This window comes from Apodemus sylvaticus, chromosome 11, assembly GCF_947179515.1.
Source record: "Apodemus sylvaticus chromosome 11, mApoSyl1.1, whole genome shotgun sequence".
Classification (NCBI taxonomy): Eukaryota; Metazoa; Chordata; class Mammalia; order Rodentia; family Muridae; genus Apodemus; species Apodemus sylvaticus.
The window spans coordinates 22,050,215-22,122,303 of NC_067482.1; the positions used below are offsets into that span (position 1 = coordinate 22,050,215).

Below are 72,089 nucleotides of genomic sequence, written 5' to 3' on the forward strand. Positions count from 1 at the left end.
TAAAACAGACATAAATTTTCTGGTAATATAAAATGTACATAGCATAGAAGTCATGATTTCAAATGTTACAGTTGAATGTAAATCCATAGAATTGTAAAATATCATTTTATTTGGTCAAACCAAGCTTTATCATTTTACAATATATTTTAATGTTTGTACAACAAAATAATTGTGGCATATTACAGTGCATGGAAAGTACTGGTGGCTAGAAAGTCCAGACAGCTTGAGGCTAGTACCTAGTGGCAGTATTTGTCTACATGTTAAAATGGTAGAGAATTCACACATGAAACGTGTATATGTAGAGGTGTAGAGGGTATGGATTACTTCATATCAATTTACTATTTCAGAAAGCACTGTAGTCCTAATGATCTAAGATACTCCTTGAAGACAGTCATTATTAAAAATATTTTTTGAAATATTTTTAATTTTATTTTTAGGTTACTTTATTTACATTCCAGTTGTTGTTCCTCCTCAATCCCCCTTCCACAGTTCATCATTTTATTCCTCTTTCTCCTTGCTGCCCAGACAGTACTCCCCCAACCAGGCCTTCCTGTTCCCTGGGGACTCAAGTCTCTCCAGGTTTAAGATCTTCATCTCCCACTGAGTACAGACCACATAAACTTCACTATAACTGTTCCAGAGCCTCAGACCAGCCCACGTATGCTCCTGGTTTGTGGCTCAGTGTCTGGAAGCTCCTTGTAGGTCTCAGTTAGTTGAATCTGTCAGTCTGCATATGGAGTCACTCTTCTTTTTAGCTTTCTTAATTCTTCCCCTACTTCAACCATAGGAGTCCACAACATCAGGTCAATGGTTGGGTAAAAGTATCTGTCTCTTTCTCACTCAGTGTCTGGTAGGGCCTTTCTGAGGACAGCCATACCACGTTCCCATATCTTAGCACATCATAGCATCAGTAATAGTGCCAGACTTTGGTGACCCCAGGAAGAGCAGGATCCATGTTGGGTTGGTCATTGGACTCCCTTTCCTTTAGTCTTTCCTCCATTTTTGTCCCTGCAATTCATTCATGTCCCTTTGAGGTGGGTCTAAGTAACCTCATGAGGATGATATTTTCTAGATCCATCCATTTGCCTGCAAACGTCATGATGTTCTTGTTTAACAGCGGAATAGTATTTCACTGTGTAAATGAACCCCATTTTCTGTATCCATTCTTTGGTTGAGTAACATCTGGGTTATTTTCCCCTTCTATTGCAAAATAAATCTGCTATGAAGACTCTAGAACATGTATCTTTATGGTATAGTGGGCATCTTTTGAGTAGATTCCCAAGACTGCTACAGAGATACGCCAAGATATTTTATACTATTTGTAGCTATTATGAAGGGTTTTTGTTTCCCTAATTTCTTTCTCAGTCTGTTTAACACTTGTATACAGAACGGCTATTGATTTGTTTTAGTTAATTTTATGTTCAGTCACTTTGCTGGAAGTTGTTCTCTGGCAGAATTTTTTGGGGTCACTTATATGTACCCCAAATAGTGACATTTGCCTTGTTCCTTTCCAACTTGTATTCCCTTGATCTCCTTTTGTTGTCTAATTGTACTAGGTAGAATTTGTAGTGCTGCATTATATAGATAAGGAGCAAGTGGGCAACATTGTCTTGTCCCTGATTTTAGAGGGATGGCTTTAGTTTGTCTAACTTAATTTGATATTGGCTGTTTGTTTGCTATATATTGTTTTTATTTTGTATAGATATATTTCATGAATTCCTTATCTCTCCAGGACCTTTTTTATTGGATGTTTTCTTAATTTACATTTTAAATGTTATTCTGTTTCCCAGTTTCCCCCTGTCCACGAAACCCCCATCCCATCTTCCCTCTGCCTGCATCTATGTGGGTACTACTCCATCTATTCCATTCCCACCTACTCTCCCTCAATTCCCCTACACTGGGACTTCTATCAAGCCTTCATAGAACCAAGGACATCTCCTCCCACTGATGTCTGAAAAGGTCATCACCTGCTACATATGCATATAGAGCCATGTGTGCACCTTGGTTCATGGCTTAGTTCCTGGGAGCTCTGGGCAGTCTTGTTGATTGATATTGTTGTTCTTCCTATGAGACTGAAAACCCCTTCACCTCCTTCAGTTATTTCTCCAACTCCTCCTTTGGTGGCCCCACTCTCAGTCCAATGGTTGGATTCCAGCATCCACCTCTGTATTTCTAAGGCTCTGTAAGAACCTCTCAGGAGACAGCTATATCAGACTCTTTTCAGCAAGCATTTCTTGGCATCCAAAATAATGTTGGGGTTTGGTGAGTGTATATGGGGTGAGTCCCCAGGTGGCCCAGTCTCTGAATAGCCTTTTCTTCAGTCTCTGATCTAGACTTTGTCTCCATATTTATTTGTATTTACGGGCAGGAGTTTGGGGATGTTGAACTGGGACTAAAGATGGCTAAGCAACTGAAATTGAGTGTAGCATTTGGGTGTTGACCTGGGAATACTAAGAATGGTACACTAGCTGAGGTATATCTGAAGCACCCAGCAATTGAGCCAGTAAGAAAAGTTGAAATTGCACAGCTGTGTGTCTGTGTTTTTCATCCATGGATCCAATATTCTCTGGGTGGGGGCTGGTACTACAGTCCATACCTGGAGCGTTGACAGAGTAGCAAAAGCTAAACACAACAAGGATTCCTAAGGATCTTAATAGGAATAGAAATTAATTACCTTAAAGCTGTTGCCTGTATGTGGAATACATTCCCCTAACTGGCTGGCCTCACTGGATGATCATGGTGGATCATGGTAAATGATGGATTCTTGAAAACTGCATGACATTTTTCCTATAGTAAACACAGCCATAGTGAAAACCCGGTAATTTCTTGGTGCATATAGCCCATGATAGTTTCACAGAAAGCATCATGAAACTCCATAAATCCAGTAGTAGAGAACTAGGTGCAGTATGGACTTGACTGTGACATGTTAGAAAGTTGCTTATAGTTTGGCATTTTCTAAGAAACTCTTTCCAACAGTGAAATGGGAAACTATTTGGGGGAGCAAAACTTCCCTAGAGAGCAATTATTTGTAAGCCTTTCAAGCACTGCTAGTGAGGTGGTTCAATGTCATTTCAATATGTTTTCATTGATGTGCTTGAGAAGAAAAGGTGTCAAGCTTCTTAGAAATCTCATAAAACAAGACAAAACAAAATAAAACAAAACACAAGCTTTCACTATTAATGTTTAGAAATTGGAAGATGAAGAATGTAGACACATTTTCAAACAATGACATGTGGTAGGGATTCAGCTCTTTGACAATTTGCCTAAAATTCTCAAGGACTTGAAATCAACCAATATTGCTAACAAAGACACAGGCAGTTTTTACAAGGAAGCAGAGGAAAGGGTATCCATTAGTTCCTACCTTTTTCTTTTTTATCTATTCAAATTATGTCTGTGTGTGTGCCTCTAGGGCAGTAATATAACCCCTGTAGCATGTGTGGAAGTCAGAGGAAAATTCATGGGCATCAATTCTCTGATTTCAGAATGCACAACCAGATGGAAGTCAGGATGTCAGGCTGATTGATGGCATCAAGGATTGGAATTATTATGAACATAAGCAAATGCTGTAGTCCAACTTAGTATAGCAATGAAAAAAAAAGAGCATGGATTTGGTGAACATATTGGAAACAGAATTTCCACAGCATTTAGGTTCTCTACAACTAGTAATCCTCTCAAAGAAAGTAGAGACAACATCTAAAAAAGATACCTTCTTGTCCATAATTTTTCTTGCTATAGTTATGATAGGTAGAGGAATTGACTGAGGTGCCCATTGTAGGATGATGGATATAGAAAATGTGGTTTGAAATCACAGTTGAATATCTATTCAACCTTTATAAAGAATGAAGTCTTAGAGCAATGGTGTGCTCTATTAACCTTTTATTACTCTTAACAAGAAGCCTATAAAAATTCTATGGAAAATGAATCCCCTTTGTGGATTAAACAATGACATTTAACAAAGCACATATTGGATGCAGCACAACCTTTGGTTGAGGACCAATTTCAAAAAGGGCAAATGGAGTCACCTATATGTCCATGGAATTCCCCTATTTTGTGATTAGGAAGAAGTCTGAAAAATAGAGGTTGGTAACAGACTTAAGGGGGTGTCAATTTTAATACACAGACCATGAGAATCTTGCAACCCACCATTCCTCAGCCATCTATGCTTCCTTCCTTCTGACCTGTAGTTGTAATAGATGTGCAAGGTTTTTATTAGATATATGTTTTATTTACATTTCAAATGTCCCATTTCCTGGTTTCCCTGCCCCCCAAAAAAATCCTGTAACCCATTTCCCCTCCCCCTGTTCACGAATCCACCCACTCGCACTTCCCTGTCTTAGTATTCTTCTACACTGTGGCAAGGATCCTTGTCAGGACCAAGGGCCTCTCCTCCCTTTGATGTCCAACAATGCCATCTTCTGTTGCATAAGCATCTGGAGCTTTGGGTCCCTCCTGTGTACTCTTTAGTCCCTGGAAGCTCTGGGGGTACTAGGTGTCTCATATTGTTGTTCCTCCTATGGTGCTGCAACCCCCTTCAGCTTTTTGGGTCCTTTTTCCATCTCCCATCTCCCTCATTGGGGACCCTGTGCTCATTTCAATGGCTGGCTGTGAGTGCCCCCTCTGTATTTGTTATACACTGGCAGAGACTCTCATGTGACAGTTATATCAGGCTCCAGACAGCAAGCAATTGTTGTTATCCACAATAGCGTCTGGGTTTGTAATTGTATATGGGAAGGAACCCTAGATGGGGCAGTCTCTGAATGGTCTTTTCTTCAGACTCTACTCCACACTTCCTGTTCATCACTAGGATTGAAAGTGGTTTTTTTTTTTTTCAGGGTGAGAGCTGATCTCCTATGAGTGCTGACACACCTGAGAACACAGGTGAAACCACCACCTCTGCTCTAATTCCTGGCCCAGAACCCTCAGAACACAGGAACCAAGTTGCAGCTTGTGACAGGATCCTTCTAGTTTCCATCTCCACCCTGCAATTGATCTTGTGCCAAGTTCTCCATATCCAAATCCCACTGGTACAGAGCTGTTTTTCCAGGAGTGCTGACACATCAAAGCATAGATAAAACCACCACTTATGCTCTGAGGGACCCTCCCTCAGGTCATAGGAACCAAGGAGCAGCAGGATCCTTCCAGTTTCTATTTATGTTTAGAACTGACCCAGTTTCACAGCTCTCCATCAAATTCTGCCCAGAAAGAAAGAAAGTTGGTCTCCCAGTATTGCTGACACATAGGCATATAGGAGGAACAAATCACAGTCAGAGACAGCAAGACCAGCTAACACCACAGATAACCAGATGGCAAGAGACAGTGCATGAACATAATCAACAGAAACCGAGGCTACTTACCATCTTTAGAACACAGCTCTCCTGCCACAGCAAGCTCTGGATACCCCAACACAAGAGAAAAGTAAGATTCTGATTTAAAATCACATCATATGATGATGCTAGAGGACTTTAAGAAGAACATAAATAACTGCTTAATGAAATGCAGGAGAACACATGGAAGCAATTGAAAGTCCTTAAAGTGGAAACACAAAAATCCCTTAAAGAATCATAGGAAAACATAATGAAACAGGCGAAGCAATTGGAAAATACCATCCAGGAGCTAAAATTGGAAATAGAAGCAATAAAGAAATCACAAAGGGAGACAAACCTGGAGGCAGAAAAACAAGGAAAAAATTAAGAGTCATAAATACAAGCATCACAAACAGAATACAAGAGATAGAAGAGAGAATCTCAGGTGCAGAAGATACCATAAAAAACATTGACACAACAGTCAAAGAAAACACAAAATGCAAAAGTCTCCTAACCCAAAACATCCATGAAATCCAGGACACAATGGGAAAACCAAACCTAAGTATATATAGGTATAGAAGAGAGTGAAAACTCACAACTTAAAGGGCCAGTAAATATCTTTCACAAAATTATAGAAGAAAGCTTCCCTAACCTTAAAATATATGCACGTAAACATACAAGAAGCCTACAGAACTCCAAATAGTTTGGACAAGAAAAGAAATTCATTCTATAACTTAATAGTCAAAACACTAAATGCACAAAACAAAGAAAGAACATTAAAAGCAGTAAGGGAAAAGTTCAAGTAACATATAAAAGCAGATCTATCAGAAGTACAACAGACTTCTCAATAAAGAGTATGAAAGGTAGGAGGCACTTGTCACTAAGAGAACACAAATGTCAGTCCAGGCTACTATGTCCAGCTATACTCTCAATTACCACAGAAGGAAAAACCAAGTTATTTTATGCCTAAGCCAAATGTACACAATATCTCTCCACAAATGCAGTCCTACAAAGGATAATAAATGGAGAACTCCAACATAAAGACAGAAACTGCACACCCAGAAAAGGACAAATTCTTCATTATATTCATAGCTGCCATATTTATAATAGTCAGAAGCTGGAAACAACCCAGATGTCCCTCAACAAAGGAATGGATACAGAAAATATGGTACATTTTCACAATGGAATACTACACAGCTATTAAAAACAATGAATTCATGAAATTCATAGGCAAATGGATGGAACTAGAAAATATCATCCTGAGTGAGATAACCCATTCACAAAAGAACACACAGGGTACACACTCACTGATAAGTGGATATTAGCCCACAAGCTTGTAATAGCCAAGATACAATTCAGAGACCATATGAAACTCAAGAAGAAGGAAGACCAAAGTATGGAAACTTTGGTCCTTTTTAGAAGAGGCAACAAAATACCCATGGGAGGAAATACAAAGACAAAGTGTGGAGCAGAAACTGAAGGCAAGACCACACAGAGACTACTCCACCTGGGGTTCCATCTAATATACAGTCAGCAAACCAGGACACTATAGTGGATACCAACAACTGCTTGCTAACCAGAGCCTGATATAGTTGTCACCCCGGAGGCTCTGCTAGTACCTGACAAATACAGATGTGGATGCTAGCAGCCAACCATCAGAGTGAGCAAAGGGACCCCAAATGAGGAGTTAGGGGAAGGAGTAAAGGAACCGAAGGGGCCTTATCTGGCATCAATGGAAGGGGAGGCACCTGGTCCTGCGAAGGCTTGATGCCCCGGTGTAGAGGAATGCTAGGGCAGTGAGGCATGAGTGGGTGCGTTGTTGGGTAGGTGGGTGGTTGAGTGGGTGGTTGGTTGGGGGGATCGGGAAGCCATCCTCATAGAAGCAGGGTAATGGGGGATGGGATCAGAGGTCTGCAGAGTAGAATCTGCAAGAGGGCATAACATTTGAAATGAAATCAAATATAATATCTAATGAAGAAACAAGAGAAAACATTTTTACTTTTTGAATATCTTCTATAAATAATAGGGGGCCTCACCAAAGATATCAATGGAAAGGACTCCAAGGAGGAGTGATGAATTTCCTTACTATATTTCAGAATTATGTAGATAAGGCTTTGCACTCTACTAGACAGCATTATGCTCATTTATATATTTCTCATTATATGGATGATAGTCTTTTTTCCCAGACCTAGCATGGCAGAGTATGTCTTGAAAATTTTATCAGAAATATTTATACCATTTGGATTAATAAAAGCTCTTCAAAAGATTTAAAAGAACAGTTTGTTTTACTATTTAGGAGATACTGTAGCTAGGCAGTACATGTGTCCACAGAAAATGCTGTGAAGAATAGACAGTCTAAAAAATTTAAATGAGTTTGAAATATTAATTGGTTACATCTGTCTTAATGTACTCCTACTCATCAGTTCCTAATTTATTTTTGACATTTCAAGAAGCTACTTCTTTAGAAAGTAAAAGGGAAGTATTCTTAGTGTCAAAGGAAGAATTATGAATAGTTGAAAACTGGGTTAAAGATTATTTCTGAGCTGTTACCTTATTTATGTTCTTAATGATTTGCTTTGGTTGAATACTTTTCAATACCCAAGGGTAGTATTACCTCAAAAAGATCATTCTTAGGAATGTATTTAAACCAGGTATACTTTTTTCTAAAACTTTGACTACTTTTGAGGGTAAGCTATTCTTATTGATACAAATGGTCCATGAAAAATTTATACAAGTAAGTGGGCACGATTGCACCACCATTATATTTCCATTAACTAAAGACAGAGTAGAATATGTGTGTTCTATGAGTGAATCAATGCAGATAACTTTAATAAAGATTATAGGTCAATTTAAGTGTCATTTATCAAATAATGTCTGTTCTGCCAAGTAAGATGCATGCTTGAGGAAGTGACCTTCATGATCCTTTTCTCATGTGAAAATTCTTTTTTTTTTTAATTAAACTACGTATCACTTACAAGAGTTGGACCTATGGCAGTTTTCTCAGTCTGCTAGGAGCTTTTTCACCTTAAAACAAGACAAACTATTGCTTGATAAACAGAAGCTGTTGGGAATTAGAAATCTTTTATTCTGTATGAATAAAATTTCTCTATGTGAGAAATCTTTATTCTGTATGTCTATTAAAGATTTTAGAGAATTCAATAAAGAATGTTCATGTTAGTCTGCATCCCCAAGGTCCTAATTCCTGTGACCATACCCACTGATTCCAACACACTTGTTGCTGATACAAAACCATTTCTAGTAAATCAAAGAAACTGCCCTAATGGCAAGCACTGCACTTTCTCATTGCTGTGTGGAAACTAGCAGAGTTTACTGTACAGAAGTATGGGAGGACCACATGATACAGGGGTCTAGAAGGAGAGAGTGTGTGGGAAGAGAGGTCAGGTAATATATGGATCCATGAGGTAGGATCATTATGTATAGAAAGTCAGTGACTGAATTACAAGTTATACATGTTATTGTAATTAGAGGACATTGGAAAAGGTGATTTTCAGTATTGATTAAAGATGACATTATAAATGTTTAAAGAGGTGGAAATTGTAAGTATTCATATTTGATAATTACAGATATCAGAGCAATGCTACTATTACCTTAAGATAACCTATGTTGAATATTAACATTTTGACAAAATCACAATACTCACAAAAGGTTAATAGTGATTGGTTTGGAAGTAGAATGATTTTGTGCAATGGACCAAAAAGGCAGAGCTCCTCCTGAGTGGAGCAAACTGCATGTTTTGGGTGGTCATGCTGGGAAATCAGACTGAGCATATTTTGTTACACGGGGTACCATCTATTCATGTGGACTTTTGGAGTAAGCATAATAAATGAAAAATCAGTTGTGGAAGAATAACAACATCTTTGGCATTTAAAATTACTCTAGAATAGAGGAAAGGTTAGATGTAAAGTTATAGAAATAGGAGAATCATGAAGTGACATAAATATATCTGAAAAGTAATTACAGCAAAAATCAAAATGTTTTCTACCTTGCAAATTAACAGAATAGTCATTCAATTCTTTACCCATTTTTGACAATACTATCACAATTGTATTAAATGCATCAGTACTGACTTATACCTTCCTGACTGGTAACTCTTCATGTTGCAACTGTGTCCTGTTGCTACCTAGAAGGGCATTCTTGTACAGACAAGTGTTAGTCATATGTTTCTGGCATTTTTCCTTCATATCTGCAAAGGTCCTGTTAAGGTGAAGCTAGCTTCTTATTTTGTTGGGCAAATGTCAAGTTACTCATGGTAGAATTCAGAGGAGATTAAGAAAAAAATGGAGATGAAAGCCCATTGTGTAGGAAGCAGGCCTGAGGATGATTGATGGGAACCATGATGAAATACTACAGCAAGGGTGCATATATGCTTCACACTACTGCGTTTCTTCTTGTTTTCATCCAAGTTTCAGCATGCCACCTTAATGGTTAATCAACTGCAACTTAGTCAATGTTAGGTCCAGGGATATCAAATAGAAAGAAATAAGAAATTCATGATTATACTATCAGTTCAACATTCAACCCAAGTTACAAATATATACATTGAGTTTGTTTTTCCAATATATATTTATAACAGTTTTTATTTTCCAAATTTAATATAGCAATTTGTTACTGCTATTTGAATTAGTTCACATGTAATGACTCTTATTACTTAGATTAGTCCCTTGTCTATTGTGACACTGTTTAAGCCGATGGTCTTCTAAAGAAGAAGTCCCCAATATCTGACATAATCAGAACTGACAGACTAAGTCTCACAGGTAGAATTGGAGTTGACGAATCTCTATCTATCTATTATAGAGGAATTTTAAGGCAGCAAACATTACTTATCAGGTAAGAGCTCATCTTGCAAGACTTAAAAGTCTGTCGAATCTGACTGGTATAGAGACACAGCCTTATTAGACACCTTTTAGGTAAAATTAGATTGTGGAAGGAAGCAGCCAAGTTTGACGGGGGCAGATAAACTGACAAAAGATTTTAAAGAATGAGTCAGAGATGTGATACATTCCAACATCAGGAGAGCAGCATAGGGAATAACTATGCTGTATAAAGAAAGGAGCTATTTCATTAAAGATGGAGAGGACAGGAGCAGAATGGAGAGAGGGATTGGGGGAGGAGTAACCATAGTCAGAATATATTGCATTAAAAATCTCTTGTCAAAGAAGCAAAATAGAAAAGAGAGAAAATTTGTAAATTTGGTGTGACTCTAAGCAAGCAAGTAAAAGATCTGTATGACAAGAATTTCAAAGCCCTAAAGAAAGAAACCAAAGATCTCAGAAGATGCAAATGTCTTCCATGCTCATACATTGGCAGCATTAATATAGTATAAATTGCCATCTTGCTGAAAGCAATCTACATATTCAATGTTAATTGAATCCAAATTCCAACTCAATTCTTCTAAGAGTTATAGAAATTCTCAAATTCATTTGGAACAACAAACATCCCAGGATAGTGAAAACTATTCTCAAAACTAAAAGAATTTCTAGGGGAATCACTATCCCTAATGATTAATAGTGATAAAACTGCATGGTACTGGTACAAATACAGGCAAGTAAATTAATGGAACAGAACTGAAGACCCAGAAATGAACCCACACACCTATGGTCATCTGATCTTTGACAAAAGAGCTAAAACCATTCAGGGGAAAAAAGACAGCATTTTCAACAAATCGTGCGGTTCAACTGGTGGGCTACATGTAGAAGAATCCAAATTGATCCATCCTTATCTCCTTGTATAAAGCTCAAGTCTAAGTGGGTCATGGACCTTCACATAAAACAAGATACACTGAAACTAATAGAAGAGAAAGTGGGGAAGATCCTTGAATACATTGGCACAGGGAAAAAACTTCCTGAACATCAATGGGTTATGCTCTAAGATCAATAATCAACAAATGGGACCTCATAAAATTGCAAAATTTCTGTAAGGCAAAGGACACTGTCAATAGGACAAACCAGCAATCCACAGATTGGGAAAAGATGATTACTACCCCTTACTTCTAATAGAGTGCTAATATCCAAAATATGCAAAGAACTCGAGAAATTATTCTCCAGAGAACCAAACAAACCTATTAAAAATGGGGTACAGAGCTAAACATAATTCTCAACTAAGCAATCTTGAATGGCTGAGAAGCACTTAGGGAAATGTTCAATATCCTTTATACTCAAGGAAATTCAAATCAAAACAACACTGAGATTCTACCTCACACCCGTCAGAATGGCTAAGATCAAAAACTCAAGTGACAGCAGAGGCTGGTGAGGATTTGGAGAAAGCGGAGCACTCCTCCATTGCTGGTGGGATTGCAAGCTGGACTGGATTCCAACTCTGGAAATCAGTCTGGTGGTTCCTCAGAGAACTGGAAATAGTTCTACCAGAGGACCGAGCTATACCACTCCTGGGCATATCCCCAAAAGTTGCTTCAATATATAACAAGGACACATTCTTCATTATGCTCATAGCAGCCTTATTTACAATAGCCTGAAGCTGGAATCAACCCAGACATGCCTCAATAGAAGAATGGATAAAGAAAATGAGCTATCTATGTGTAATGTAATTATTTCAAATTTGTCAAGAAGTTTACTGGAAGTAAAACACAAAATATTTGTCATATACTTATATTGCTGAATTATATTGGATTACATGACTATATTGATCAACACAGATACAAAAACTTTTCATCCATTATGTAGAAGAAATAATGATCAACTATGTAAATACGCTCTCCATTCTGAACAGGGAAGAATTCAGAGACCCGTCACATTATGATGTCATTAGTTTTTTGTGAGACGTTTTAGAATATTCTAATATCTATGTACCACTAATAATTGAACATGAAGTCATTATTTCTTCGCTTATTGTATACACTCCATCACAAAAGAGACATTAAACACTTTCATGAAATCAGAGAATAATTAAAACCATTCTTTGCTTTTTTTTCCCCCCATCATCATAGTAATGGACATTTACTTATCAGCTTTGAGCAATGCAAGTTATATTTTAACCTCTGGGATGAAGCTTCTTGGATAAAAGGGCAAGCAATGTCAGAAGGGAACACACTGTGTACAGAAGGACTTTGATGTTCAGGATGCCTGGGAAGTGGATTTCTGCTCTGCTCCTGCTGCAGATAAATTACTGCTTTAGATCTGCAGACTGTGGGAAGGTGTTGGTGTGGCCAATGGAATTCAGTCATTGGATGAACATAAAAATAATACTGGATGAACTTGTACAGAGGGGCCATGAAGTCACTGTTCTGAGACCTTCGGCTTACTATGTTCTTGATCCCAACACATCACCTGGGATTAAGTTTGAAACTTTTCCTACATCTGTCAGTAAAGATGATCTGGAAAATTATTTCATAAAGTTTGTGGATGTGTGGACTTATGAGATTCCAAGAGATACATGTTTGTCATATTATCCTTTACTGCAAAATTTGATGGATGAATTTTCTGATTATTTTCAAAGTCTTTGTAAAGATGTTGTTTCAAACAAACAGCTCATGACAAAACTCCAGGAATCCAAGTTTGATGTCCTTTTGTCAGATCCTGTTGCTGCCTGTGGGGAGCTGATAGCCGAACTGCTCCAGATTCCTTTTCTCTATAGTCTTCGCTTCTCTCCTGGCTACACAATTGAAAAGTACAGTGGAAGATTTCTACTCCCCCCCTCTTATGTACCTGTAATTCTGTCAGGATTAGGTGGCCAAATGACATTCATAGAGAGGGTAAAAAATATGATATGCATGCTCTATTTTGACTATTTTTTCCAGCTGTTTACCAGCAAGAAATGGGATTCATTTTACAGTGAATATTTGGGTAAGTTACATTTTTTCTAAGTACCTTAAAAAACCTAAGTTTCACATGTATGTAAAGCTTTATGTCCATGAAGTACAAAGTGAAGTAGTCTTTTAAAGGTGATCAAATGTGTAATGATATTATCTCTCAAACTCACAAAATCTTGTAAAAGCTCATACAATTGATCAAATAGAAGAAGGTAGCAGTCCGATACAAGACATTTTGGTCCCTAAATAATTCTTTACTCATTTACTGAAGTGTTTTCCTCTACTTTAACAAGTCCTTCAGCAGTTACCAATTATTCTTGATTAATAGAGATTGAAGAATGACACATTTTATAATATCAATATGTACATAACATTGAAAAAATTACTTTCTCTTGCCTAGGCCAGTGTCTTTATTTAAAAGGAAAATGTAAGGTCAGAAAACATGGCCAAAGGGATAAGACAGTTTGTTACAGTTTTAGTACCAGAGCTCTCTTCTTGGCACCACTCAGGTCCAGTTGGCCAAAAAACAGCCTCTAACTTCAGCTTTAAGGGAACTGGTGCCCTTTTATGGTATCCAAAGGCACTGGTATAAACCTGACAAATACTCATGCAGATATACATACACATAAATGAAAAGATAAAACATAAAATATTGTCTTTGTATTTCATAAAAAATCCCCCTAATCTTAAAAACTATTGTTATTTCCCAAGCTTAAAAATAGAACTGATATTTCAATCAGCCCCAGATTTCTTTATTGGATTCTTTCCTAAATTCAATTGCAGATGCCCACAGAAGCATGAATGCACACTATATATGTATTTTATCTTTATTTTTTTATTTTTATGCATTTTGTTAGCTATATTTTTTATTTACATTTCAAATGATTTCTCCTTTCCTGGTTCCCCCTCCCCAAAAGTCCCATAATCCCTCTCCCCTCCTCCTGTTCCCCATCAGCTCCCTCCTGCTTCCCTGTCTTGGTATTCCCCTACACTGCTGCACTCCTGCTATATTTTTTTTAAAGTCAAGTTTTTTTCTCTTAAAAATGTACCACAGGTAAGACAAGCCATAAATTCTTATTCTCATAATTCTGAATGTATTGTGATTGTTTTTTAGTGTAAGTAATATTAAATATCACAATATGAAAGAAGACTAGAAGCATTAACCACAAATTCAGCCATTTATAAACTTTACAGTTCCCTGTAAGGAGTAAAAACCAGCTATAAACTATTGTGATCCTGGGATGGGAGTTTTTGTCATGGAATATGTGTTTATATTTACATAGGATTTTTTTTTAAGATTTGGAGAGAAAAAAATGTTTGCTTTTTTATATATTTGTTTATTGAGCTATTTCTGTAATTATTGATGGATTTTAATTATTGATGATACATGAAATAAGTCTTACATCTTGCTTTACAAGTAAACACAAATTAACAGGTATTTATGACTCACAAATTAATTATCGATGTTATATTACATATAAAAATATTACATTTTAAATGCACAAGATACATAGAGTACGAATCCTTTCAACATTTTTAAGGAAAAATTTTTCATGCTCAGCAGACAGTCCTGTCAACTTTTCTCGGTCGCATTTGCTCATTTTCTCCATCTAGGAAGGCCCACCACCTTAGCTGAGACAATGGGCAAAGCAGAAATGTGGCTCATTAGATCCTACTGGGATTTGGATTTTCCTCACCCAACCTTACCAAATGTTGACTTTATTGGAGGACTCCAATGCAAACCTGCTAAACCCTTGCCTAAGGTAAATACAGTCTCTTTATATCTTTTTCATTTCATTTCGTTTCATTTCATTTCATTTCTGGTGACAGTGATTCTACTTCCATCATCACACTTTTCTCCCAATAACAGAAATATATGGGAATTGGTTAAGAGTTCTGCTAAGTAGGAGCTCAATAAACTCAGCAAAGAATATGACAGGCATGAAAAAATATTCATATCAGTGAGTTAAGTCATGTAGGGTCTGTACTGGTGTGATTAGCCATTGGGTAAATTCTTTACCAAACAACCATTAGAATGTGAGTTTGAATCCCAGTGTCTACATAAAAAGTTGTGAGTTCTGGCATTGTATGCATGACTTTACTACTGAGATGAAGAAACAGGTAAATACTGAGGGTACTAACCTGTTAAAATGGTGATATTCATGTTCAGTGAAAATCTGTTGAAATTAATGGAGTAGAACATTTGATTTTATCATGGCCTTCCTAAGCTAAAACAAAAGCAGGGAATTTTGGAGAAATTAAGAAAATACTTATATACAATACCAGAAAAGTATTATATAGTATATTTACCACACAGTTATGATTATTTTATAAAGAACCAAAACATTTTGTTTATCATAGGAGGAAGAAAGCATTACCTATCATATAATATACACCACAGCATAGATATTAATTCATTAAACACTAGCTAATAATATTAAATGAGTAAGGCAAAATTTATACATTCTGTAGGATGAAAAATATAATGCAGCTACAATTTTACATATATTTCTCATACTATACTTGTATTTCTTAGCTTTCATTTTCCCAGAAGAAACTATTGAGAATGTTTTTTGAACACATGTGAGGTACTTCATACCACTGTCTGTGTTTAACTCTGCCAGCTCTGTCTTCTGTATGTTTTAATACCACTATTCTAAAAATTCCTAAGAATACTTAAATTTTTATTCTCCTATGGGTTTTTTGTAAAAGTTTTATGAGTGAATTTTCTACAATTGTTATTGTGTGATAGAATAAGTTCTATTCACAGGATATGGAAGAATTTGTCCAGAGCTCTGGAGAGCATGGTGTGGTGGTGTTTTCTCTCGGGTCAATGGTCAGTAGCATGACAGAAGAAAAAGCCAACACAATTGCATGGGCCCTTGCCCAGATTCCACAAAAGGTGAGGCAAAGTGCTGAAAGGAGGCAACTCTATACTGAATCTATAAAGTTACTTAGAAGGTCTGATTCTAGAAATGACTAAATAAAGGTTTAGGTAAGCTCTAATTTACCCTAGCCAAATTACAAACAGAAACACACAAGAGATGTTACAATATTGCAGAAGGTACTTTTTAACTGCAAGTACCTTGGATATCAATGTTTTGATCTCTGTGGGTACAAACTGAAGTTCTGGCATTATGATGACATCACTATCAAGGGTATGTAGACATAGAAAATTCTTCTTGATTTCACATGAATAGGTAACAGTTGCATGGTTTTTAAATTCATGTGAATCAAAAACAACATGCACAAAATCTGTGCAAAAACCAGACCAAATCTAATTCAAGCATTCTCCAGTAGAAAAACACACATGAAAGAATATTTGGAGAGGACAAATGGCTCCTTAAGGTTTTTTTTTTAATATTTGTTTGTGATGATAAAAACATACAGTTAATACTGTGCAGATCAAATTAACAGATGGTGCTTTCATAATACCATGGCAATGTATAGAAATATTTAACACAAACCCTTGTGGAGCTGCTTTACAGAGCCTGTGACTTAACACACTCTCATACTGTAGCACAGGCTAGTGGCTTCAGCAACCAGAAATTCTCCTGCCTCAGATATCTGAGGTAGGAAGATGGATTATTTTTAAGGATGGAAGAAGCGTGGATAGGGAAGGGGGTGATATATAGAAGACTGTGGTAGGGAAGGATGAATAAGAAAGAAATGAACATTATATGAAACTTTTTAAAAAATGAGAAAACATGTCAACTTAACTGTGTGGTCATTTGGAGATGTTCAGTGTGCAGTGTGCAGATGATACCGACATGTTCTAAACCATTGGTCCATAGCAATTGTTCTACAAAGGGAGTGTGTCTACTTGGGTGAAGTTGGTACAGCAGGTGTAATATCTGTGTTTAAATCCTACACTGTCATCACGCCAAAGGAGGTGGGAAATTAAAGTCATAAGCAATAGTCAACTTTATTCAGATAATCAAAAACTTACACTCTGAGGGTTAAGAAAGGTCATATGTGTACATAATACATGGGTTCCAACTGCGTACAGTCATAAAGATGAGCTATGTATGGCAAAAGCATGCTTTTCTAACAAGAAATACAAAGGAGAGTTTAAACATTACCTGGATAACAATAGCAAGTAGAAGTGGTTAACCTGAAGTAAACCCGCTCCCCTCTGCTAGAGCTGAAAAGGGGGCCAAATCACAGTTCAAAACTAATCTCTGTGAAGAAACTAAGGTCAAAGACCCTTGTCCAGTTTTCTTGGAGTGTTTTCACACTCACTCAAAAATATCCTCTATGCTTGGATCCTTTTCTCACATCTCCTCCTTTATAATTTTCTTAAACACAGAATATCCAGAGTCATTTTGATTTAATATATATTCAAATTTACTTGTCTTGGGAAGCTTGAGTATCCACAGGTTCACAGGAGAAAACAGATGTGAATAAAGGAGATTCTCAGGTGACCTATGGCACCAGGTAACTTCTTCCTTGGTGCATAAGGCCTTTGATTGGCCCAAAGTAGATAGACTTGGCTTCTGATGGTACAGTCAACAAATACTTTTATGTTTTAGCTGGAATGTTTCTATCTTCATGATGACTGCCACAATCTTCTCACCCTCCACCTTTATTCCTCATGACTCAGGGTAGAGGAGCCTGAGAAAAATCCAATGTATTATTGGAAAAGTCTGCAATGCCAGATGCATATTCTTTGCCAAGTTTCTTGATCTCCTTGATTGTGAGCATTGAACTGTTATAAGGGTAATTTACTTTCTTAAAGTGGCCTCTTAAGCAACATCATTTTTGTAGAGCAAATATTCCTAAAACAGGTAGTTTTGCTCTAGGTTTGTAAGTCCCTACATTTCTACATAATTTTAGTGGTCCATAACATTTTTATCTCTCTTTGAGGCTTGATTAATTCTTGTCAATCTTCATTGTCAAAAGCAACTCTTTTGTAAGAACTCTTGAATTTGTTCCCCCTTTACATGTTTTTCAATAGCATATCTGAGTCTCCCACTGAATTCAGCATAAGGCTCAGAGGGTTATATATTTTGTATATTCCTAGACCCTAAGTCTGATTCCATATCAGTTTTCATGCAGGCAGCCCTAGCAGCATTTCTAATGTGGGGGGAATGAAGAAGTGCCACAGACCACCCCAGCCAGGTATGGGGGTCCCAGGGATGATGGTCCTTGAAGTCCAGGTGGGTAAGGCTCCAGCAATGACAGAAACAAACACAGAGGCAGTTTGAATCTGAATGTATTTTGTAGCTCTCAAGCAGGGGATTTTGTAAAATAAAAACCTAACATAACTCTTAGAAACCATATCCAGTGAAACAGTCACTAATACCAACAAAAATCTTTTGGTGTAGTAAAACACAAAAATCATCTGAGCATTACAACTCTGAAACTATATGTTCAGTGAATCACAAACAGAACAAGTAACATCATTATTAATAATATGAATCATCAAAATATAACAATTCTAAAAGAATTTATTCAGAAGGACGGTCGTCCAAGGCTAGTGGCATATTCCAAAGAACAGGCTAATAAATCTTTATGGTCCTTGCTCTTAACCACTGAGCTAACATTCCATCCTCATAGGGTTAATTATTATTTAACACCTAATGCCTGATATTTTATAAATCTTCAACACATAAATTTAAACTATTTTAATTCTTTCTAATTAAGGCTTTCTTTTCCATATACCAAAACCCACCTCCAATGACATGTGTGTAGCCATATGAAATTGTATTGTTGGAAAAGTTTTTTTTTTCCAATCATAATAATTCTGTAAATGATTTAAAAGTTAAGTGTTGGTTTCCCTGGAGATAAGGTCATATTAGTGACCCCATCTCGAGGGGTGGTTTCATTTCCATTATTCTTGCTTAAGATCATGATCTAGGCTACCAAGAATCTGTAACTAAGAAAATGAATGAAAGGAAACAAAACAGAAAACTTGCCATGAGACCTATGGCTCAATACATTTGCTCTGGCTAAGAGTTCCACAACCAGTTCCAGAAGACCTCCTTCTTTTGAAGTCTAATGCCTCAGTCTGTGGAGCTTGTCACACAGATTCTATTGGGTTGGTTTGGCAGTTACCATGCAAATGGTAATCTGTCCATACAAATCCCTGTCAGAATTTCTTTATGCCATTTCTAGGATTACTCCTCAGTCCTAGCTGCCCAACATTTTATTGGCTTTACTTTCAAGCCATGTTTGCCAATGAGGAAATTGGAAAGGCCTCAGAACAATTTTAGCAATAATATAAAAACCATATGGCAAACATTGTGCCTTATTGATCCAACTGAAAATATATTCATAACTATCTAAAGCAATACATTCATAAGAAGCACAGACCTTCTTAAAATCTTACAGGATATCTATGTTGAATTCTGAATAAACATTTTGATTTTATCGAATCTTTATAGGAAACACTGAGCACAACTAATCAGGCCAGGAAGCAATTGATGAATGAATTTCTTTTCCTTGCATTGCCCTAGCTTGCCTTGATTGTAATACTAGTTTTTCTGTATGCTCTCCTAAATCCTCATCAAACAAGGAAAGAACTCAAGATTAGATCACCTGCATAATTTTCAGTGGTGCTGATTTTCCTTTCCATTTTGCCTACACTGGGCAATCTTCTTTTTATCTTTTTCTTTAAAACAATTTTAATGCATCATTATCCTGTTTGTATTCATGCAAGGACTTGGGCATTGCTATATTGTGAATATTAACCTCCTTATCTTTGTGAATATTTTCTTTTGATAACAGTCTAAATCAGTGCCCACATAACCAAATATTGAAAGGGGATCTTTTTCCCTTGTTATATGCTTTTTCCATATTCATTCAGATGCTGTACCCTACATCTTTATCTAAAGTGCCATCTTCTGTTAACTAGGGATTATAATCACAAGCAATTAGTAAGCAGCCTAATAGTTGTGGCTTTGATACGTATGTTCCTCCTTTTTTTAACAAATGATGTCCATTGCTTTTACTATGTTTAGGTATGGGACTTGATGTTGGATTTTGTCAAATGCTTTTTCAGCATCCAATGAAATGACCATGTGGTCTTTTTCTTTGAGTTTGTTTATGTAGTGGTTTGCATTGATGGATTTCTGTATATTGAACCATCCCCACGTCCCTGGGATGAAGCCTACTTGATCATGGTGAATGATTGTTTGATGTGTTCTTGTATTCGGTTGGCAAGAATTTTATTGAATATTTTTGCATCGATGTTCATAAGGGAAATTGGTCTGAAGTTCTCTTTCTTTGTTTGATCTTTTTGTGGTTTTGGTATCAGCATAATTGTGGCTTCGTAGAATGAGATGGGTAGTGTTCCTTCTGTTTCTATTTTGTGGAATAGTTTGAAGAGTATTGGTATTATGTCTTCATTGAAGGTCTGATAGAATTCTGCACTGAAACCATCTGGTCCTGTGCATTTTTTTTGGTTGGAAGACTTTCTATGACCCCTTCTATTTTTTTAGGAAACTATTGGACAACACATTGGCCTTTATTTCTAAGTACTTCTGGGCATGGATAATTCTGGGTGGGAAACCATTAAGAATACACCATCAAAATGACTTAACAGGGAAGCAGGAGTGGGTGGGTTAGTGATCAGGGGGAGGGGGGCATGGGATGCGAGGCTTTGTGGAGGGGAAATGGAGAAAGAAGATACCATTTGAAATGTGAATAAAGAAAGTGTCTAATATAAAGGAGAAAAAAATTGAAATTCACTGAAAATAACACAGCACAAGTGAATAAACATTATTAGCAATTTGCCAATATACTTTTCAATTGAATTATGTCATAGTGGCAATGTAATAATATTTTCATGTGTCACTCACTGTCTCATTTGTCTACATATCTCTTCCGGGAAAGTGATGATTATGGTCAACCTATCTGAGTATAAAAATAAACACAAAATCTGCTGGTGTACTCTTCACTCAGTCTTTTAAGAGTTCTCACTGCTCACCTCTTCTGAGTTCCTCATCTATCCTATGGGAGGTGTTCAGATCTGTTTTCTCTATACTAAGATAATTTAAAAAACAATAAAAATAAAAATGATAACATTTCAAAATGATTTTCTTTTGGAAATTATAATTACATAATTTCTCCCTTTTCAGTCCTCAGTCCAAACACTCACATAAACATGCCTCCTTGGTCTCTGTCAAACTCATGACCTTTTCTTTTAATTAATTGTTGTTACATATACATATAAATATATCTTTACATTTATATTTCTAAATATATCTTGCTCAGTCTTTGTAATGTAAAATTTGCCTCCACCAATAAAGACTGTCTAACATATAACAGGTTCTTTGGAAATTTGATGGCAAAACCCCAGCAACCTTAGGATCCAATACCAGAGTCTACAAATGGCTTCCCCAGAATGACCTTCTTGGTAAGATTCTGGAAAAAGAATTCAAAATCATGACTGAGTCTCTGATTTCTAGGTCTATGCCTTTTGACTGCCAAACTTCTATATTACCCTTACTTCATGGATCTTTTATATAGATGACAAATTCTGACATGGATTTGGTCGTTTTTACCCCTCATATTTTTTGTATCTACTATGGACTTCCTGTGTTCAATAGGGGATGAGTATTTCATCCTTCAAGTCTCTAGTCACATGCAAATCTGCAAAAATAGTTTTCTGTAAATTTAGTTTCTTCTAGCTCTGAGACAGAAAAATATTTCAGTGAGATTATGAGTATAACAATCTTCATGAAGAAAATCTCTTTTCAGTCTTTCATAGTATACATGTCTCTTTTCATGGCTAAGATTGCTAATCAATGTTAACCTGAATTTGTCTTATTCTAGGTCATCCAAAAACCAAAGCCTTTGTAACTCATGGTGGAGCCAACGGTGTCTATGAGGCGATCTATCATGGAATCCCTATGATTGGCATTCCTATGTTTGGAGAACAACATGATAACATTGCCCACATGGTGGCCAAAGGAGCAGCTGTTACACTGAATATCAGAACAATGTCAGGGACAGATTTGCTCAATGCACTGGAGGAAGTCATAGACAATCCTTTGTGAGTATAAACTTTTAAAATGTGTTTTCTTCATTCATTTGTTCATTCTTACATTCATTGTCTTCTTACTGGAGGCAAAACAAACAAGAATTATCCTTAAAGTAATGGTAATGATAGGAACAGAGATAAATTAGGGCATGATTCAGTATTTACAATATTCTCTCCTTTACTTTTCGTTTTCTAATTCTTGTTATGCTTTATGTTTCTTCCATATGCAAATCAGGATGGTCCTCAATATTTAACACTTCTGCTTCATCCTCCATACTGCTTGGCCAAGAAAGGTTTTGACAGTCCTGGCCAAGATCTCAAAAGAAGGCTTTCATATCTTGTGTGGTGCTTTTTGGTATGAATTCTTTGGTTATTGGAGGGAGGACCATTAGTTCAGATGAGAAATGTTCATTAAACTATATATGTATGTTTATACATAGAATTGGATGTAGGGCATGAATAATTAATAGAATACTTCTTTTTTGTTTTTTCAGACATTCTTGTTATTTTCTCCATTTCCCTCCTCTTCTTATTTCCCTTGCCCTTCCCCTCTTCCCATTTCCCTTATAAGATCCCTTAAATTGTGATGTCTCCCTTCACACTCTTTACATCTTCTTCTGTATTAACTAATTGCTATCTCTAAGGAGCATCTGCTCTACTTATTACTCTATCAGATAAGTTGAATCCTAAATTGTAAATAACTGTAAAGGCATACTAAGAAATGAGGATGTTTTCTTTAGCAAAGACACACAATTTTGCTCTTGTAATTTGTAAACAGTAGGAGGGTAAGTTACTACCACTCTAATTCCTACCTGTTGTGCTACATCAAGCTGATATTTAGGCCTGGTGACTCATGTTTCCAAATCATTCTTCTCCTTTATATACTCTTTGATGTTTTCAACAGTAGAATCAAGTGCATCTGCATGCTTCTCTGTGTAATTTGGACCACTTTTTAACATTGGAATGAAGATCAACAATAATATAAAAAATTAGGATCAAAGGACAGCTCAATGGGTAAGAACAGGATTTTTGGTTTCATTCATTCCATGAATTTATGACATTTTATTTCTTACAGCTATAAAAAGAATGCTACATGGTTGTCAACCATTCACCATGACCAACTTATGAAGCCCCTGGACAGAGCAATCTTCTGGATTGAGTTTGTTATGCGTCACAAAGGGGCCAAGCACCTGAGACCACTTGGACATAACCTTAACTGGTTCCAGTACCACTCTCTGGATGTGATTGGATTCCTGATCGCCTGTGTGGCAACCACTGCAGCCCTTGCTGTACAGTGCCTCATGTTTGTATACCGACTCTTTGTAAAGAAAGGAAAAAAATTGAAGAATGAAGAAATGAGTAAAGCTCAATGACAATGAAATACATGAATAAACATTGAGCCTCATTCTAATTTATGAACCACCTTCTAAACACTGACTAATGTTTTTTAATCAAGGCAGATATTCTTTGTAAAATTTTACTATGTAAGTAGACATATAACTCTGTGAATACTGATGCTTTCAAAAATCCCATAATTTTTAATTTTCAAAGTATTTAATGTAAAAAAAACTGTCTTGTAGAAAAATGTGGAAAATAAAGATGTACTTAATAGAGTCTTAAACAATCAAAGAATATTTCGGTGTACCTTCTGATATCCCACTGTTCAGAGTTTCCAGCAGACTTTCAAGAGGTACATGATGAAGACATGTCTCTGGAGCCAGGTTTGGTGGCTTATGTTTAGAGTCTATGCACTTGGGTGTTAGAGGCAGGCAGATCTCTTAAGTTTGAAGCCCGTCTGGTCTACGGAGTTCCTACAGAACTCCTATGTTCCAGGACAATCAGGACTACGTAGGGAAATCCTGTTTCCCGGGTAAAAAAGAAAGGTCTCTGTGTAGTTTATATGCATGTATTTAAAATTCAGTTTTCTTTACCTAAAAATACAAACATACAGATTATGTCTAGGGAGGGAAGAATATAATGATATTGTTTGCCCAGTAAACAATTTATTTTAATTAGATATTTTCTGTATTTACATTTCAAATGTTATCCCCTTTCCTGGTTTCCCCTCTGAAAATACCCCATCCCACCCCCCCCCCTGCTCACCAACCCACCCACTCCTACTTCCCTGTCCTGGCATTCCCCTATACTGGGATATCAAGTCTTCATGTGACCAAGGGCCTCTCCTCCATTTGATATGCAACAAGGCCATCCTCTTCTTCAAATGCAGCTGGAGACATGGGTCCCTCTTTGGCTGGTGGTTTAGTCTCTGGGACCTCTTGGGGTTACTGGTTGGTTCATATCATTGTTCCTCCTATGGAGCTGCAAGCTCCTTCAGCTCCTTTGGTCCTTTCTCTATATCCTCCAGTAGGGACCCTGTGCTGAGTTCAATGGTTGGCTGAGAGCACCCACCTCAGTATTTGTCAGGTATTAGCAGAGCCTCTCAACAGACAGCTATATCAGGCTCCTGTCAGCAAGTGCTTGTTGGGATCCACAATAATGTCTCCGTTTGGTGACTGCATATGGAATGGACCTTCAGGTGGGGCAGTCTCTGGATGGTCTTTCCTTCAGTCTCTGCTCCACACTTTCTCTTTTTATCTTTTCCCATGTATATTTTGTTCCCCTTTCTAAGAAGGAACAAAGCATCCATAATTTGGTCTTCCTTCTTTTTTAGCTTCCTTTGGTCTGTGAATTAGTCTACAATGTTGTCACTCAGAGTTTGCATCTCAAGAGCCACTTGTTCCAGGTGAACTGCTACTGCTTCCTTTGTTTTAAAGTTTTTACTTGAATGTGAAGATAAAAAAATAGTAGAAAGATAGAAACTGTAGATTATTTCCTGTGGAAATTCTATAGGTTTAGAGCTATTGAATAGTACTCACATTAATTTGACCACTTTACTTTGGTTTACAGGGAACCAACATTTGGTTGGAATTGAAATTAACTACTAAGGTCCATGTAATATGAACCAACTAGTTTTATATTGAGCTTTTTTCAAGTGTAATCTGTAATTACTGAATTAAAAAGAATACACAATCATAATTGGTGAAGGTCACCAAGATTCTAATCTAATCTATATTGCTCTTTAGACATTCCTTGTATGCATGCTGGCATAAATAGAGCCAGGCCTTGGTGCCTCCCCATGAGATGGATCCCAAGTTGGGAATGTCACTGGATTGCCTTTCCCTCCATCTCTTCTCCATTTTTGTTCCTGTAATCCTTTTAGATAGGAAAACTTCTGGGTCACATAGCTTGACTGTGACTTGGTATCACCATCCCTTCACTTGATGCCCTGTCTATCTACTGAAGGTGGATTCTTCAAGTTCCCTCTCCCCACTGGTGGGCATTTCATATAAGGTCAATACCATTGGGTCGTGATAGTCTCTCACCTCCCAGATGTCTGGTACTTTCTAGAGGGTCTGACCCCTCCCAACCCCCAAGAGTTAATATGTCAATTTATTTTTATGGCCCTCTGGGCCTTTCTCCTGTCCCTTCCCCCTCACCTATCCCATTTTCACCTCCCCTTCATTCTCCCGCCCATATCCTTCACTCCTTCTGCCTCCAATGACTACTTTATTCCCCCTTCCAAAGGGGAATGGAAGCATTTTCACTTGGGATCTTTCTTCTTGTTAACCTTCTTAAGTTCTGTGGGTTGTGTCCTAGATATTCTGTACATTTTGGCTAGTATCCACTAATTAATAATATGTCCTTTTGGGTCTGGGTTACCCCAATTAGGATAATTTCTAGCACCATCTATTTGCCTGAAAAACTCATGTTGTCCTCCTTCTTAACATCAGCGATTAGTATTCGATTGTATAAATGAACCACATTTTCTGTATCTCTTCTTCCATGGAGGAACATCTGGCTATTACAAGCAGGGCCACTATCAACATAGTGGAACTCATGTTGCTGTGGAATGGTGGGGCATCTTTTGGATATATGTCCAGGAGTGGTATAGCTGGGTTGTGATGTAGATCTATTTCCAATTTTCTGAGGAACCCCCAGATTGATTTCCAGTGCGGTTGTACTGGTTTGCAATATCCCACCAGAAATGGAAGTGTGGTCCTCTTTCTCCACATCTTTGCCAGCATGTACTGTCTCCTGAATTTTCATCATAGCTATTTTGCTTGTTGTAAGATGGAATCCTGAGGTCATTTCCTTTGCATTTCCCTGATGACGAAGGATTTTGAACACTTAAGTCCTTCTAGGCCATTTGAAAATCCTCTATTGTAAACTCTCTGCTTAGCTCTGTAAATCATTTTCAAATTCAGTCATTTGCTTTTGTTGAGGTTAACTTATTAAGGTTTTATATATTTTGGATATTTGAGCTCTGTTTGATGTGAGGTTAATGAAGAATGTTGGGCATCAGTGAGCTTAGCTCCCTGCCCTCAGATGAGCAGTTTGCACAGGTTTCCTGAGAGCAGTACATCCTGAAGCTTAGCTTGATTCCTGTTTTCCTGTGCAGTGTGGTAGGGACTTCCCAGGTGCCTGACCTATGGCTATGGTTGTTTTTTCCTGTTGTTTTTCACCCAGCCTCTAGTATATATTGCTGATTCCCCAGTAAAGCTCTGGCATTCTCCTTACTGAATGACCTGAGTCTATGTTTTCTGTCAATCCCCCAGGCCTATGCCCTATACTTCATAACAGTGGGAGCCTGGGCGCTGTCAAGGATGATTTCCAAATCTGTAGGTTGCAGATTCATTCTATTTTTTTTTATTTATTGAATATCATCTTCATTTACATTTACAATGGTAAAAACTTTCCTGATTTCCTCGCTCCCCAAAGACCCCCAACCCCTCCCAACACCCCTGCCTCCATATATATGCCCCTCCTCCTGACCCATTCCCACCTCTCCACCTTGATTTCCCTTTGTTGGGGTATCTATTAAGCCTTTACCTAACCAAGGACGACTCTTTCCACTGATGTCCAACAAGGCACTCCTCTTACACGTTTTTGCCTGGAACCATGTGTACCTCTTGGTAGAAGGTTTAGTCCCCGGGAGTCCTGGGGTATCTGGGTGTCTGAAATCATTGTTATTCCCATGGGGCTGTAAACCCCCTCAGCTCCTCTGGACCACACTCCAGGTCCTCCATTGGGGACACCACACCCAGACCAATTGTTGGCTGCTAGCATCTGCCTCTGTATTTGTGAGCCTCTGGCAGAGCCCCTCTAGAGAGCACCATGGCATGCTAATTCTGGTATACACTTCTTGTCGTCCATAGTAGTGTCTTGGTTTGGTGACTGTTTATAGGATGAATCCCCAGGAAGGGCAGTCTCTAGGTAGCCTTTACTTCAGTCTCTGCTCCATGCATTGTCTCCTTTATTGTTCCTGTGAGTATTTTGTTCCCTTTCTCAGAGGAAACAAAGCACCCTCACCTAAGTCCTTCTTCTTTTTGAGCTTACAGTGCTGGTGAATTGTAACTTATTTATTTTGAACTTTTGGGCTAACATGCACTTATCAGTGACTGCATACCATGTGTGTTCTTTTGTGATTGGGTTACCTCACTCAGGGTGACACTTTCTAGTTCCAACTATTTGCCTAAAAATTTCATGAATTCATTATTTTTAATAGCTGAATAGTACTCCATTGTGTGTGTGTGTGTGTATATATATATATATATATATATATATATATATATATATATATATACACATACATATATATACATCACAGTCTCTGTATCCATTCCTCTGTTGAAGGACATCTGGGTTCTTTCCAGAATCTGGCTTTTATAAGTAAGGCAGCTATGAACATAGTAGAGCATGTGTCCTTATAACATGTAGGAACATCTTCTGGACATATGCCCAGAAGTGATATAGCTGGGTCCACAGGTAGTACTATGTCTAATTTTCTGAGGAATCACCAACCTGATTTCCAGAGTGTTTTTCCCAGTTTGTAATCCCACCAACAATGGAGAAGTGTTCCTTTTTCCCCATATCCTCTCCAGGATCTGCTGTCCCCTAAGTTTTTGATCTTAGCTATTCTGACTGGTGTGAGGTGGAATCTAGTGTTGTTTTGATTAGCATTTCCCTGATAACTAAGGATGCTGAACATTTACTTAGGTACTTTAGAGCCATTCAAGTTTCCTCAATTGAGAATTCCTTGTTTAGTTCTGTACACCAATTTTTAATAGGGTTATTTGACTCTCTGGGGACTAACTTTTTGAGTTCTTTGTATACAAGGGATATTAAATCTCTATCAGCTGTAGAGTTAATAAAGATCTTTTCACAATTTGTTGCTTGCCCTTTTGTCCTATTTCCTTACAGAAGCTCTGCAGTTTTATGAGGTTCCATTTATCAATTCTTCTTCAAATCTTGAGCATAAGCCATTGGTGTTCTGTTCAAATCATAGGTGTGGGGGTTAATTTCTGGGTCATCAATTCTATTCCATTGATATTCCTGCCTGTCTCTGTACCAATACCATAGAGTTTTATCACTATTGTTCTGTAGTAGAGCTTGATGTCAGGGACAGTTATTCCCCCAGCTAAAAGTCCTTCAAGATAAAACACAAAGATTTCTTACAGAATTACAGAAAAACAATCAAGCAGGCTAAGGAAATTAACAAAATTATCCAGGATCTAAAAATGCAGCTACAACAAATAATGAAGTCAAAAGGGAGACAACTCTGGAGTTTGAAAACCTAGAAAAGAGGTCAGAAGTCACAGATGCAAGCATCAACACAAAATGAAGGAGATTCAATAGAGGATCTCAGGTACATACCATAGAAAACATGGACAGAACAGTCAAACACAAAAAGCAAAATGCTCCTAACCCAACAAATCCAGAAAATCCAGGACACAATGAGAAGACCAAATCTTAGGATAATAGGTATAGAAGAGAGTGAAGATACCCAATTTAAAGGGCCAGTAAATATCTTCAACAAAATTATAGAAGAAAACTTCCCTAACCTAAATAAAGAGATGCCAATGAACATACATGAAGCCTACAGAACTTCAAATACATTGGACCAGAAAAAATTCCTCTTGTCACATACTGATCAAAACACCAAATGCAATAAACAAAAAAAAATATTAAAAGATGTAAGGTAAAAGTCAAGTAACATATAAAGGCAGGATTATCAGAATTACACCAGACCTCTTACCAGAGACTAGGAAAGCTAGAAGGTTCAGGGAAGATGTCATACAAACCCTAAGATGACACAAATGCCAGCTCAGGCTAGTATACCCAGAAAAACTCTCAATTACTATAGACATAGAAAACAAGATATTCCATTGACAAAAACAAATTTACATGATATCTTTCTACAAATCCAGTTCTACAATGGATAATAGGTGGAAAACAGCAATACAAGGAGGGAAACTACACTCTAGAAAAAGCTAGAAAGCAATCTTTCAACAAACCCACACAAACATAATTTCACCTCTAAGAACAAAATTAACAGGAATTAAAAACTTTTCCTTAATATTTATTTTTTTTATTTTTATTTTATTTTATTTTATTCGATATATTTTTATTTACATTTCAAATGATTTCCCCTTTTCTAGCCCCCCACTCCCGAAAGTCCCATAACCCCCTTCTCTTCTCCTGTCCTCCCACCCACCCCTTCCCAGTTCCCCGTTCTGGATTTGCCGAATACTGCTTCATTGGGTCTTTCCAGAACAGGGGCCACTCCTCCTTTCTTCTTGTACCTCATTTGATGTGTGGATTATGTTTTGGGTATTCCAGTTCTCTAGGTTAATATCCACTTATTAGTGAGTGTGTACCATGATTCACATTTTGAGTCTGGGTTACCTCACTTAGTATGATGTTCTCTAGCTCCATCCATTTGCATAAGAATTTCATGAATTCATTGTTTCTAATGGCTGAATAGTACTCCATTGTGTAGATATACCACATTTTTTGCATCCACTCTTCTGTTGAGGGATACCTGGGTTCTTTCCAGCATCTGGCAATTATAAATAGGGCTGCTATGAACATAGTAGAGCATGTATCCTTATTACATGGTGGGGAATCCTCTGGGTATATGCACAGGAGTGGTATAGCAGGATCTTCTGGAAGTGAGGTGCCCAGTTTTCAGAGGAGCCACCAGACTGATTTCCAGAGTGGTCGTACCAATTTGCAACCCCACCAGCAGTGGAGGAGTGTTCCTCTTTCTCCACATCCTCTCCAACACCTGCTGTCTCCTGAATTTTTAATCTTAGCCATTCTGACTGGTGTAAGATGAAATCTCAGGGTTGTTTTGATTTGCATTTCCCTAATGACTAATGAAGTTGAGCATTTTTTAAGATGCTTCTCCGCCATCCGAAGTTCATCAGGTGAGAATTCTTTGTTTAACTCTGTACCCCATTTTTAATAGGGTTGTTTGGTTTTCTGGAGTCTAACTTCTTGAGTTCTTTATATATATTGGATATTAGCCCTCTATCTGATGTAGGATTGGTGAAGATCTTTTCCCAATTTGTTGGTTGCCAGTTTGTCCTTTGGATGGTGTCCTTTGCCTTACAGAAACTTTTTAATTTTATGAGGTCCCATTTTTCAATTCTTGATCTTAGAGCATATGCTATTGGTGTTCTGTTCAGAAACTTTCTCCCTGTACCGATGTCCTCAAGGGTCTTCCACAGTTTCTTTTCTATTAGCTTCAGAGTGTCTGGCTTTATGTGGAGGTCCTTGATTCATTTGGATTTGAGCTTAGTACAAGGAGACAAGGATGGATCAATTCGCATTCTTCTGCATGCTAACCTCCAGTTGAACCAGCACCATTTGTTGAAAAAGCTATCTTTTTTCCATTGGATGTTTTCTGCCCCTTTGTCGAGGATCAAGTGGCCATAGGTGTGTGGGTTCATTTCTGGATCTTCAATCCTGTTCCATTGATCCTCCTGCCTGTCACTGTACCAATACCATGCAGTTTTTAACACTATTGCTCTGTAGTATTGCTTGAGGTCAGGGATACTGATTCCCGCAGAATTTCTTTTGTTGCTGAGAATAGTTTTAGCTATCCTGGGTTTTTTGTTATTCCAGATGAATTTGATAATTGCTCTTTTTAACTCTGTGAAGAATTGAGTTGGGATTTTGATGGGTATTGCATTGAATCTGTAGATTGCTTTTGGCAAAATGGCGATTTTAACTATATTGATTCTACCGATCCATGAACATGGGAGGTTTTCCCATTTTTTGAGGTCTTCTTCCATTTCCTTCTTCAGAGTCTTGAAGTTCTTGTCATACAGATCTTTCACATGTTTGGTAAGAGTCACCCCAAGATACTTTATACTGTTTGTGGCTATTGTGAAGGGGTTCATTTCCCTAATTTCTTTCTCAGCCTGCTTATCCTTTGAGTATAGGAAGGCCACTGATTTGCTTGAGTTGATTTTATAACCTGCCACTTTGCTGAAGTTGTTTATCAGCTGTAGGAGTTCTCTAGTGGAGTTTTTTGGGTCACTCAGGTAGACTATCATGTCGTCTGCAAATAATGATAGTTTGACTTCTTCCTTTCCAATTTGTATCCCTTTGACCTCCTTATGTTGTCGAATTGCCCGAGCTAGTACCTCAAGTACAATATTGAAAAGATAAGGAGAAAGGGGGCAGCCATGTCTAGTCCCTGATTTTAGTGGGATTGCTTCAAGTTTCTCTCCATTTAGTTTGATGCTGGCTACCGGTTTGCTATATATTGCTTTTACTATGTTTAGGTATGGGCCTTGAATTCCTGTTCTTTCCAAGACTTTAAGCATGAAAGGATGCTGATTTTTGTCAAATGCTTTTTCAGCATCCAATGAAATGACCATGTGGTTTTTTTTTTCTTTGAGTTTGTTTATGTAGTGGATTGCATTGATGGATTTCCGTATATTGAACCAACCCAGCATTCCCAGGATAAAGCCTACTTGATCATGGTGGATGATCATTTCGATGTGTTCTTGGATTCGGTTGGTAAGAATTTTATTGAGTATTTTTGCATCGATATTCATAAGGGAAATTGGTCTGAAATTCTCTTTCTTTGTTAGATCTTTGTGTGGTTTTGGTATCAGCGTAATTGTGGCTTCGTAGAAGGAATTGGGTAGTGTTCCTTCTGTTTCTATTTTGTGGAATAGTTTGAAGAGTATTGGTGTTAAGTCTTCTTTGAAGGTCTGATAGAATTCTGCACTGAAACCATCTGGTCCTGTGCTTTTTTTGGTTGGAAGACTTTCTATGACTCCTTCTATTTCTTTAGGCGTTATGGGACTGTTTAGATGATCTATTTGGTCCTGATTTAATTATGGTATTTGGTATCTGTCAAGGAAATTGTCCATTTCCTCCAGATTTTCCAGTTGTGTTGAGTATAGGCTTTTGTAGTAGGATCTGATGATTTTTTGGATTTCCTCAGTTTCCGTTGTTATATCTCCCTTTTCATTTCTAAGTTTGTTAATTTGTATACTTTCTCTGTGCCCTTTGGTCAGTATGGCTAAGGGTTTATCTATCTTGTTGATTTTCTCAAAGAACCAGCTCCTGGATTCATTGATTCTTTGTACGGTTCTCTTTGTTTCCAATTGATTGATTTCAGCCCTGAGTTTGATGATTTCCTGTCTTCTACTCCTCCTGGGTGAATTGGCTTCTTTTTGTTCCAGGACTTTCAGGTGTGTCGTTAAGCTGCTAGTGTATGCTCTCTTCATTTTCTTTTTGGAGGCACTCAGGGTATGAGTTTTCCTCTTAGCACTGCTTTCATTGTGTCCCAAAGATTTGGGTATGTTGTGTCTTCATTTTCATTTAATTTGAAAAAGTCTCTGATTTCTTTCTTTATTTCTTCTTTGGCCAAGGTGTCATTGAGTAGAGTATTATTCAGTCTCCATGTGTATGTGGGATTTCTGTTGTTTTTGTTGCTATTGAAAACCACTCTTACACCATAGTGATCTGATAGGAGGCATGGGATTAGTTCGATCATCTTATATTTGTTGAGGTCTGCCTTGTGACCAATTATATGGTCGATTTTGGAGAAGGTACCATGAGGTGCTGAGAAAAAGGTATATTCTTTAGCTTTAGGGTGAAATGTTCTATAAATATCAGTCAAATCCAATTGGTCCAAAGCTTCAATTAGCTTTACTGTGTCCCTGTTTAGTTTCTGTTTTCCCGATCGGTCCATTGAGGAGAGTGGAGTGTTGAAGTCACCCACAATTATTGTGTTAGGTGTAATGTGTGCTTTGAGCTTTAGTAAAGTTTCTTTTACAAATGAGGGTGACCTTGCATTTGGCGCATAGATGTTTAGAATTGAAAGTTCTTCCTGGTGGATTTTTCCTTTGACCAGCAAGAAGTGTTCTTCTGTGTCTCTTTTGATGACTTTAGGTTGAAAGTCAATTTTATCTGATATTAGAATGGCTACTCCTGCTCGTTTCCTGTGACCATTGGCTTGTAAGATTGTCTTCCATCCTTTTACTCTACGGTATTTTTTATCTTTGACACTGAGGTGTGTCTCCTGTATGCAGCAAATTGTAGAGTCCTGTTTCCTTATCCAGTCTGTTAGACTATGTCTTTATATTGGGGAATTGAGACCATTGATATTAAGAGATATTAAGGAATAGTGATTATTACTTCCTGTTATTTTTGATGTTCTTTTTATATTTGAGCGGTTATCTTCTTTTGGGTTTGATGAAGGAAGGTAACTATCTTGCTTCCTTGTAGTTTCCCTCCTTGTATTGCAGTTTTCCTCCTATTATTCTGTGCAGAGCTGGGTTTGTGGAAAGATCTTGTGTAAATTTGGTTCTATCATGGAATACCTTGGTTTCTCCATCTATGGTGAATGAGAGTTTTGCTGGGTATAGTAGCCTTGGCTGACATTTGTGTTCTCTTAGAGTCTGCATGATATCTGCCCAGGATCTTCTAGCTTTCATGGTCTCTGGTGAGAAGTCTGGTGTGATTCTGATAGGTCTTCCTTTATATGTTACTTGGTCTTTATCTCTTACTGCCTTTAACATTTTTTCTTTGTTTAATCCATTTGGGGTTTTGGTTATTATGTGACAGGAGGTATTTCTGCTCAGGTCCAGTCTGTTTGGAGTTCTGTAGGCTTCTTGTATATTCATAGGCATCTCTCTCTTTAAGTTAGGAAAGTTTTCTTCCATAATTTTGTTGAAGATATTTGCTGGCCCTTTAAGTTGTAAATCTTCACTCTCATCTATACCTATAATCCTCAGGTTTGGTCTTCTCATTGTATCCTGGATTTCCTGGATGTTCTGGGATACAAGCTTTTTGCATTTTGCATTTTCTTTGACTGTTGAGTCAATGGTTTCTATGGTATCTTCAGCATCTGAGATTCTTTCTTCCATCTCTTGTATTCTGTTGTTTATATTTGCATCTATGGCCCCTGATTTCTTCTCAAGGTTTTCTATCTCCAAAGTTGTCTCCCTTTGTGATTTCTTAGTTGTTTCCTCTTCTGTTTTTAGATCCAGGATGGTTTTGCTCAGTTCCATCATTTGTTTGTTTGTGTTTTCCTGTAATTCTTTAAGATATTTTTGTGTTTTCTCTTTCATGACTTCTGCCTGTTGATTCAAGTTCTCCTGCATCCTGCATTTCTTTAAGTTTTTTTTTTTTTTTTTTGCTTTTCTTCTTTATTGGCTTCTATCTCGTGGGCCTTATTCTCCTGCATTTCTTTAAGTGATTTTTGTGTTTCCATTATATGGGTTTCTAGCTTATTCATGTTCCCCTGTATTTCTTTAAGAGATTCATTCATGTCCTTTTTGTGTTCTTCTAGCAGCATCATGACCAGTGATTTTAAATCCAAATCTTGTTTCTTTGGTGTGTTGGCATAACCAGGACTTGCTGATGTTGGAGTGTTTGGTTCAGATGCTGCCATATTGCCTAGATTTCGGTTAGTAGCGTTCCTGAGTTTGCCCTTTGGCATCTTTTTCTCTGGAGCTAGTTGGTCTTGTCTCTGGCTGGTGTTTCAGCCTCCTGAGAGGCTCTAGGTCTATTTCTGCAACACTGGATGGCAGGGTTTCCCCTGTTGCAGATTGCTGATGTGCTGTCCTCCTCTTGGGTGCCCTTGGAGCCCTAGTGTTCTTTGCCCCTGATTGTGTCTGTGAACCAGATGGTGCCCTTTTGCTCCTTCAGGGAGTGCTGAGGCTGTATGCTGCAGGGACCTTTACTGCGTGCTGATCACTCTGCTGGGCAGGGGAACTCCCAACCGGGTTGGTGCACACAAGGCTAGCCTAGCTGCTCGGGCTCTGAGTCTAGGCAAAAGCCTGGCAGGCCAATGTCTGAGCAAAGTTCCCCTCAGCTGTGAGTGTTAATTGGGTCTGTCAGGTGGCTAGGAAGATGGCGAGTATGTGCTCCCTGAGAGTGCTGGGAGAGTTTGCTGGGCAACTCCTGGCTGGGCCTTCCGAGCAGTCCAGGGCCTGGGTGCAGTCCAGTGCTTAGACCCCTGCTGTGTCCGCCTCGGGCTATGCCTGTTAGCTGGTTTGGTTTTGCCTGCTAGGACTCTCTGGCTTCCCGTAGGCAAAATGGCAGCGCGCGCACTGGCCCGGGCAAACAACCTCCTGGCCGGGTTTGCACCCCGGTGCCCCCACCCCCCGACCAGCCCAGGGCCTGGGTGCAGGCCAACGCCCGTTGGGCTTAGACCCCCACGATGCTGGTCTCGGGTTATATTTGCATACCTCAGTCTGTCTGATTTCTCTGGCATCCGAGAACCAATATGGAGGCCTTGTAACTGACTGGCGGGAGGCAGAGTTCTGATGTGGCTTCTGTATGGTGAAAGGTGCCATAAATCCGCCGCTGCTTGCAGCCTGGCAATGGCCAGTGGTCGTGGGCGCAGGGTCTGCCTGGACCCTGTCAGCTTGGTTCTACTACTGACAGCCCTTCCTCTGGATCAGCCGCTGCTGCTGTTGCTGCTGCCACTGCTGCTCTTCCCTTCCTTAATATGTCTTAATATGAAATTTAATATTACCAAAATATCCTAATTGATTGAATTTCAAATATATGAAGAATTGGAAATTTCTTGGCTGTCACCCTGTGGTCTCTCTAATTTGTTAATTGGAGAAATAGATGCAGTATTGTACACTCCATATATACTTTCTGTTTGTTTGTACATGAGGGTGTCTTGCTGTGTACCACATAATGGTCTTAAAATCATGCTTCTCCTTTCTTAGACTCTTTCTTAGTAGGATTGTTTATTTGATGTTTTTACTCTATGCTATGGTTTTCAGAAAATCGTATATATTTCAAAATTACTTCTACAGACAGAACCATTGTTCATTGAATTAGTTGATGAATGATGTCATGGATAGACCATCTTAATATACACACCAATTTTTAAATGAATGTAACCTGTTCCTTGTGGGATGAGAATGATAACAACCACTCAAGTCAAATATCTTTGACCATAGCAGAAAATCTGTATCCAAATAATTGTGCCTACACTTTATTCCTTGGTACAGCAGAACTGTCAACTCTTAGCTTAGCTACTATGCTGATAAAATCTTTGAGGATGTGAGGGTCATTGAAATACAGCCTTATTAAAGTAAAATGCAATATCTAAAAATTGTTCTTATTTTGGGTTTTACCACAGTAAAAGCCAAGATTTTAAGCTCTACTAAAAATAAACAAACAAAAAGATTTTATCTTTTTATATTCATCTAATAACACGTCAATAATTTTTATGTCAGTTATAAAAATATATATTGTGTTGAATATAATAAACACTTAAAATTTAAAAAAGAATCCTGTTAATGAACTCAATGAACTCAGGAAAATATTCGTATCAGTGAGTTAAATTAAGTTATGTAGGGTACTAGAGTGATTTGTCATTGGGTGAAGTGCTTACCAAGAAACCATGAGAATGTGAGTTTGAATCCCAGTACCCATATAAAAAGTTGAGGGTTCTAGAATAGCATGTCCAGCTTTAGTACTGAGTTACATAAATAGGTTAATACTGAGGATGCTAACCTATTAAAATGGTGAGATTCATGTTCAATAAGAGACAGTCTCAAAAAATATGTAGAAGATTGAGAGTAGGGCATCTTATTTTAATCTTGGCCTGGAGGAGCTATAACAAAGACAGGAAACATCCCCATCACCATCACATCTAAGTCACACACACACACACACACACACACACACACACACACACACACACCACAAACCTACACACAATTGCATGAACACTCAAATGACAAAAAGTAAGCAGGGGGATGGGGGATGGGATAGGGGGGGTTTGGAGCAGTATTGAGGAAAGTGGATAACATTTGAAATGTAAACAAAGCAAATATTAAAAAAAACAAAACCCAAAAACAAAAAACAAAAAAAAAAACCCAGATGTTCTTGTTAACAGATTTCCCAGATATTTTAGCACATCTTATCTTTTTACATTTTCAAGTGGAATAATAAGACCGATTTTATGTACCACATCCTGATTCATGTCATATACACATTATAGCTCTTTTCTTTGGAGGTGAATAACAGGATGTCATCCATGTAATGTGTACTATAAGCCCACGGGAAGGCCTGCCTCACTGGCTCTTAAACATTTCCTACATAGTATTGACACATAATAGTGGATTTTTGCTATGACTTGAGGTAATACAGTCAATTAATATCAAAGCTGGGGTTCATTAGGATTGGGCAAAGTAACAGAAGATGTTATATATACCTTATAATAAAGATGTACATATAGTGTAAAATCAGTTTTTCAAATCCAAAACAATTGAAGGCCAATCTTTAGCAAAAGCTGTCAGTGTAGATTCAGGCTGTAAAGTTCCTATTGACCACATGGTGGCATTAAGATCTCATAAGTTAATCAACTGTCTCCATTTACCCTGTTACTTTTTAACTACAAAAACAAGAGAATTCCATGGAGAAAAGGGACAGATTTATATTCCTATTCTCCAACTGTCATCTGACTACTGGTAAGGAGTCTATAATTTTCCTTTAGAACTGGGCCTTTGAGATGTTCAGATAAACTAAATTTTTATGTAACTTTTGGTTACAATGAAATACCCAATCCACGCTTATGATATTTTTCAGGTGAGAATAGAGGTTGCATAATCCTTTTTAACACTTAAACTCTTAACCTACTCCTTTTCCTTTTTGATATCCCACATTTTTTATTAGCAATTGAGATTCTGAACAATATGAAGTTTTAGAGTTATATACATGCATTAAATTTAGGTTGAAAGACTTTTCACCAAATAGTAATCAGAATATGAGTTACAGAAGGCTAAGTGATTTCCATTATGCCATCTTGAACTACATAGTGTAATTTTGTTTAGTCTTATTAGAATTCATAATTCTTAACTACATCAGAGATGAACTTACTTCTATAAAATGCCATTCAGATAGCCACTATTCAATGGCTAAAACAGAAAAACTATTTGCCACTTAAAAGGACATTGAAGAGGTAAAATGGCAATACTTTAGGACAAGGAATATCAAAAGCAGAACTTGCTTGAGTAGTAGCTTATAACAAAAGAATAGACTGGTTACAATCTGAAGCTAACATAAATGCTATTGTTTTTATATTTAAACTCTTACATTGTAGAGCCTTTAGAGTTCCCTCATCATGTTTCTCCATCATTGACTCATATTGCTATGTTGCCATATAGTCATATTTAAATCAGCATCCCTTAGCCCAATGTTTTATATCTATCATATAGGGCATATGGATTCTGAGCATTTAGTTGTTCTAAAGACAATTATAATTCACCTTTAAGTGGCCACTTGACTAGCACCCATTTTTAGACAGCAAAGATTCCTATAGCAGCTAATTTTGCTCTGTGATAATAAGTTCCTACATATTTTCATAACTTCAGAGAATGCATAAGATTTTCTCTCTTTGTGGCATTATTAATTCTTGACAATATTTATTGTTTTAATCAAAAGTAACAGTCTTATAAGTACTCTTGAATTTGTTCCCACTTACTTGTTCTTCAATAACGTCTTTGAATTTTCCTACAAAATTACCATAAGGCTCTAAGAGACCTTATATATTCTGTATCTAACTATACCCAAAGTCAGATTCCTTATCAATTTTTATGCAGGCAGCTATAGCTACATACCTAACATTCAAGGGGCTGAGGAAGGTATATTATACAACTGATAATCTGTTGATGCTCATCTACCAATGCCTATCAGCATTTCATTGTGACATTCCTAAAATTATCTCTCATTTTTAGTTGGCAAAGATTTTTATGGACTTTATCTGAAAGCCAGATTTACAACTAAAGAGATTGGAAAGGACTAAAAACCACTTTAGTGTGGAAAGCCGCGGCTGTATTCGCCATTACGAGATGGCACCGGCTTCCACTGTGCCAGCTCCGCTTTCTTAGTGGACAAGCTATCTGCACAAGTGCAAGAGTATCTTCATGCCAAATCTCTGCCTGTCCCGGGGCATTCGAATGAGGTCATGAGTAAACAGCCAATCAGGTGTGTACACGCCACGCCAAGGGGTATATAAACAGCGTCCATCTTGGGCGCGGGGTCTTACTCCACGAAAAGCATCAATAAAGGCTTGGCTGCAGAAGGATCCTAGTGTCCTGCGTGCGTTCTTGCTGGCGAGACAAAAAGCGCGGGACACGTTAGCAATTCCATGAAACATATGGCAATCATTGTGCATTATTCCTCCCGTGAAAATGATATTCATTACTATATAGAACACTAGGTCCTTCTTAAAGTCTTTCATAATAGCCATGTCTAATTCCTGCATAATCATTTTGATTTTATTGAAATTTTATGAGAAGCAGAAAGTGCAGCAAATGAGGCCATGGAGGAATGGATCAATGAATGCCTTTTCACTGCCATACCTTAGCTTGCCTAGGTTGTAAAGTTAGCCTTTTCATAGGCTTTCCTAAATCCTCATTGAAAAGTGGAGAAATCTAAGATTAGATTGTAAATCAAATTCTTTATCCCATGCTATAGGTTCATCTTAGGCAATGTACCATACACATTTGATGGCTCCAATAATGTCACTGAGGAATTGATTACCTGGATAGTTATTAATGACACTACTTTCTACTTTTGAATTTGCCCATATGTTAACAATTTTAAAGTATGTCCATCATGTTTATAGTCAAGAAAGGACTTGGCCATCAGTTCCTGTTGATTATTAACCTCTTTTTCTTCTTTAAGTATAGCTAATAGTCTCTATCAATGACAAAGTGACCAAAGAGGGAATCCTTTCCCTCTTGTTTATATGCTTATTGCTTGTTAGCAATATTCATTCAGATTATCTCATACTTCTTCATTTAAGTGAAATATTAGGCAAACTATGGATTATAATCACAAGCAATTTGAAATCAATCTAGTAGTTGTGACTGATATCTGTGCTCATCTTTTCATTAAAAAAATTATGCATAAGTTCAAAGCATAGCTTTCTCAAGTTCCTTCCTTATTAATTTTATATTGAGTGTCCTCAATATCTTGTTATAAAGCCAACATTAGGTCCCCAATCAGCTTGTTATAGCTCCGGAGACTGTGATACTTGGAAAAATGGAGCTGATAAGTGAGGCAGACTAAAATCTCATGAAATATCCACCTTTATTTAGAGCATCAGACAATGAATTGTTCAAAGGTCCATATAAATAAAGATCACATGAATTCAAGGTGTATCAAATCACAAGGACAAGACATGAATGACAAAACCATGTATTTATATATAGGCATATGAAGGACAGTTTAAATAGTACTTAATAACAATAGCAAGCAATGGATAATGATACATACTATATATGTGATTTTGGATCTGACTTACTTCACTCAGGACGATATTTTCCTAGTTCTGTCCAATTGCCTGCAAATTTTGCGAAGCATCATTTTTAATAGCTGAATAGTACTCAATTGTGTAAATGGACCATTCTATATCTATTGTTCCATTGAGGAAAATCTGGGTTATTTCCAGCTTTGGCTCTTATAAATAAAGTTGTTATGAACATAATGAATCATGTGTCCTTATCATATATTAGAGCATCTTTTGGGTATATGGACAGTAGTGGTATAGCTGGGTCTTCTGATAGAACTATTTCCAATTTTCTAAACAATTGTCAGATTGATTTCCAAAGAGGTTTTTACCAGATTGCAGTCCAACCAGAAATGGTGGACTGTTCCTCTTTCTCCACATCCTCACAAGCATCTTCTCTCACCTATGTTTTTGATCTTAGCTATACTGATTGATGTTAGGTAGAATCTCAGGGTCATTTTGATTTCCATTTCTCTGATGACTAATGATGTTGCCCATTTCTTTAAGTACTTCTTAGCTATCAGAGATTCCTCAGTTGAGAATTCTTTGTTTAGCTTTGAACCCCATTTTTAATAGCGTTATTTGGTTTTCTGGATTCTAAGTCCTTGTGTTGTTTGTATATTTTGTATATTAGCTCTGCATTGGATGTAGGGTTAGGGTGTTTTAGGTGTGTTGGGGTATCCAGGGCTTGCTGTGTTGGGTGAACTGGATTCTGAGCTTGCAGAGTAGCATTGATTTTGTTGCTTATGATCCTGTGCTTGTCTCTCACCATCTGGTTATCTCTGGTGTTAACTGGCTTGCTGTCTCTGATTGGAGCCTGTCCTACAGTGAGCCTGGTTATTATGGAACTCATTTTGTCAGGCTGTCTCTTGGAAAGTGGGGAGAGGAGGTCTAGAAAGCCTGATCTATAAGCCTGGTTATGGTGGACCTCTTGAAACTCAAGCAGTTTCTGGATCTGGGTGGGAGGCTCTGAGCACCCAATCTGCTCCTGGGCCTAGTTGCACATTGCAATGTCCTGCATCCTCTGGGTTCATGGTCTGGTATCCCAGTTAGGCTAGATATTTGGGGGGTTCTCAACTATGATCCTGGTTGTACCCTCCAATATAGAATTAGTTTAGATGTTCTTCAACTGATATGTGTAACAAAGTGTTGGTAAATATGCATAATTGTGTTTTGCTCAAATGGAAAAAATTATTATTATTAAATAACTTAGGAAAATAGGTATAGTTTAGAGGGTAGAAGATTAAGCAATAATCATATATATATTCTTATATATATATATAGTGAAACCAAACATCTGGAAATAGTGGTGAAGAATTTTTTCCATGAAAAAGGAAAAATAATTCATGAAGGAAATCAATATAGGGTTACCTTAGGCAGTGGTTTGGCAGGTTTTCAATGGAGCCCTCCAACAAAGTCAAAATTAGGCAAGAAAGGGGCAGGAAATTCCAAGCCCCTAAAGGTTCAGATGAGCCATATGTCTGCCTTCCCGCATCATCTCAGTTAATGTTGTGGGTCTCTCTGTACCCCAAAACATGTAAAATACACAATGGTGAAAGCAGTTTGTCTAGAATATAGCATGAGATTTCAGATAGTGAGTTGAGGTCACATAGGCAATTTAAAATGTTCCAATTATGATTTCTGATATTATTGTATTGATATTGCTATTAAAGGTATGAAAATTACATTGATTTCCAAAGTTACACCCATAAATTTGAAACATTTGACTCATTCAGAGAAGCTTGAAAATGCTTGTAAAAACAGCTTTCATAGATTACTTAATCGATTTATACATTTTAGCAGCTATTCTCTTGATTTCTGATTCTTGCACTGTGATAATTGGTAACGTTTGACTAAGTTTCTTTTATCACTGCTGTACTATGTCCATCACAGGAGACTATTACTAACTTAGTTGTATATGTCAAAGTTATAACTGTATATTTCCATAAGCAGTTAACATTTAAACTTTGTCTCCTATTAATTTAAGAAATATTTAATTTAATGGAAAGTTTTTTAAAAAATTAATAAAAACTTGTGCATTTTGTAGCAAGATTTAAGGCTTTAAGACATAAGTATTAGGGATCTGAGAGATCTCACATTCTAAGAAAATCAAGTTGCCTTGACTGTTTCTGGTTCTAGTGATACTATTAAATTGTGAAAATCTTTCATGATATTCTTGATAAATTGTTTTTATTTATAAGCGAGAATCTTTTATAAGGGAATATTTTTCTTCAGTGTTCCACAGATAGTTGTGGGAGTAAATTATAAGTCTCTAGTGTTCTCATTTATAATCATTAAAGCACTCAATAAAACCTGGAGTTTCTTTTACTGAGACAAACATAGAGCAGATCAAATTATTACCAAGAGAAATTTTCCTTGACGCACTTTGCTTGTTGAGCAATTTCTGGAGTGTTCTAAATAGTTACTCTACAGTATTTTGTCTGGTTTTGAAGCTATTTGATTGTTTCATATTTTCACTTTATTTAGCTCACAATTAAGGATCTCATTCTATGTCTTTATTTTCACCTATTCACATTCACATTTAATAAAACATCCAGTTGGGATTTCACAGTAACAATGAAAGGCACAGTTTACCTAGAGCATCACAGTAAAACTGACTCCAGGACTTCTCACTAAATGTTTCAAAATAAAAGTCAAAATACAGCACCTGCAGCATATTCTTCACCCTTTCCACAAATGTCATGCAGTCACTTAATTGTGAAAGAACCACAGGGACATAGGAAGGAGGGAGAGGAAGCCCCCTGCTGTTCTTTTCATATGTGTATCCAGGACAGAAGTGGAGACTGTACACTAAAGTTGTCTTAAGCAGTTCTGCTAGCAACTCACCACAGGGACCCACAGCATCTGTGAGAATGACATCAAACTTAGATCCTTGTAGTTTTTTTCATAAGATTCTTGTTCCAAACTAATACTTTGCAGAAATTTTAAAACATCTAATTATTCACTGAAAATGTTTTGCATTTTTGAATAAAATGTCAAAAATGAAAGTTTTTGAAAATCATATGTCCATTCATCAATCCATTTCCCAAAAATATTTTCAAGATTGTCTTTAATCACAGGTACAGAGTAAACCTCAAAATTAATACAAGATTTATTGCTTAGCTCAATGAGACACAAGTACATTGACTTCATGACCTCTCTGGACAAGTTCATCAAGAAATATCTTTATATTTTCCAGTTCCACCCATTTGCCTAAGAATTCCATGAATTCATTGTTTTTAATAGCTGAGTAGTGTATATACCATATTTTCTGTATCCATTCCTCTGTTGAGGGACATCTAGATTCTTTCTAGCTTCTGGCTATTACAAATAGGGCTGCTATGAATACAGTGGAGCATGTGTCCTTATTACATGATGGAGAATCCTCTGGGTATATGCCCAGGAGTGGTATAACAGAGTCCACATGTAGTACCATGCCCAGTTTCCTAAGGAACCGCCCGACTGATTTCCAGAGTGGTTGTGTCATCCTAACCGAGCTAACCCAATCACAAAAGAACACTTACTGATAAGCGGATATTAGTCTAGAAGCTCAGAATACCCAAGACACAATTAACATATCAAATGATGTCCAAGAAGAAGGAAGTAGAGGCTCCTGGTCCTGGAAAGGCTAAATGCAGCAGTGTAGGGAAAAACCAGGATAGGGAGGTGGGGGGGGGGGTTGATTCGGGAACAGAGGGAGAGAAGAGAGCTTATGGGACTTTTGGAGAGGTGGGAACCAGGAAAGGGGAAATCATTTGAAATGTAAATAAAGAATATATCTAATAAAAAAACAATTATATTTATCCAATGACTGTATTCAGTGGGCGACACCATCACTTTCCCACAGGCTCCAGGTCTAAAGTAGCATATCAGCTGATACAACAGAAAAACTGAAGTCTGTTTCATATATATCTTGCTGAAAGGGAATGCTTTTGATATATTTCATTCTTCACTGATTTTCTTGCTTTTATGGAAGGTCTATTAATCCAGAAGTTAACATATAACTTCTAAACATATCACTGAATAGATGAGTCTAATGATGTAACATCCTATGTAAATACACTCATGGAACATGAACTTAAGGTTAACAAAGTTTGCCTTTTCCCCCCTGATATTACTGAGCTAAAATGGATTCACTTTTTATAAGCAAGTATTGTGTTTTAAATATAACATATTAGAGTATGTAAAGAGTCACAGATAAAAAGCTCAAATTTCTTAAGTGTGCTTAACATCCCAGTTCAGATCAAATAAGGATCTGGGTGAATCAGCATTTCTTAGGCCTTGCTGTTTTTTAAAAATTTTGATATGTATAATTCATTATGTTATGTTGCTTGGTTCATGAAATTGCATATTTCCTCCCAGAAGGTGGAGATGATCCTATAATGTTTAGGAAAGGAAGAAACCTTGCAATACTTCTCTTTTACAATATAATACACAGTTACTTGGGTCCTGGATATTCTTTGGTGGATATGTCTTCAAGTGTGTCCTGTTTAGATTTCGTGATGATAAAAATCATTATTAAAAGGAATGTGGAGAGCCTGGGGGCTCTTTCTGCTGAGAGTTGTAGTATATAATGAATGAAAGTAAGAGCAGGAATTCAAGGGAAGAACTTGGAGGTAGGGACTGAAGTAGAGGCCATAGAAGAACAATACTGATTTATTCTGAGGAATCACTCAGTTCTCTTTCTAGCATTCAGGACCTCCTTCCTAAGGATCCCAACAGTCGCGGTAAGATGGGTTTTGCTACAGTATTCGTAATCTGTTTTAAACATTTCATGTGCTAAGGTTCCCTTCTCTCAGATGGCATTTTCTTGTATCAAGTTAACTAAAAACTCACCAGTGTGAAATGACAAAGGAAACTCCAGTGACATACCTCTTCTCCTATTTCACCATGATGGAGTCCTTTAGCAGATGTATCTGCTTGTAGTGCTCCCATGCTCTTGTAAGTAACTCCTCCCCCATGCTCTTGCAAACAACTCAATAAATTCCTTGGCTCATTGTGTCACACCTGAGTGAAGTCACTAGTTTGGTCAATGATTTTCAGTTGTTGCTGTTGTGACTTTTCTTTGTTTCCTTTCTTCCTTTCTTCCTTTCTTCCTTTCTTCCTTTCTTCCTTTCTTCCTTTCTTCCTTTCTTCCTTTCTTCCTTTCTTTCCTTCCTTCCTTCCTTCTTTCTTTCTTTCTTTCTTTCTTTCTTTCTTTCTTTCTTTCTTTCTTTCTTTCTTTCTTTCTTTCTTTCTTTCTTTCTTTCTTTCTTTGTCAATTCATTAATAGACATTATGTATTTGTATTCTGAAGAGTGATAGATACAGATTAAAAATCAAAGTTTATTCTAGGATGGGCAGTTTGTGTGACTTTTGTAGATTATGTAAATCTAACTGTGACTCAGCTGCTGTCTTATAAAGATCTTCCTTTTATAACAATGGCATTACAACACACACATACAGTCATGCACATATACACAAATATACACATATACAAAAAACCAAATACACATACATAGGACATATGATGCTCTTTTCCTCAGTAGTCTCTAATTTGGAAGAAAAAAATGGAAAAAAAAAGGAAGACAAGATAGAAAAGATGTTTTGCTCTTCCATATACATGGTGGGGAACAAGCAAATTTTCCTCACTTCTACATTAATATGCCCATGGCTACTGACACTGTTTTAGACTTGTGTATGCCAGCAATACTAGGAGAGCATGCTTCAATGTCGACCTCCACTTTCTAGTATTCTGCCTCTTACAGTCAGGGCGATTTCTCTTTTTACCATATTCCATGTACTGTACATACAGGAACTGTGATATAAGTGTTTCTACTGGGAGAGAATTTTCTGACTTTTTGATATACACTCTGTGCCAGGCTGTGCTTTTCTGAGATGGATATTTGTTGTGAAGATTCTGATGAAGCATGGTAGCCATGATGTGATGATTTCAATAGGAAAGGACCCCAAAGACTCACATATTTGAATGCTTGAGCACCAGGGAATGGCACTATTAGAATTGTGAGGTTTTTTGGAGTAGGTTTGTACTTGTTGAAGGTTTTATTATCTGGGGGTGGGCTTTGGTGTTTCAAGTGCTCCAGACAGGCCCAGATTCTCTCTCTTTTCCTGCTACTTGTGAATCCAGATGTAGATCTGTCAGATAATCTCCAGCACCATGTCTGCCTGCAAGCTGCCATGCTTCCTGTTATGATGGCACTGGACTAAACTTCTCAACTATAAGAACTCTCAGTCAAATGCTTTCTGTTATAAGAGTTTCCATGGTCACAGTTTTATTTTAGAGCAATAGAATACTGACAAAGACCTCATAACCTATTAGATAAGATTTAGAATGTAATAAGGAAGTGTGCTGCTCTAGAAAAGTTAAAGTAGTAGATTTATTTCTAAGGTCAATGACGTCAGTAGCCCCAATACTGGCTATGAGTTCAATACAAATCATGCTTTTCCTCCAGCTCTGTGCTGGCTGCTCTTATGTCTACTTGACATACAAACCACAATTAACTGAAAGGAGAGAGCTTCAGGTGAAAAAAATACCTAGATAAGGTCAGACTCTGTGGTATTTTCTTAATTAGTGATTAATGGTCAGAGGGCCAAGCTATTTTGGGTGGTCCAATATTTGGGTAGTTGGTCCTATATTCTCTAAGAAAGCAGTCTGAGCTAGCCATGGGGAGCAGGCCAGGGAGCAGCACCAGTCAGTGGCCTCTTTATCAACTCTTGTCTCCAGGTTTCTGCCTTGTTGGAATTCCTGTTCTGACTTTTTTCAGTCATGATCACTGATATAGACATATGAGCTCAATAAACTATTTCTTCTCTACTTGCTTTTGAGCATGATGTTTCATTATAGCCATAGAAATCCTGACTAAGACCTCTTTACAAATGGTGGGTTAGGTAGTCCAAGTGTCTTCCCAAAATTCCCAAGGGCTACAGCTACAGCCTTTTTTTTTTTTGTTTTGTTTTGTTTTGTTTTGCCACTAAACGGCTGGAGGTTGGACCCTGTTCTGAAGATGTCAGGGAACCATGGAGTTGGCATTGCCTAGATGACTTGAATATTATGAATAATAGGCTTTTTCAGGTTAGAATCCAAGGCTCCTGGGGCATTGTGCCTCCCAGTTTCTGAGAGCTTGATGCCCTTCCTCATTCAGTGCAGCATTCACTTATGTCTCTTTGCATGTTCCTTCTATAGTGACGGAATCATGAAATCTTACATGACAATTTAGTCTTAGACATTAATCTTATAGCTAGCAACTATAATTGCATTGATCCTGTTAATGGCCATTATATTCTGTTTATAATAAAGGCATAAAATGTGTCACTGTTATCAATAAAATTGAAATATCTAAAGTTTTTCTGTGTACCCTCCAGTGGGCTCAGTTTTGTTCCTTTCAGCCATATTGTCTAACCATGACCCAAACTGTAAATGTGGGTGCTTACAGATGCTACCAGAAACAGGGACCTGAAATATGGTCAGAGGAGAGAGTTCAGAGGACCAATGGCCTCTCCTCTCATTGATATATGAAATGGTCATCTTCTGCTACATATGTAGCTGGAGCCATGTGTACTCCATGTACTCCATGTGTACTCGACTTGGTAGTTTAGTCCCTGGGAGCTCTGGGAGTACTAGTTGATACTTATTATTGTTCCTCCTGTAGTACTTCAAACCTCTTCAGCAACTTGTGTCCTCTCTTCAGCCCAAAACCTTGAAATACCCAAGATACAACTCACAGAGCACATGAAGCTCAAGAAGAAGAAAGGCCAAAGTGTCAATACTTTAATCCTTATTGGAAGGTGGATCAAATTACGCATGCCTCACAGCCAACCAATAGACTAAGCATAGTATCCCCAGTGGAGCAGCTAGAGAAAGCAATCAGAGAGGCCATTGGTCCTGTGAAGGCTTGATTCCCCAAAATAGAGGAATGTAAGCCAGGAAATTAGGAGGGGGTGAGCAAGTAGAGGGATTGAAGTGATAGGGGTTTTTTGAAGGGGTAATGAGGAAAGGGGATACTATTTGAAATGTAAATAAAGCAATTATGTAATAAAAAATAATGTGTCCATAACTTTTAAAACATTACCAGGTGAAGGCATGCATCATGGTGTTCAACAATAGTTCACACATTCTTCTGAGGCTTACTGAGAAATCAATTGTTTATTTTACTAGCATGGCATAAGTTATCAGATTAGGGGGAAAAGATGAACATCATAAAATTAGATAGGTGCATGACGAGCATTATCAAGATTTTGTTTCCTTTTCTTTTCCAGTCAGTCAGTCTCCTGATGGTTGATGGGGAGATTTACTTATTGCTAAGCAAGTGGTGTATGAGAATTCTAATGTAGAATACCATACTACCATCCAACTGGTTTGAAAAAATAGATTTTTTTTTTTTTACTTGCAACTGTCTCTGTGCTGATATTGGGCCTTTATATACTGAAGGGTTAACTCTGGCTCTGGTCCTCCAAGGGCAGTCATTCAACAAGGTAAAAAGAATCAAACTGCGACCAATAGCCCAAGTTCATGTCAAAAAATTCTTGCTACTGCTTTTAGGAGACCTAAAGCAAATAGTTTCCTCTTGCTTTTTATTATTATTTAATAAATTTAATTATTTAATAATCCTTTAACCTTTTTTCCAGTCCAGTCATTATCCACTTCCATTTGTCTTTTTTGTATTGTGCATTATATGAATAATATTCTGACTTCTGTTACAGAAAATAAAATGCTCAATGATCTGTTTGTTAAAGTAAAAATTGGATTACCCTTTTAAAATTGCAGGCATTAAATAAAAAAATTTAAAAATTTTATTATTAATGAATTTGGATGACTTAGCACTGACTTTTGGTATTATAAACCTCTACAAAACATTAAAAACTAACAATGAACAACTCTTCATACACTGGCATAAATTTTCAGAAAGTAACAGAGAACTTAGATGATTTTACTTGGATGTGGCCATCAGTAAACCCCTTCCTTCAGTCTGACTGTCATGGTTCCAGAAAATATTAAGGGACCTGCCATTGAAGAAGCATTGAAGCAGTGATCCCTTGCTTTATGTGTCAGCTTCCTGTGGTTCACCTCAGTAGTTTTCACTGGAGAATATTTCCATAGCACTGTGGTCATAGGGGCTGGAGATATTATTTTGACTTTTCTGTTTTCTTTCTGTTTAAATATTCTACTTACCTTCACTGGATTTCTTTGGGAGCTCCAGCCTTGGAGTTTGGGGGTTTTCCTAAAGCACAAAGTTCTGTTTAAGTCCCCAACCAAAGCACTCATTACATATTAAAAGCTTAATGACTGGGTCAGGCTTCCTTCTGGTGACATTCACCTAGGAAGTCTGTGCTAGAACTCTGTGGAAAGTGCCAGGTCTGCAAATGTAGGAATGTTTCTGGTGGGCTTGGAAAACAAGCAATAGCCATTGTAGGAGTTTGCAATACTTTCACACACTCTTTAAATTTTAATTAATTTTACATGTGTGAGTGTTTGGCCTCCATGAATGTCTATGTACCACTTGTGTCAGTTCCTGAGGAGGGCAGTTGAGGTCATAGAACCCCTGGGACTGTCATCTGAGAAGAGTGTGAGCCACTACATGAGAAATCCTGTGTCCTGTAAGACCAGTCCAAGCTTTTGACTTCTGAGCCATCTTTATAAGTTTCTCACTTTATCTGTTAATTAATGAAAATATACAATTAATAAACATGGACTAAGGTCTTGATTTCTCTGCTTATGAAGGTACTTGTCACCAACCCCATGACCTGAATCCAATCCTTCATAAATATGTGGAGGAAAGATAAAATCCATGTTGTAACATATCCTCTGTACATATGCTGTGGTATGTGTCAGCAGAACTGAAATAAACTTGTCACTATTTTGTGGCAACAGAAATGCTTCTGCCAGATTTTGCTGTTCTTTTCTGGTTCACCCTAAGGACAATGTAATCAAGAAGTTAGTCTAACCTTTATTGGTTTTTGTAAATCAGTACTCCTGGCTTTTGATGAGGTGTATATCTGGATGCCATAGAACTCTGATGACGTGGATACTGTCAAGTTTCATTCCTATCTCCTTTCTATTTCAACGTCAAAGCCACTTTGCTTTCACTCTCTTTCTTTTAGAAACATAAAGATAAAATAATGGAACTGAATTAAAATTCATCTGTCTGGTTAAAACAGATAAAAATTTTCTAGTAATATAAAATGTACATAGTATAGAACTCATAATTTCAAATGTTACAGTTGAATGTAAATCAATAGAATTGCAAAATTTTATTTTATTTGGCCAAACCAAGCTTTATTATTCTTAAAAATATTTTAATGTTTGTACAACAAAATAATTGTGGCAAATTTACAGTGTATGGAAAATGCTGGTGGCTAGAAAGTCCAGATAGCTTGAGGTTAGTATCTAGTGACACGTTATGTCTACATGTATAAATGGCAGAGAATTCACATATGAAACATATATGTGTAGAGGTGGCTAGTGTGTGGATTACTTCATATCAATTTACTATTACAGTAAGTACTGTACTCCTAATGATCTAAGGTACTCCTTGAAGATAGTTATTATTTTTTGAAATATTTTTATTTTTATTTTTATTTTATTTATTTACATTCCAGTTGATGTTCCTCCTTGGTCCCCCTTCCACAGTTCCTCATCTTATTCCTCCTTCTCTTTGCTGCCCAGAGGGTTCCCGCCCCCCACCCCCACCCCACCCCACACACACAACCAGGTCTTCCTGTTCCCTGGGGACTCAAGTATCTCCAGGATTAAGATCTTTGTCTCCCACTGAGAACAGACCACATAAACCTCACTATAACTGTTCCAGAGCCTCAGATCAGCCCACTTATGCTCCTGGTTGGTGGCTCAGTGTCTGGAAGCTACTTGGGGTCTCAGTTAGTTGAATTTTCCAGTCTTCCTATGGGGTCACTCTTCTTTTCAGCTTTCTCAATCCTTCCCCTACTTCAACCACAGGAGTTCACAAGATCAGGTCAATGTTTGGGTCTAAGTATCTGTCTCTGTCTCAGTCAGTGGTTGGTAGGGCCTCTCTGAGGACAGCCATGCCATGCACCCTTATGTTAGCACATCATAGAATCAGTAATAGTGCCAGACCTTGGTGCTCCAGGAGGAGCAGGATCCCTGTTTGGCTGGTTATTGGACTACCTTTCCTTCAGTCTCTCCCTCATTTCTGTCCCTGCAGTTGATTCAGGTCCTTTTGGGGTAGATATGAGTAACCTCATTCTGGAGGATATTTTCTAGATCTATCCATTTGCCTGCAAAATTCATGATGTTCTTGTTTTTAACAGCTGAATAGCATTCCACTATGTAAATGAACTACATTGTCTGTATCTTTTTTTTTTTTTTTGGTTAAGGGACATCTGGGTTGCTTCCCCCTTCTACTACAAAATAAAGCTGCTATTTGCATAAAGAATGTAGAACACTTGTCTTTATGGTATGGTGGGGATCTTTTGAGTAGATTCCCAAGACAGTTACAGAGATACACCAAGATATTTTATACTACTGGATAATATGAAGGGTTTTTGTTTCCCTAATTTCTTTCTCAGTCTGTTCAAGCCTTTCTAGGACCAGGGCTCTCTCCTTCCTTCATCCTGGGAATCATTTGATATGTAAATTGTCTTGGGTATTAAGAGCTTCTGAGGTAATATCCACTTATCAGTCACTGAATTCCATGTGTGTTCGATTATGAATGGGTTACTTCACTTAGAATGATATTTTCCAGTTCCAATCATTTGCCTAAGAATTTCATGAATTCACTGTTATTCATTGTGTAAATATACCACATTTTCTGTATCCATTCCTCCATTAAGAGACATCTGGGTTCTTTCTAGCTTCCAGCTATTATAAATAAGGCTGCTATGAACATAGTGGACCATGTGTCCTTATTGCATGCCAGGGAATCCTCTGGGTATATGTTCAGGAGTACTATAGCAGGGTCCTCCAGAAGTGTCATGCCAGATTTCTGAGGAACCGCCAGATTGATTTCCAGAGTGGTAATACCAGTTTACAATCCCACCAGCAGTGGAGGAGTATTCCTCTTTCTCCACATCCTCACCAACACCTGCTGTCTCCTGAGTTTTTAATCTTAGCCATTTTGAATGGTGTGAGGTGAAATCTCAGGGTTGATTTGATTTGCATTTCCCTAATGACTAATTATGTTGAACATTTCTTAAGGTGCTTCTCAGCCATCCAACGTTCTTCACGGGAAAATTCTTTGTTTAGCTCAGTACCCCACTTTGTAATAGGGTTATTTGGTTCTCTGGTGTCTACCTTCTTGAGTTCTTTGTATATATATATATGTGTGTGTGTGTGTATATATATTAGTCCTCTGCCAGACTTAGGGTTCATGAAGATCCTTTCCCAATCTGTTGGTTGATGGTTTGTCCTTTTGACAGTGTTCTTTGCCTTACAGAAACTTTATAATTTTATGAGGTCCCATTTGTCAATTCTTGATCCAGAGCGTAAGCTATTGGAACACCTACAGCTGATAAACAATTTCAGCAAAGTGGCTGGCTACAAAATCAACTCAAGCAAATCAGTAGCCTTTCTATACTCAAAGGATAAGCATACTGAGAAAGAAATTAGGGAAATGACACCCTTCACAATAGCCACAAACAGCATAAAGTATCTTGTGGTGACTCTAACCAAACAAGTGAAAGACCTAAGCTGTTAGTGTTCTGATCAGGAAATTTTCCCCTGTGCCCATGTGCTCAGTGCTCTTCCCCAGTTTCTTTGCTATTACTTTCACTTAGTCTGGTTTTATGTGGAGGTCCTTGATCCATTTGGAGTTGAGCTTAGTATAAGGAGATAAGAATGGATCGATTTGCATTCTTCTGCATGCTGACCTCCAGTTGCACCAGCACCATTTGCTGAAAAGGCTATCTTTTTTTCACTGTATGGATTTAGCTTCTTTGTTGAAGACCAAGGGACCATAGGTGTGTGGGTTAATTTCTGGGTCTTCAATTCTATTCCATTGATCTATGTGCCTGTCATTGTACAAATACCATGCACTTTTTAACACTATTGCTCTGTTGTACTGCTTGAGGTCTAGGATGCTGATTTTCCCAGAAGTTCTTTTACTGTTGAGAATAGTTTTAGCTATCCTGGGTTGTTTGTTATTCTAGATTAATTTTAGAATTGCTCTTTCTAACTCTGTGAGGAGTTGAGTTGGGATTTTGATGGGGATTGCATTGAATCTGTATATTGCTTTTGGCAAGATGGCCATTTTTACTATATTAATCCTGCCTATCCATGAAAATGGAAGGTTTTTCCATTTTCTGAGGTCTTCTTTGATATCCTTCTTCAGAGATCTTGTCATACAGATCTTTTACTTATTTGGCTAGAGTCACACCAAGATTCTTTATATTATTTGTGGCTATTGTGAAGAGTGTCATTTCCCTAATTTCTTTCTCAGTCTGCTTGTCATTTGAGTATAGGAAGGCTACAGATTTGCTGGAGTTGATTTTATAACCAGCCATTTTGCTGAACTTGTTTATCAGCTGTAGGAGTTCTCGGGTGGAGTTTTTTGGGACACTTAAGTATACTATCATATCATCTGCAAAAAGTGAGAGTTTGACTTCTTCCTTTCCAATTTGTTTCCCTTTGAACTCCTTATGCTGTCTAATTGCTCTAGCTAGAACTTCAAGTACTCTATTGAAAAGATATGGAGAGAGGGGGCACCCTTATCTAGTTCCTGATTTTAGTGGGATTGCTTTAAGTTTCTCTCCATTTAGTTAAATGTTGGCTACTGGTTTGCTGTTTATTGCTTTTAATATGTTTAGGTATGGACATTGAATTCTTGTTCTTTCCAAGGCTTTCAGCATGAAAGGATGCTGAATTTTGTCAAATGCTTTTTCACATCTAATGAAATGACCATGTGGCTTTTGTCTTTGTTTGTGGAGTGGATTGTATTGATGGATTTCTGTATATTGAACCATACCTGCATCCCTGGGATGAAGCCTACTTGATAATGGTGAATGATCATTTTGATATGTTCTTGGATTCAGTTGGCAAGAATTGTATTGAGTATTTTTGCATTGATATTCATTAGGGAAACTGATCTGTAGTTCTCTTTCTTTGTTGGATCTTTGTTTGGCTTTGGTATCAGCGTAATTGTGGCTTCATAGAACGAGTTGGGTAGTGTTCCTTCAGTTTCTATTTTGTGGAATAGTTGAAGAGTATTGGTGCTAGGTTGTCTTTGATGGTTTGATCGAATTCTGCACAAAAACCATTTGGTCCTGTGCTTTTTTTGGTTGGAAGGCTTTCAATGACCACTTCTATTTCTTTAGGGGTTATGGGACTGTTTAGATGATCTATTGGATCCTGATTTAATTTATGTATTTGGAATCTGTCTAGGAAATGGTTCATTTCCTCCAAAATTTCCAGTTGTGTTGAGTATAGGCTTTTGTAGTAGGATCTGATGACTTTTTGAATTTCCTCAGTTTCTGTTCCTATATCTCCCTTTTCATTTCTAATTTTGTTAATTTGGATGCTGTCTCTGTGCCCTCTGGTTAGTCTGGCTAAGGGTTTATCTATCTTGTTGATTTTCTCAAAGAACCAGCTCCTGGTTTTGTTGATTCTTTGTATGTTTCTCTTTGTTTCTACTTGATTGATTTCAGCCCTGAGTTTGATGATTTCCTGTCTTCTACTCCTGGGTGAATTAGCTTCTTTTTGTTCCAGGGCTTTCAGTTGTGCCATTAAGCTGCTAGTGTATACTCTCTCCAGGTTCTTTTTGGAGGCACTCAGGGCTATGAGTTTTCCTCATAGGGAAACTATGTGTTTCATTGTGTCCCATATATTTGGGTATGTTGTGCCTTCATTTTCATTAAATTCTAAAATGTCTTTGATTTCTTTCTTTATTTCTTCCTTGACCAAGGTATCATTGAGTAGAATATTGCTTAGCTTCCATGTGTATGTGGGCTTTCTGTTGTTTTTGTTGCTATACTGAAGACCACTCTTACACCATAGTGATCTGATAGGAAGCATTGAATTAGTTCAATCTTCTTATATATGTTGAGGTCTGTCTTTTGATCAATTATATGTTTGATTTTTGAGAAGGTACTATGAGGTGCTGAGAAAAAAGGTATATTCTTTTGCTTTAGGATGAAATGTTATATCTATATCTTTATCTATATCTATCTCTCTCTCTCTCTTTCTCTCTCTCTCTCTCTCTCCAATTGGTCCAAAACTTCAATTAGCTTCACTTTGTCCCTGTTTAGTTTCTGTTTTCCTGATCAGTCCATTGAGGAGAGTGGAGTATTGAAGTCACCCACAATTATTGTGTCAGGTATAATGTGTGGTTTGAGCTTTAGTAAAGTTTCTTTTATGAATGAGGGTGCCCTTGTATTTGGGGTATAGATGTTCAGAATTGAGAGTTCTTCTTGGTGTATTTTTCTTTCAACCAGTAAGAAGTATCCTTCGGAGGCTCTTTTAATGACTTTAGGTTGAAATTCAATTTTATCTGATATTAGAATTGCTACTCTGGCTTTTTTCCTGAGATCATTTGCCTGTAAAAAATTTTTTCCAGCCTTTGACTCTGAGTTAGTGTTTGTCTTTGACACTGAAGTATGTTTCTTGTATGCAGCAAAATGTAGGGTCCTTTTTTTGTATCCAGTATGTTATATGTCTTTTTTATTGGGGAATTGAGTTCATTAATGTTAAGAGATATTACGGAATAGTGATTATTACTTCCTGTTATTTTTGATGTTATTTTTATGTTTGTGTGGTTATCTTCTTTTGGGTTTGATGAAAGAAGGTTACTATCTTGCTTTTTCTAGGGTGTAGTTTCCCTCCTTGTATTGGTGTTTTCCAACTATTATCCTTTGTAGGGCTGGACTTGTGGAAAGATATTGTGTAAATTTGGTTCTACCATGGAATATCTTGGTTTCTCCATCTATGGTGATTGAGAGTTTTGCTGGGTATAGTAGTCTTGGCTGGCATTTGTGTTCTCTTAGAGTCTGTATGAGATCTGCCCAGGATATTCTAGCTTTCATGGTTTCTGGTGAGAAGTCTGGTGTAATTCTGATAGGTCTTCCTTTATATGTTATTTGGTCTTTTTCTCTTACTGCTTTTAATATTCTTTCTTTGTTTAGTACATTTGGGGTTTTGATTATTATGTGACAGGAGGCTTTTCTGTTCCCAGGACAGGGTTGGCACACAGCCAACCCACAGAGCTGCCCAGGCCTTGGGCACAGGCAGAAGCTTGGCAGGCTGTGTCCTGAGAGAAGCCAGTGAAAATTATCCACAAGATAATAGTTTAGTAGTAGACTGAGCATACCTTGTAGAGATTTTAAAAGAGGTCTATGCCTCAGTTATTTCTAATTATAAAGAGCCTTTAAGAACACCTTTCCTACAGTCACAAAATGAATCAAGTATTCCTAATGACAGAATATTTGTTACTCATACTAGATCCCATACGAAGTTACCTGGGTTCATTTCTAAAGGAGATGAGTTTGTGGATCGCTTAGTTAGTTTTGATTTTCCAGAAGATGAGCATAAGGCTTTACATCCAAATGCTAGCTGATTCCAAATACAATATCCAATTCCTTATAAACAAGTTAAGTCTATCATCTCTCAGTGTCCAATTTGTAAACCTATGCATATTCTCACGGTCCCACATGTTAATCCTTAGTAGAAGAAAGTGAATGAGATTTGGCAAATGGATGTTACTCATGTACCTGGATTTGGAAGATATTGTCATGTGCTTGTATCTTTTGACACATTTTCTATTTTTTATGGGTTACATTACTTCATGGAGAAACTGCTAATCATATAATTCAGCATTCACCAAAGTGGTTTTTATTATAAGTGTTCCTATAATTATTAAAACAGTGAATGGTCCAGCTTATAAATCTTATAAAGTTAAGCAAATTTGTATGTATTTTGATAAATGTTAATAAAATATAACCCTTGAGGGCAGGCAATAGTGGAAAGACCTCTCTTTTCTTTGAAACAGCAAATTAAAAAAGTAAAAGGGAGAAAATTTGATGAGCCTTTTAGATTTCTTTATAAGCAGTTGCAAGGTTCAACAAGAACACTTATTCATCAAGATTTATTCATACTTAATTTCCTTAATTTACCTCAAGGGGATATACTAACTAGGGAAGAATAATATTTTGATTGAGAAACGAATACAGACAATTATCATCCACAAAAATCTGGGTTAAGATAGTTGCTGATGTAGAATGGTAAAAAGGGATGTTGTTAGTTTGAGGGAGAGGATAAGATCTTGAATCATTCAGGGTGGAAAACAATAACTCTGGATGCTAGGAAGATGGATTGAAAGAGACTTTGAGGCTATAGATGAAGCAGCAGTGTAGTGCAGATATGATGGTTCTCTTGATGAAGAGCTGTCCATTGAAACTATGGTTCATTTACTGGGACTGCTAAATCTTCTTCTACTTATACTTTTACAATTTATCAGAAGTACCTGATAAATTGTGTTTCTGCACATGTACCTTTGACATGTGTAATGCTTACTGGAAAATTAAAATTTTCTTATTAGGAAATTAAATGTGTTAAATGTAGATTGTATTCTTGAATCAATAATAGCATATTGTTTAATTTTACTTCATATTCAGCAATGTATATTAAACAACGCAGTCAGATATCCTTTTGGGAAAAGAATCCTACTGACTCGTTACTAAAAGAAGTGTTTGGAAAAAATTTAAAAAAAAAACAAAGTGTCTGTAAGGGATTGCTTTTGCTGTAAATTTAAGTGTTGTTGGTGTGGCTTTCACAGCTTCAGTAGCTGGTGTTGCTTTGCACAATTTTTTGCAAACTAAACATATTGTAGAACAATAGCATAACGCATCTCATGAATTGTGAGTTTACCAGGTACACATTGATGTGAGGCTGCAAAAACAAAGCAGATGTATTAGAATAATCCATATCCTGGTTAAGTCAATATATTTGAGTGTGCAAAACAGTTGCAGTCAAATTGGGATTGGAATTCCAATACATTTTTGTGTTACTAATTATAAACATAATGCCAGCTTTGAATATTGGAAAAAGATCCAACAATATTTCAAAGGAAACTCTACTCTTAGGAAGGATATTGAGCAATTACAATACTAATTGTTGGAGACATTCAAGAAGTAATTTCAATGTGATGGTGTATCTGATATTGCTCAAATAGTAGCTGATAAATTATTTGGCATGGTTCCTAAATCTTCAATACACATGCTGGCATAGGATCCAGTATTGCCTTATTTATTAGCTCTGTTTCAATTGGCTATGTTGCATTGGGTGCTAATCAATGTTATTTTTATAAGCACACTTTAAAAATATGTGGTAGGGGGAAAACTCCACAGCTTTCTGTGATCAGTGGAGCCGCTGGGACAGAAGTCTTCCTGCTGCCATTTGTACCAGGGAGCTGGGAGACTCTACACTCTACAGCCTTCTAGCACACCAGGAGAGAGAGAGAGAGAGAGAGAGAGAGAGAGAGAGAGAGAGAGAGAGAGAGAGAGAGAGAGAGAGAGAGAGAGAGAGATCTCCCAGCAGCGCATTCACTTTTGAGCTCAGAGGGTAAGGACACAGGCTTAAATAAAGGTCCACAGGAGAAACAAACTCCAGCCAGACACAGAATACCAACTAGAACCAGATGGTGAAAGGCAAGCACAAGAACCCTACCAACAGATACCAAGGCCACATGGCATCATCAGAAACCAGTTTTCCCACCACAGCAAGTCCTGAATACTCCAACACAGTGGAAAAGCAAGAGTTGGATTTAAAATCGTATCTCATGATGCTGATAGAGGGCTTCTAGAAAGTCTTAAATATCTCCCTTAAAGAAATACAGGAGAACATCAGTCAACAGGCAAAAACCCTTAAAGAGGAAACACAAAAATCCCTTAAAGAAATACAGGAGATGATATGTCAACAGGCAGAAGCCCTTCAGGTAGAAACAGAAATATACCTTAAAGAAATACAGGAAAACATAATCAAGTGAAGGAACTGAACAAAACCATCCAAGATCTAAAACTGGAAGTAGCAATAACAAAGAAATCAAAAAGTGAGATATCTCTGGAGATAGAAAGCCTTGGAAAGAATTCAGGAGTCAAAGATACAAGCATCAAGAGCAGAATACAAGAGATAGAAAAAAGAACTTCAGGTGCTGAAGATACCATAGAAAACATTGGCTCAACAGTCAAAGAAAATGCAAAATGCATAAAGCTGGTAACTCAAAACATCCAGGAATTCCAGGACACAATAAGACCAAACCTAAGGATTATAGGTATAGATGAGAGTAAGGATTTAGATCTTAAAGTCCCAGTAAATATCTTCAACAAAATTGTAGAAGAAAACTTCCCTAACCTAGAGAAAGAGATGCCCATGAAGATACAAGAAGCCTTCATAACTCCAAACCGACTGGACCAGAACAGAACACCCTCATAGCACATAATAATCAAAACACCAAATTCAGTAAACAAAGACAGAATATTAAAATCAGTAAGGGAAAAATGGCAATTAACTTATAAAGGCAGACCTTTCAGACTCACACCAGATTTCTCACCAGAGACGATGAAAACTAGAATATTCTGGGCAGACCTCATACAGACCCTAAGAGAACACAAATGTCACCCCAGGCTACTATACCCAGCAAAACTCTCAATCATCATAAATGGAGAAACCAAGATATTCCATGATAAAACCAAATTTGCACAATATCTGTCCACAAATTCAGCCCTTCAAAGGATAATTGATGGAAAATGCCAACACAACGAGGGAAACTACACCCTAAAAAAAGCAAGAAAGTAATTTTCCAACAAACTCGAAAGAAGATACCCACAAAAACATAAAAATAACAGGAAGCAACAAACACTATTCCCTAATATCTCTTAATAACAATGGACTCAACTCCTCAATAAAAAGACATAGACTAATAAAATATTTCTCATGTAAATCTTCAATTTTATCAGAAAAGGTTTGTAATTCCCATTTTACTTAATTTAGCAATTTATTTTATGTCTACTATTTTATCTGCATTTTTTTCATGATAAACTTCAATTTTTTTATATTTTTTTATTTCATTCGATATATTTTTATTTACATTTCAAATGATTTCCCCTTTTATAGTCCCCCACTACCCGAAAGTCATATAAGCCCCCTTCCCTCCCCCTGTTCTCCCACCCACACCTTCCCACTTCCCTGTTATGGTTTTGCCTTATACTGCTACACTGAGTCTTTCCAGAACCAGGGGCCACTCCTCAGTTCTTCGTGGACCTCATTTGATGTGTGGATTATGTTTTGGGTAATCCAGATTTCCAGGCTAATATACACTTATTAGTGAGTGCATACCATGATTGATCTTTTGAGACTGGGTTACCTCACTTAGTATGATGTTTTCCAGCTCCATCCATTTGCCTAAGAATTTCATGAATTTATTGTTTCTAATGGCTAGATAGTGCTCCATTATGTATATATACTACATTTTTTGCATCTATTCTTCTGTTGAGTGATACCTGGCTTCTTTCCAGCTTCTGGCTATTATAAATAGGACTACTATGAACATAGTGGAGCATATATCCTTATTACATGCTGGGGAATCCTCTGGGTATATGCCCAGGAGTGGTATAGCAGGATCTTTCAGAAGTGACATGCCCAGTTTTCTGAGGAATCACCAGACTGATTTCCATAGTGGTTGTACCAATTTGCAAGCCCACCAGTAGTGGAGGAGTGTTCCTCTTTCTCCACATCCTTGCCAACACCTGCTGTCTCCTGTGTTTTTAATCTTAGCCATTCTGACTGGTGTAAGGTGAAATCTCAGGGTTGTTTTGATTTGCATTTCCCTGATGACTAATGAAGTTGAGCATTTTTAAAGATGTTTCTCCATCATCCAAAGTTCTTCAGGTGAGAATTCTTTGTTTAACTCTGTAACCCATTTTTAATAGGGTTATTTGGTTTTCTGGGGTCTAACTTCTTAAGTTCTTTGTATATTTTGGATATTAGCCCTCTATCTGATGTAGGGTTGGTGAAGATCTTTTCCCAATTTGTTGGTTGCCGATTTGTCCTTTTGATGGTGTCCTTTGCTTTATAGAAACTTTGTAATTTTATGAGGTCCCATTTGTCAATTCTTGATCTTAGAGCATAAGGTATTGGTGTTCTGTTCAGGAACTTTGCCCCAGTACCGATGTCCTCAAGGGTCTTCCCCAGTTTCTTTTCTATCAGCTTCAGAGTGTCTGGTTTTATGTGGAGGTCCTTGATCCATTTGGATTTGAGCTTAGTACAAGGAGACAAGAATGGATCAATTTACATTCTCCTGCATGCTGACCTCCCGTTGAACCAGCACCATTTGTGGAAAAGGCTATCTTTTATCCATTGGATATTTTCAGCCCCTTTGTTGAAGATCAAGTGGCCATAGGTGTGTGGGTTCATTTCTGGATCTTCAATCCTTTTCCATTGATTCACTTGCCTGTCACTGTACAAATACCATGCAGTTTTTAACACTATTGCTCGGTAGTATTGCTTGAGGTCGGGGATACTGATTCCCCCAGAATTTCTTTTGTTGTTGAGAATAGTTTTAGCTATCCTGGGTTTTTTTGTTATTCCAGATGAATTTGAGAATTGCTCTTTCTAACTCTATGAAGAATTGAGCTGGAATTTTGATGGGTATTGCATTGAATTTGTATATTGCTTTTGGCAAAATGGCCATTTTAACTAAATTAATCCTGCTGATCCATGAGCATGGGAGGTTTTTTGATTTTTTGAGGTCTTCTTCCATTTCCTTCTTCAGAGTCTTGAAGTTCTTGTCATACAGATCTTTCACATGTTTCATAAGAGTCACCCCAAGGTGCTTTATACTGTTTGTGGCTATTGTGAAGGGTGTCAGTTCCCTAATTTCTTTCTCAGCCTGCTTATCCTTTGGGTATAGGAAGGCTACTGATTTGCTTGAGTTGATTTTAACCAGCCACTTTGCTGAAGTTGTTTATCAGCTGTAGGAGTTCTCTAGTAGAGTTTTTTGGGTCACTTAGGTAGACTATCATATCATCTGCAAATACTGATAATTTGACTTCTTCCTTTCCAATTTGTATCCCTTTGACCTCCTTATGTTGTCTAATTGCCCGAGCTAGTACCTCAAGTACAATACTGAAAAGATAAGGAGAAAGGGGGCGGCCCTGTCTAGTTTCTGATTTTAGTGGGATTGCTTCAAGTTCCTCTCCATTTACTTTGATACTGGCTACCAGTTTGCTGTATATTGCTTTTACTATGTTTAGGTATGGGCCTTGAATTCCTGTTCTTTCCAAGACTCTAAGCATGAAAGGATGCTGAATTTTGTCAAACGCTTTTTCAGCATCCAATGAAATGACCATGTGTTTTTTTTCTTTGAGTTTGTTTATGTAGTGGATTGCATTGATGGATTTCTGTATTTTGAACCAACCCTACATCCCTGGAATAAAGCCTACTTGATCATGGTGGATGATCGTTTTTATGTGTTCTTGAATTCAATTGGCAAGAATTTTTTTGAGTATTTTTGCATCAATGTTCATAAGGGAAATTGGTCTGAAGTTCTCTTTCTTTGTTGGATCTTTGTGTGGTTTTGGTATCAGCGTAATTGTGGCTTCATAGAAGGAATTGGGTAGTGTTCATTCTGTTTCTATTTTGTGGAATAGTTTGAAGAGTAATGGTGTTAGGTCTTCTTTGAAGGTCTGATAGAATTCTGCACTGAAGCCTTCTGGTCCTGTACTGTTTTTGGTTGGAAGGCTTTCTATGAACCCTTCTATTTCTTTAGGGGTCATGGGACTGTTTAGATGATGTATTTGGTACTGATTTAATTTTGGTATTTATTATCTGTCTAGGACACTGTCCATTTCCTCCAGATTCTCCAGTTATGTTGAGTATAGGCTTTTGTAGTAGGATCTGATGATTTTTTGAATTTCCTCAGTTTCTGTTGTTATATTTCTGTTTCATTTCTAATTTTGTTAATTTGGATACTTTCTCTGTACCCTTTGGTCAGTCTGGCTAAGGGTTTATCTATCTTGTTGATTTTCTCAAAAAACCAGCTCCTGGATTCTTTGATTCTTTGTATGGTTCTCTTTGTTTCCTCTTGACTGATTTCAGGCCTGAGTTTGATGATTTCCTGTCTTCTACTCCTCCTGGGGCAATTGGCTTCTTTTTGTTCCAGGGCTTTCAGGTGTGTCGTTAAGCTGCTAGTGTATTCACTCTCCATTTTCTTTTTGGAGACACTCAGGGCTATGAGTTTTCCTCTTAGCACTGTTTTCATTGTGTCCCAAAGATTTGGGTATGCTGTGCCTTCATTTCCATTAAATTCTAAAAAGTCTGTGATTTCTTTCTTTATTTCTTCTTTGGCCAAGGTGTCATTGAGTAAATTATTGTTCAGCCTCCATGTGTATATGGGCTTTCTGTTGTTTTTGTTACCATTGAAGACCACTCTTACACCACAGTGATCCAATGGGAGGCATGGGATTAGTTTCATCTTTTTATATTTGTTGAGGTCTGTCTTGTGACCAATTATATGGTCAATTTTGGAGAAGGTACCATGAGGTGCTGAGAAAAAGGTATATTCTTTTGTTTTAGGGCGAAATGTTCTATAAATATCAGTCAAGTCCAATTGGTCTAATGTTTCAATTAGTTTTATTGTGTCCCTGTTTAGTTTTTGTTTTCCTGATCGGTCTATTGAGGAGAATGGAGTGTTGAAGTCACCCACAATTATTGTGTTATGTGCAATGTGTGCTTTGAGCTTTAGTAAAGTTTCTTTTATGAATGAGGTTGCCCTTGCATTTGGTGCATAGATGTTCAGAATTGAAAGTTCTTCTTGATGGATTTTTCCTTTGACCAGCAAGAAGTGTCCTTCTGTATCTCTTTTGATGACATTAGGTTAAAACTCAATTTTATCTGATATTTGAAAGGCTACTCCAGCTCATTTCCTGAGACCATTGGCTTGTAAAATTGTCTTCTAGCCTTTTACTCTAAGGTAGTTTTTGTCTTTGACATTGAGGTGTGTTTCCTGTATGCAGCAAAATGTAGGGTCCTGTTTCCTTATCCAGTCTGTTAATCTATGTCTTTTTATTGGGGAGTTGAGTCCATTGATGTTAAGCGATATTAAGGAATAGTGATTATTACTTCCTGTCATTTTTGATGTTATTTTTATATTTGAGTGGTTATCTTCTTTTGGCTTTGATGAAAGACGGTAACTATCTTGCTTTTTCCAGGGTGTCATTTCCCTCCTTGTATTGGAGTTTTCCTCCTATTATTCTTTGTAGAGCTGGATTTATAAAAAGATATTGTGTAAATTTGGTTTTGTCATGGAATATCTTGGTTTCTCCATCTATCATGATTGGGAGTTTTGCTGGGTATAGTACTCTTGGCTGACATTTGTGTTCTCTTAGAGTCTGCATGAGATCTGCCCAGGATCTTCTAGCTTTGATGGTCTCTGGTGAGAGTGTAAACATTACCTGGACAACAATAGCAAGTAGAAGTGGTTAACCTGAAGTAGACCTGCTCCTCTCTAGTACAGCTGAGAAGGGGTCCAAATCACAGTCCAAAAGTAATCTCTCTGAAGAAACTGAGGCCAAAGACCCTGTCCAGTTTTCTTGGAGTGTTTCCTCAAGCACTCAAGAATCTCCTCTATGCTTGGACCCTTTTCTCACATCTCCTCCTTTTTAATTTTTTTTTAAACACAGAATATCCAGAGTCATTTTGATTTAATGCATATTCAAATTCACTTGTCTTTGGATGCTTGAGTATCCACAGGTTCACAGGTGAAAAGAGATGCTATGACCAGAAAGAGATTCTCAGGTGATATATGACACCAGTTAAATTCTTCCTTGGTGCACAGGGTCTTTAATTGGCCCAAAGTAGACAGACTTGACTTCTGATGGTACAGTCAACAAATCCTTTTTACCTTTTAGCTGGAATATTGCTATCTTCATACTGCCACAATCTTCTCACCCTCCAACTTTATCCTTCATGGCTCAGGGCTAGAGGAGCCTGAGAGGAATCCAATGTTTTATTGGAACCGTCTGCAATGCCAGATGTATATCCTTTGCCACATTTCTTGAGCCAATGGGTTTTCAAGGTGCAAATTGTTGAAATCACAGAAGCCTGTGTATAGGCAGTGCAGAATGTTCTGTAGAAAAATAGTTTTGAGTTCCTGAACATGTAATGCGTTCAGGTAAATTTAAAAGTAAGAATAAATAAGGAAAGTACAAGGATATCTTTTGCTGTCTCTCACTATTTTTTGTTTTTTAATAATTGTTATTTTAACATTCTACATACTCTTTCAATTATGCCTTGGCAATGATCATTGTAAAGAAATCTTATAATATGATTAATATTCCATCATTTGAAGAAGTTTTCATTTTTTTTTCTACTACAGGCTGGCCCATTGTCAGTTTCAATTGAAGTAAGCACTCCAATGTCATCAAAAGTTTGGATAAGAGTATATTGCAAAAGCATTCTCTGAGTATACAAGTAGAACTCAAATAATTTAGAATATATAGCAGTGTACATATCCAGGTTCAGTATCCAAGGCAGAAGAGCATAGTGAATGACATCTATTATCCATAATTCACTAATATTTTTTACCTCTTGTGTTAACTCTAGCTATAAGAATATGGTATTGTAAGAAATAATTAGTCAGACATCCTTGTACAATCTGTCTCACTTATCTAAGTGGGATGTGGTATTGTACATGAACTCCAACAGCATTATTGTATATGTAGTGATGTTCATGTTGTGGGAAAGCAAAAATAGGACTACTTAGTGCATCAGCTTGCTTGTTTTGTTCTTCAATAGAACATGGCAGGTGAGAGTGTGTACAAGAATGAGTAATAAACAAAGGATGAGTGTTGGATTGAACTAGTTGTACTAGATCTTACAGTAATGGGAGCATGATAGGATGTGAAGATGAAATTTAAAGTTTCCTATTCTACTATAACAGTCTGTGTTTGAAATTTGAAAACTCCATAGAGTGCTGTAACTCTCTTTAAAACTGATTATTAGTTAGGTGTAAGATAATATAGCAAAGTATATATCCATACAGTTGTTGACAGTAAATCTTCCCTTGATTTATTATTTGAGCAAGAAGAGAAAGACAAGTAGTTAGCATTTTATGGCCCTTATGGTGTATGTGGATCCAATCCCAAGGTTTATTTTCTGGTGCTTTAATATGTATAGGAGACAACTTAGTGGAGAAAATAAGTGTAAAGACAATAAAGGATCCACAATATAAAGCAATTGCCTCTTTTAGTTTGGATTCAGATAGCTATACTATTTTGATTCTTGATACAAAATCAAGGATTATCTAATGCCATTTCTCCTTCCAGAGTTTTAAATAGATTGGCTAGTCCAAAATTAGGTATTCTTAAAATGGTCTGTGGGCGATTAGTATTCCTAATAATTTTGAAATTTGCTTGGCATTTCTATTCTAATGTGCTTCATGAGGGAGGATTCTGTGGTACAAAGAAGACTGTAAGTCTAAGCCCCATAATAAAGGAAAACAATAAATAACTAGTAGATTAAAAATAAGAGGAACTTTTATCAGATTAATTGATTCTGGAACTGATTTTTTTCTTTTATAGTTATTGAATGGTGACCACCTTAATGGCATATTATAGAAGTAAGTAAATACTGATAGAGTTGTAAACTATGAGCTATATTAAGATTAGACAAAATTACAATGTATAAATTCAGAAGGCATACTGTTAGTCATGTAGTCTTGTGGTACACATGTTGTTATTAATCTTTTGTGAACATACTTTCTACAACAATCTTATGCAGAGATCTACATTCCTAATGCTAATGCTACGTATTGTTCACAATTTAAATTGCTAACGTGAAGGTTGGGATATCAAAGGGGTTAAGGGTGACAAGGCGTTATGGAACCTCTATTCCCACATGGATTGGGTTTTGCATAGTTGCCAAAAACAACATAAAACTTTAGTTAGTCTGTCTAAACATCTCAAAGGCCAGTTCTAAATGAAAGTTCTAGGGTCCTCACCAGTAGTCAGACAACAGTTGGAGAATGGGAACATAGATCTGTCCTTTATTTGCTGGAATTTTTATGTTTTTGTAATTAAAAAATATGGTAAATGAAAATGGTTGGTTGACTTCTAAAACCTTAATGCCAATTTAAGCTTTATAGCCTGGGTTATCTGCCCTAACAGCTATTGATTGGCCTTCAGTTGTTATGGATTTGAACAACTGTGTTTACACTATGCCTATTCATCTTGATAATAAGGTATATGTAGCCCTTTCACTTTGTTCACTGAATCTATAAGAACCCCAACTTTGATATCAATGGGCTGTATTACCTCAAGGCATTGCAAAAATCCACTATTATGTGTCGAATCCATGCTGGAAAGGTTTTAGAGACTGTGAGGCAGGCCTTCTTTCAGGTTTACTGTATTATTATCTAGATTATATCCTGCTAGTCACTTCCAAAAAGACAGAACTATAATCTATATCTGACATGACTCAGGATGTGCTACATAAATATGGACTGATCATTACAACCTGAAAATTTACAAAGATTAGGTGGCACACACCTGTAATCCCAGCACTCTGGGAGGCAGAGGCAGGCAGATTTCTGAGTTTGAGGCTAGGCCTGGTCTACAGAGTGAGTTCCAGGATAGCCGGGGCTATACAGAGAAACCCTGCCTCGAAAAGAACCAAAAATCAACAAAACAAAACAAAACAAAACAAAACAAAAAAACCAAAAACCAAAAACAAAAAAACAAAAAACAAAAAAAAAATTTACAAAAATCAGATTCTGCATAATATCCAGGGCAACTAGTAACTAGAACACCTGTTCTAGTACCCATGAAAAGGACAATTTTAAAACACTCAACATTAAGAGTGGAGCAGAGACTGAAGGAAAGGCCATCTAGAGATTGCCAAACCTAGGGATCCATCCCATATGCAGACACAATACACAGACACTATTGCTGATGATGAGAAATTCTTGCTGACATTAGCCAGCTACTGCTGTCTCCTGAGAGGCTCTGCTGGAGCCTGACCAATACTTGCCGATACTTGCAGCCAATCCTCTGATAAAGCTCAGGGACCCCAATGGAGGAGTTAGGGGAAGGACTGAAGAAGCTGAAGGGGTTTGAAAACTCATAGGAAGAACAACAGTTATCAACCAACCAGACCCCACCCCACCCCAGAGCTCCCAGGGACTAAACAACCAAACAAAAAGAATACATGGAGGTACCTATTGCTCCAGCTGCTTATGTAGCAGAGGATTGCCTTATCTGGCATCAAAGCAAGGAAAGGCTCTTGGTCCTATGAGGGCCCAATGCCCCAGAGTGGAGGAATGTTAGGACAGTGAGTCAGAGAATGGGTTGGTGGGTGGGGCAGATGTGGAGGCTTGGAGCCAACCATCAGACTGAGCTCAAGGACCCTGGAGGGGGACTAACAGAAGGACTGGAGGAGCTGAGGTGAATTGTAACTGCATAGGAAGAACAACACACTGGCTGCACCACCCAGTCAACCCCGGTACTAGACCAACAAACAAAGAGTATACAGGGAGAAATCCATGGCTCTAGATACATAGGTAGCAGAGGATGAGGCCTTTCTACCTACTGTGATGCAAAAACATAGCACAACTATTCCAGGCCAATTGGTTTCCCCAATAACCTGTGTGTCACTTAATAGGACATTAAAGTCTGGAAATGACAATACTTTAGGACAAGGAATATCAAGAGCAGCACTTGTTTGAGTAGTAGCTTGGAACAAAAGAATAGATTTGCTACAATCTGAAGCTGACAGAAGTGCTATGTCTTTTAGATTTAATTCCTTACATGTGGAGTCTTAAGGGTTCCCTCATCAGGTTTCTCGATTGTTTTATGGGTTGGTTTTTTTTGTTGTTGTTTTGTTTTTGTTTTGTTTTTTGGCCAGGTAATATATTGCCACCCTCATCATATTTATTTCAGTATTCCTTATCCCACTGTTTTCCATTTTTGCATACAGAACTTAAATCTGGAACTCCTTGATTCTGAGCATTGAAGGATTATAAGGACAATTTACATTGCTTCTTAAAGTGGCCACTTAGCTGCCATCATTTTTGTAGAGCAAACATTCCTTAAAAAATGTAATTTTGTTCTAGGTTTGTAAGTCCCTACATTTCTACATAACTTCAGAAAGTCCATAGCACTTTTTATCTTTCTGTGAGGCTTGATTAATTCTTGGGAATCTTCATTGTCAAAAGTAACTGTTTAATAAGAACTCTTGAATTTGTCCCCCCTTTACTTGGTTTTCAAAAGCATCTGCAAGTCTCCCTCTGAAATCAGCATAAGGCTCAGAGGGACCTTATATATTTTGTATATTACTAGACCATAAGTCTGATTCCATATAAGTTTTCATGCAGGCAGCCCCAGTGATATTTCTAATGTGGAGGGACTGAAGGAGTACCACAGACCACCACAGCTGGGTATGGGGGTCCCACGGATGATGGTCCTTGAAGTCCAGGTGGGTAAAGATTCAGCAATGACAAACAGAAAAAAACATGGAGGCACTTTGAATCTGACTGTATTTTATAGCTCTCAAGTAGGGAATTTTATACAATAAAAACCAAACATAACAACTCTTAGAAACCATATCCAGTAAAATAATCACTAATACCAACAAAAATCATTTGGCACAGTAAAATACAAAAATTATCTGAGCATTACAACTCTGAAACTATATATATTCAGTGAATCACAAACAGAACAGGTAACATCATTATTAGTAATATAAGTCATTAAAATATAACAATTCTAAAAGAATGTATTCAATAGAGTGGTCGTCCAAGGCTAGTGGCATATTCCCAAGAACAGTTTAATAAATCTTTATGGTCAGTGCTTGTAAGCCCTGAGATAACTTTCCAGCCCCATATGGTTTATTATTATTTAACATCTAATGCCACATTTTAATAAATCTTCAATGCATAAATTTAAACTATTTTAATTCTTTCTAATTAAGGCTTTCTTTACCACATACAGAAACACACCACCAATGATATACATGTAGCCATATGAAATCTTTTGTTGGGAAAGTTTTTTTTTTCTATCATAATAATTTTGTAAATGATTTTAAAAGTAAAGCATTGGTTTCCCTGGAGGTAAGGTCATGTTAGTGACCCATCTCAATGGATGGTTTCTTACCCATTATTCTTGCATAAGAACATAGTCTAGGCTCCCAGGAACCTATAACTAAGAAAAGGAATGAATGAGAAAGAAGAAAACAGAAAAATTGCCATGAGAACTATGGCTCAATATGTTTGCTCCTGCAGAGAGTTCCACAACTGGTCTAATGCCTCAGTCTGTAGAACTTGTCACACAATTTTTACTGGGATTAGTGTGGCAAAGGAGGTAAATCATGCAACTGGTAATCAGTTGATACAAATCCCTGCCAGCATTTCTTTATGACATTTCTAGGATTTCTCCTCAGTCCTAGCTGCCCAACTTTTTATGAGCTTCATTTTCAAGTCACATCTGCCAATGAGGTATTTGGAAAGGGCTCAGAACAGTTTTATCAATTACATGGAAACCATGTGGCAAACATTATGTGTTATTGCTCCAACTGGAAAGATATTCATAACCATCTAAAGCAGTAGGTCCATAGGAAGCACAGACCTTTTTAAAATCTTTCAGAATATCCCTGTCTAATTCCTAATAAACATTTTGATTTTATTGAAACTTTACAGGAAACATGGAGAACAACTAATCAGGCCAGGGAGCAATTGATGAATGAATTTCTTTTCCTTGCATTGCCCTAGTTTGCCTTAGTTGTAATAATAGCTTTTCTGTATGCTTTCCTAAATCCTCATCAAACAAAGAAGAAACTCAAGATTAGATTAGCTGCACAATCATCAGTGGTGCTGATTATCCTTTCCATTTTGTCTACACAAGGCAATCTTCTTTTTATCTTTTCTTAAACAAATTTTAATGCTTTCTCATCCTGTTTATATTCATACAAGGACTAGGACATTACTTCCTTGTGATTATTAAACCTCCTTATCTTTGTGAAGTTTTTTTTTTTTTTTTGACAACAGTCTAAATCAATGCCCTCTTGACCAAAGACTGAAAGGAGAACTTTTTCTCCTTGTTTCTTTGCTTTTGCCATATTCATTCAGACACTGTCCTGTACTTTTTCATCTAAAGTGCCATCTTCCATTTACTAGGTATTATAATCACAAGCAACTTGTAAGCAGTCTGATAGTTGTGACTTTGATACATGTGCTCCTCCTTTCTTTAAGAAATGATGCAGAAGCTCACACAAGGCATAGCTTTCTCTGTATTCTGCCTGCTTATTCTCATTCACTTCTTTTCGTGAGGGTCTCCAATCTCCTATTGTGAAGCCAGCTTTAAGTCCCACTTCAGTGCCACTCATCACAGTTCCAGAGACAATGAGACCAGTCAAGGTAATAACATGTAGACTCA

At 37.3% G+C, this 72,089-nt stretch overlaps 1 protein-coding gene and 1 pseudogene across 1 annotated transcript; one reads left to right on the forward strand and one right to left on the reverse strand.

The window, feature by feature from the left end:
• Positions 1–12,399: 12,399 nt before the first annotated feature.
• On the forward strand, positions 12,400–23,448 carry LOC127696718 (UDP-glucuronosyltransferase 2B17). Its single transcript, XM_052199688.1, has 6 exons — positions 12,400–13,123; positions 14,704–14,852; positions 15,860–15,991; positions 21,361–21,448; positions 21,868–22,087; positions 23,151–23,448. Exons 1-6 carry the CDS (start codon positions 12,400–12,402, stop codon positions 23,446–23,448), a joined length of 1,611 nt encoding a protein of 536 aa, XP_052055648.1.
• A 14,327-nt stretch (positions 23,449–37,775) lies between these two features.
• On the reverse strand, positions 37,776–45,644 carry LOC127696719 (UDP-glucuronosyltransferase 2B1-like; annotated as a pseudogene).
• Positions 45,645–72,089: the final 26,445 nt, after the last annotated feature.

Excerpts from the sequence above, each read along its gene's own strand:
- LOC127696718 (XM_052199688.1), top strand. The coding sequence starts at position 12,400 with ATGCCTGGGAAGTGGATTTCTGCTCTGCTCCTGCTGCAGATAAATTAC. Across the intron at positions 14,853-15,859 it reads CTGCTAAACCCTTGCCTAAG|GATATGGAAGAATTTGTCCA; the intron begins GTAAATACAGTC and ends TTCTATTCACAG. Across the intron at positions 22,088-23,150 it reads GAAGTCATAGACAATCCTTT|CTATAAAAAGAATGCTACAT; the intron begins GTGAGTATAAAC and ends TATTTCTTACAG.